The 64,513-nt window shown below is 40.8% G+C and overlaps 13 protein-coding genes and 1 long non-coding RNA gene across 29 annotated transcripts in view; 8 read left to right on the top strand and 6 right to left on the bottom strand.

The window, feature by feature from the left end:
- The window catches only part of LOC124335997 (neural-cadherin-like), a 27,453-nt gene extending 8,187 nt beyond the window's left edge, over positions 1–19,266 (bottom strand). For 2 of the 7 annotated variants that reach the window (XM_046789510.1, XM_046789508.1), the window contains exons 1-17: positions 18,975–19,266; positions 16,925–18,513; positions 9,696–9,704; positions 8,755–8,946; positions 8,352–8,598; positions 8,052–8,268; positions 7,104–7,973; positions 6,882–7,028; positions 6,599–6,787; positions 5,380–5,570; positions 3,413–3,602; positions 3,140–3,322; positions 2,818–3,007; positions 1,682–1,825; positions 1,476–1,591; positions 1,127–1,291; positions 25–162 (exon numbers count right to left, since the gene is read on the bottom strand). In XM_046789510.1, coding sequence (XP_046645466.1) covers positions 25–162; positions 1,127–1,291; positions 1,476–1,591; positions 1,682–1,825; positions 2,818–3,007; positions 3,140–3,322; positions 3,413–3,602; positions 5,380–5,570; positions 6,599–6,787; positions 6,882–7,028; positions 7,104–7,973; positions 8,052–8,268; positions 8,352–8,598; positions 8,755–8,946; positions 9,696–9,704; positions 16,925–18,242 — 4,506 coding nt within the window. In that variant the 5' untranslated portion in view covers positions 18,243–18,513; positions 18,975–19,266. Of the gene's footprint in view, positions 1–24; positions 163–583; positions 749–1,126; positions 1,292–1,475; positions 1,592–1,681; positions 1,826–2,817; positions 3,008–3,139; positions 3,323–3,412; positions 3,603–4,640; positions 4,832–5,379; positions 5,571–6,598; positions 6,788–6,881; positions 7,029–7,103; positions 7,974–8,051; positions 8,269–8,351; positions 8,599–8,754; positions 8,947–9,695; positions 9,705–16,924; positions 18,514–18,974 lie in introns of all 7 variants that reach the window. The other 5 variants (XM_046789513.1, XM_046789512.1, XM_046789509.1 and 2 more) reach the window with 4 other exon arrangements.
- Positions 19,267–19,389: 123 nt separating this feature from the next.
- LOC124336484 lies at positions 19,390–20,882 on the top strand. The gene is made up of 4 exons (XM_046790318.1): positions 19,390–19,625; positions 20,012–20,144; positions 20,216–20,380; positions 20,458–20,882. Exons 1-4 carry the CDS (start codon positions 19,515–19,517, stop codon positions 20,619–20,621), a joined length of 573 nt encoding a protein of 190 aa, XP_046646274.1. The 5' UTR covers positions 19,390–19,514; the 3' UTR covers positions 20,622–20,882.
- Positions 19,869–25,639, bottom strand: LOC124336057. 2 transcript variants are annotated; one of them, XM_046789665.1, is made up of 16 exons: positions 24,892–25,639; positions 24,357–24,831; positions 24,151–24,282; positions 23,933–24,087; positions 23,636–23,876; positions 23,440–23,571; positions 23,177–23,380; positions 22,939–23,110; positions 22,748–22,878; positions 22,538–22,650; positions 22,277–22,474; positions 21,880–22,193; positions 21,600–21,720; positions 21,443–21,519; positions 21,259–21,364; positions 19,869–19,886 (listed from the first exon to the last, which is right to left on the bottom strand). In XM_046789665.1, exons 1-15 carry the CDS (start codon positions 25,207–25,209, stop codon positions 21,268–21,270), a joined length of 2,880 nt encoding a protein of 959 aa, XP_046645621.1. In that variant the 5' UTR covers positions 25,210–25,639; the 3' UTR covers positions 19,869–19,886; positions 21,259–21,267. The 2 variants fall into 2 exon arrangements, with proteins under 2 accessions (XP_046645621.1, XP_046645620.1); XM_046789664.1 differs by lacking the exon at positions 19,869–19,886 and having other exon boundaries at positions 21,188–21,364; positions 24,892–25,638.
- A 12,026-nt stretch (positions 25,640–37,665) lies between these two features.
- On the top strand, positions 37,666–40,402 carry LOC124336198 (zinc finger protein 107-like). 2 transcript variants are annotated; one of them, XM_046789908.1, is made up of 8 exons: positions 37,666–37,751; positions 37,808–37,973; positions 38,030–38,239; positions 38,316–38,432; positions 38,493–38,635; positions 38,757–38,826; positions 38,893–38,979; positions 39,057–40,402. In XM_046789908.1, the coding sequence occupies exons 2-8, from the start codon at positions 37,830–37,832 to the stop codon at positions 39,816–39,818; spliced, it is 1,533 nt and encodes a 510-aa protein (XP_046645864.1). In that variant the 5' UTR covers positions 37,666–37,751; positions 37,808–37,829; the 3' UTR covers positions 39,819–40,402. The 2 variants fall into 2 exon arrangements, with proteins under 2 accessions (XP_046645864.1, XP_046645863.1); XM_046789907.1 differs by having other exon boundaries at positions 37,704–37,973.
- Positions 40,362–41,651, top strand: LOC124336415 (beta carbonic anhydrase 1-like). The gene is made up of 6 exons (XM_046790220.1): positions 40,362–40,503; positions 40,568–40,652; positions 40,718–40,857; positions 40,920–41,159; positions 41,218–41,303; positions 41,365–41,651. Exons 1-6 carry the CDS (start codon positions 40,411–40,413, stop codon positions 41,486–41,488), a joined length of 768 nt encoding a protein of 255 aa, XP_046646176.1. The 5' UTR covers positions 40,362–40,410; the 3' UTR covers positions 41,489–41,651.
- A 37-nt stretch (positions 41,652–41,688) lies between these two features.
- Positions 41,689–43,225, bottom strand: LOC124336413 (mediator of RNA polymerase II transcription subunit 4-like). Its single transcript, XM_046790218.1, has 5 exons — positions 43,026–43,225; positions 42,618–42,732; positions 42,445–42,564; positions 42,213–42,384; positions 41,689–42,136 (listed from the first exon to the last, which is right to left on the bottom strand). The coding sequence occupies exons 1-5, from the start codon at positions 43,091–43,093 to the stop codon at positions 41,835–41,837; spliced, it is 777 nt and encodes a 258-aa protein (XP_046646174.1). The 5' UTR covers positions 43,094–43,225; the 3' UTR covers positions 41,689–41,834.
- Positions 43,226–43,389: 164 nt separating this feature from the next.
- On the top strand, positions 43,390–45,311 carry LOC124336515 (transcription initiation factor TFIID subunit 13-like). 2 transcript variants are annotated; one of them, XM_046790355.1, is made up of 4 exons: positions 43,391–43,536; positions 43,611–44,491; positions 44,646–44,816; positions 45,037–45,311. In XM_046790355.1, exons 2-4 carry the CDS (start codon positions 44,396–44,398, stop codon positions 45,211–45,213), a joined length of 444 nt encoding a protein of 147 aa, XP_046646311.1. In that variant the 5' UTR covers positions 43,391–43,536; positions 43,611–44,395; the 3' UTR covers positions 45,214–45,311. The 2 variants fall into 2 exon arrangements, with proteins under 2 accessions (XP_046646310.1, XP_046646311.1); XM_046790354.1 differs by lacking the exons at positions 44,646–44,816; positions 45,037–45,311 and having other exon boundaries at positions 43,390–43,536; positions 43,611–44,191.
- Positions 44,983–48,770, bottom strand: LOC124336194 (cytochrome b5 reductase 4-like). The gene is made up of 8 exons (XM_046789901.1): positions 48,394–48,770; positions 47,099–47,269; positions 46,288–47,025; positions 45,959–46,210; positions 45,751–45,805; positions 45,585–45,674; positions 45,349–45,519; positions 44,983–45,272 (listed from the first exon to the last, which is right to left on the bottom strand). The coding sequence occupies exons 1-8, from the start codon at positions 48,428–48,430 to the stop codon at positions 45,218–45,220; spliced, it is 1,569 nt and encodes a 522-aa protein (XP_046645857.1). The 5' UTR covers positions 48,431–48,770; the 3' UTR covers positions 44,983–45,217.
- A 193-nt stretch (positions 48,771–48,963) lies between these two features.
- LOC124336373 (39S ribosomal protein L4, mitochondrial-like) lies at positions 48,964–50,621 on the top strand. Its single transcript, XM_046790150.1, has 8 exons — positions 48,964–49,174; positions 49,282–49,339; positions 49,403–49,614; positions 49,684–49,787; positions 49,886–50,006; positions 50,068–50,177; positions 50,237–50,310; positions 50,384–50,621. Exons 1-8 carry the CDS (start codon positions 49,097–49,099, stop codon positions 50,527–50,529), a joined length of 903 nt encoding a protein of 300 aa, XP_046646106.1. The 5' UTR covers positions 48,964–49,096; the 3' UTR covers positions 50,530–50,621.
- Positions 50,622–50,656: 35 nt separating this feature from the next.
- LOC124336259 lies at positions 50,657–52,324 on the bottom strand. Its single transcript, XM_046789997.1, has 7 exons — positions 52,152–52,324; positions 51,912–52,088; positions 51,688–51,853; positions 51,442–51,597; positions 51,138–51,364; positions 50,899–51,056; positions 50,657–50,841 (listed from the first exon to the last, which is right to left on the bottom strand). Exons 1-7 carry the CDS (start codon positions 52,322–52,324, stop codon positions 50,657–50,659), a joined length of 1,242 nt encoding a protein of 413 aa, XP_046645953.1.
- On the top strand, positions 51,277–53,848 carry LOC124336604. Its single transcript, XR_006917112.1, has 7 exons — positions 51,277–51,849; positions 51,921–52,068; positions 52,160–52,553; positions 52,635–52,898; positions 53,027–53,375; positions 53,456–53,537; positions 53,650–53,848. It is a non-coding gene; the product is annotated as an uncharacterized LOC124336604 (long non-coding RNA).
- Position 53,849: 1 nt separating this feature from the next.
- LOC124336703 lies at positions 53,850–55,196 on the bottom strand. The gene is made up of 2 exons (XM_046790484.1): positions 54,403–55,196; positions 53,850–54,263 (listed from the first exon to the last, which is right to left on the bottom strand). The coding sequence occupies exons 1-2, from the start codon at positions 54,523–54,525 to the stop codon at positions 53,850–53,852; spliced, it is 537 nt and encodes a 178-aa protein (XP_046646440.1). The 5' UTR covers positions 54,526–55,196.
- A 1,315-nt stretch (positions 55,197–56,511) lies between these two features.
- LOC124336452 (putative OPA3-like protein CG13603) lies at positions 56,512–57,695 on the top strand. Of its 4 annotated transcripts, none has more exons than XM_046790268.1 (3): positions 56,512–56,607; positions 56,692–56,857; positions 57,039–57,695. In XM_046790268.1, exons 2-3 carry the CDS (start codon positions 56,722–56,724, stop codon positions 57,572–57,574), a joined length of 672 nt encoding a protein of 223 aa, XP_046646224.1. In that variant the 5' UTR covers positions 56,512–56,607; positions 56,692–56,721; the 3' UTR covers positions 57,575–57,695. The 4 variants fall into 4 exon arrangements, with proteins under 4 accessions (XP_046646224.1, XP_046646222.1, XP_046646226.1 ...); XM_046790270.1 differs by having other exon boundaries at positions 56,567–56,857; positions 57,039–57,406; positions 57,468–57,695; XM_046790269.1 differs by having other exon boundaries at positions 56,569–56,857; positions 57,039–57,406; positions 57,486–57,695.
- Positions 57,696–59,541: 1,846 nt separating this feature from the next.
- The window catches only part of LOC124336009, a 22,698-nt gene continuing 17,726 nt past the window's right edge, over positions 59,542–64,513 (top strand). For 3 of the 4 annotated variants that reach the window (XM_046789568.1, XM_046789567.1, XM_046789565.1), the window contains exons 1-4: positions 59,548–59,846; positions 62,871–62,946; positions 63,051–63,417; positions 63,561–63,700. In XM_046789568.1, the coding sequence (XP_046645524.1) occupies positions 63,364–63,417; positions 63,561–63,700 (194 nt within the window). In that variant the 5' untranslated portion in view covers positions 59,548–59,846; positions 62,871–62,946; positions 63,051–63,363. Of the gene's footprint in view, positions 59,847–62,870; positions 62,947–63,050; positions 63,418–63,560; positions 63,701–64,513 lie in introns of all 4 variants that reach the window. The other variant, XM_046789566.1, reaches the window with a different exon arrangement.

Genomic DNA, 64,513 nt, shown 5'->3' with positions numbered 1-64,513 from the left:
AATCGATAAACCCAATCCACTTACTTTCAGGACGTAGATTTCGCCCGTCGTTCGGTTGATATCGAATTTGCTGTTGGCCGGATTGTCGGGATCGATACCTTGACCCGTCAGGAAATAGACGATGTTCTGCTCGCGATCCTTGTCACCGTCAGTGGCAGTCACCTGTATATTTTTTGTTTTGTTTCCGTTTGTTTTTTGGGTATCGTGTTATAGAGAGATATGAATTAGTCGTCGTATGTAACGTAAGGCAATTTTGCAGGGATAAAAAAAAGGGATGGAGCAGAGGATTTTATGAGGCTTCATGCTTATTCCGTCATGCCAAACAAGTCCATGCCGTTGGGTGCAAAAATAACACCACAAAATGCTACAAGCTAACATGTCTAGAATCAAAATCGAATGGAATCAAATCTAGACGGACTTTTGACTACGAATTACTTTTGACTGGGGACAAACCAAAAGATCTACAAAAATAATAATAACAAAAAGGAATTTTGAACAAATTCATCCGGATTTCTTTTTTGGGGATAGATGAAAGAAAAAAGAGTTGGATCAAATCCGGAGAGAGTTGAGGTGTGGATGCTACCTGCAGAAGTTTAAAAGGGAGAGGATCGGCCAGCTCCTCCAAGGCGTGGGCGGTGTACATTGTCTGATTGAAGATGGGCGGCAAGTCATTGGAGTCCTTGATGAGGATCACCACCCGTGTGACACTCTCGTTCAGACTGTCAGACGCCACCAATGTCAGGTCGTACTGATTTTTTTGTTTTTGTTTGTTTGTGTTTGTGTTTGTTGTGTTTGTGTGGCCAACCGAAGAGGAAGGAGGTGATAACAAATGAAAAAAGAAGCGGGGGAAGAAAAAAACAAGCACGATGCAAAAGAAAAGATAAAATGAGAATTGTTTGGTAAAATTAAGAAAAAAAAATCATAATTTAAAAAATTTCAAATGTAAAAATAACAAAATACAATTAAAACGTGAAGCCATGCGTCTAATGAGCGCGAGAATATTCCAAATTCAAATTAAGTGAAAAAACCCAGAGAGAGAGAGAGAGCGACGATGGAGGGGGAGGATTTCGATGCAAAAATATAATTGTGAGGTGGTTTGGTTCTTTTTGGAACACAATTGCGAGACCTGTAGGATGCGCTTAGGCAAGTTGCGATCGTCTTCCTCGGTGATTTGGGCCTCGTAGGTGGGCCGGTCGAACACTGGCGGATTGTCGTTGACATCTTTGACGTGGATGACCACCGTCGTGTAGTTCTCGTTGAGATTGTCAGAGGCTACCAAGCGCAGCTCGTACTATTTGTTGCACCCCACACACACATTTTTTCCGTGTTTTCAATTATTTTTATAAAAGAATTTCCTTTTGGTTTCTAACCCCCATTTAAATTTGACTCTCTCTCGCTCACAACGCGCATTTAATTCATTTTTTTTTTTAAATTAAACAATAAATTAATGGAAATAAGTGGGAGGAAAAACTTACTCTTTTGCGGGTCTCGTAGTCGAGCGGTCCGGCCACGTAAATGGCGCCCGTCATGTTCTTGACAGCGAAAGCTCCTCCCAAGTTACCGCGAGTGATTTCGTAACGGATTTTCGAGGCTGGCGAAGTGGGGAGGACGGAGAAGGAAATTGAATTTTTGATTCATTTGAAATGCAAATTGAAAATTTGAGAGCTAAAAGTAAACTTACACTCGTCGAGATCTTTGGCGGTGACGGTGAGCACCGTGTGCTGGATATCTTCGTTCTCGTCCACTTCGGCCTCGTAGTGAGTCTTGTCGAAATAGGGCGGATTGTCGTTCTTATCGGCGATTCCGATACGAATGAATTTCGTCACTAGAAAAAAATACAGCAGGTCAATCAAAATTAATGAGAAACCATTCAAGGGCCTACGCCTTCCCCATTCAAAAACCCCTTGAACAACTTAATGAATGGGGGATTCCGTCATTGATTGACCGGGCAAAAGAAAAGGCTCGTAATGAAGCCCTTTTCGGCGTGAATGAAACGGGCCTTATTGGTATCTGTCTACCAAAAGTGGCAGAAGCCGTCCGTGTCTATACTCATTAGTGAAAAAGCGACGTTGATTGGATTGGGAATTCGGGGGCTACAGAACAATAATCAAAGCCCATTCGAAGATAAGATAGTAGTAACATTTAAGTTGGATTCTCCCAAGTTTATTCGTGAGGGAAGTTAAGACAAACAAAAAGTTGACTAATCCGATATCCGGCGGACTTACGGGGGAGTGGAAGAAGAGAAGAAAAAACATCACGGATTTGTCTTTCACGCTAACTTCACCTTGATTCGTCCGTCACGGCCAGATTTGATAATAACAACCGAATTATTTATTTTTATCTTTAGCTAAAGTTCTGTGTGCCAACGATAAAGTTGGGTCCGACTGTTGGGCAGTTGTGACTCGTGGGAAATACTGGCCGTTACTAAAACGAACCGGACATTGAATTCAGACTCTTATATATACGTAGCAGCTCCCCGGCTGGGAATCTTGTGAGCCAGCAATTTTCCACGCCAATTTCAAAATTCAGGATATTAATTTGAATTGGCGCAATCATGTGAGTTTCGAACATCCGCCGGGGTGGAAAACTAATTACGATTCATCGCATATGATTGGATTTGTCCGGGGATGATAAGATTCGATTCAAATAGCCCAAAGGGGGTTATACATAATACTTAATTCTCTCATAAATCAAAAAAGAAAATGGGTGTCGGCTACGCATCTGCTTTGATGATGGACTGGGGGAACATCAAAGGGTTATATAATATTTGTGTTTGCCCCTCTCGCCAATCACGAAAATTGCCGGAGTGGAACTAACCTGTGTTGGGCAGGCCGTTGCTATTGGGTCGAGCCGAAGGAGCGCCGTCCCTGGCTTCGACTTCTAGGGCGTAGGCCGCTTGTTTCTCACGATCAAACACTATTTTGGTGAAGATCTCGCCCGTCTGCTCGTTGATTTCAAAGTAATCCTTGCCCTCGTTACGGGGTGAATCGACGATGCCGTAATAAACCTAAGAATGTTATTCATCGTTATATTTAATTAAACATTACCGGATTTTTAAATTTAATTAAACGGCCAATCAATTTTGAAAAAAACAAACACAAATTCTATGGGCGATCATAATAATAAAAGGAAAACGGACCTGATTGTTGGGAAAAGTTCCGTCCTTGTCGATGGCGTTGACTCTGGTCACGCCCGTACCGATGGGTTCGCCCTCCAGCACTGTCTCTTGCTCACGCTCGGTAAACAGCGGGATGTCGTCGTTGACGTCTTCCAGGACAATGTAAACGGTGGCCTCGCTGGCCAGTTGCTGGACGCCGTTGTTCTATAGACGAGACGAAAAGTCACGCGACCGAAGTTTAGAAACCAACAACCCAACGACACAGACGTAACTAAACGATCGAGTCTCGATTACCTCGACACGAATGGTCAGATTGTATTCTTTGATATTCTCGTAATCCAGCGGATGGTTGACTTTGATATCGGCCCATGTATGGCCGTTGTCGGCCCGCTGTTGCAAGTAGAACGTGTCGTACTTGTTGGTCTGAGCCGTTGAGCCTCGAATCAGCCGATAAAAGACGGTCGGATTGCCTTCGATACCCGAACTGATTTTTTCGAGACAATTTGAAAATGAAACACAAAACAAAGTTAGACGACAGGCAAAATAAAAGTGCGCGAAATACAAACACAACTAAAATAAAAAGGAGAGAACAAACAAAAGGAAAGACAATCGGGATTCTTTTTCAGCCACATAAAAGCAGCAGAACACTGCAGACGACTACTTGTACATTGAAGAGGACATACACATAACACACTATCAGGATTTGTTTTGATTGGGACACACTATTGGTGACAGACACACTGTCTTTTGATTGTTGAAACTATATAACAGATAGATCACGATGTCAATTTGGCGTGCGTTTTTTTTGTTTTTAGCTAACGAGACTACAGATTCGTGATTTTCTCTTATTTTTCAGTTCATGTCTTAATTCAATTTCCACAGTGGCAGACGCGGACAATTCAACTGGTGTTTTGTGTTAGCTAACAATTCCAAACCGAAACATAAAAAATAACGTAAAACCAAACCAGATTTTTGTTCGTGCATCGGACGGGACAAACATGTAAGTCACAGTTAAAGAGTTAGACCAATCACCCGGTGAGTTTTTTTGTTTTTTACACAAAATGATTATTCCCAGACCAGAAAACAAAGTGGGAAGACATATAGAAACCTCTACGTACAGTTATCATTTAAGTTCAGACGATTAGTAGCAATTGAGGGCAGTGTTGTGCTGCTGCGTGAGCGTGTTTTTTGGTCAAAGTTAATGTCGTCTAAGTAATATATGTACAGAAGACTGGACACACGGAGAAGAAGAAGGACGCGGACAGAACGAAGAGAGGACGTGGACGGACTATAACAAACCAAATTGTTGCTCTTCATCTACCGGGACGAGGACGAACGATGAGTTTCCGTTAACAGTTTGTTGAATTAATATTTGCTTTTTTAAAATGAAATATGAATGGCGCGTGCTGAAATGCTGTGTGCCAAGCAAATGGTTTTGTTTTGAATGTCTTTTGGAGAGAAGAGAAGACAAGAGGACGAGGACATCACACACACACACAGAGAGGAGCGAGAGAAAACAGACCTGGCTTTGACCGACACGACTTTGTCGCCGACATTCTTGTTCTCTTTGACGAAGATCGGGCCGTAGACGACCTGGTCCCAGACGGGCGGATTGTTGGCCCGGTCCACCACGTCAATCTGGACTTCGACCGTTCGCGATAAAGGCGGGAAACCGCGATCCTGAGCCACCGCTTCCAGTTTGTAAGTCTCGCGCTTCACGCGTTTTGAATTTTGTTCGAATTTTGTTTTTTGAATTTTCGCGCGGTTTTTGTTTTTTTGGTGTGTGGCGGGGAGGAAGTGGACACAGGAGGGCGGATGTGTTCGATCGAAGCCGATGGATTTCGCAGGAAGCGACAGAGTAGTGAGAGAGAGAGAAAAGAGACCCCGAAATAATAATGAAATCAAAATGTTAGTTTGGTTGAATTTTTCCAATTATTTTAGTTCAAACTCCTGGAAAATGTTTTTGTCGTTTGTCGATTAGTTTGTGTTCGGGACGGACGGATAGACGGACGGACAGACGGAAACCTTACCTTGGTTATCTTGTTGACATTGAACCCCCTCATTTAAAAATCTTTTAGCGTGTGGGATGCGATTAGTTATTTCATAGCACCGGGACGGACAGACTTAAAATTAAATAATTCTCTAAATTTCTTATAACGCACGGCAAACCAATGGGGGGATTGACAAGTTGAGAGAGAGTGGGGAGATTGCGGAGGGTATAGACAGACTAAAAAGGGGAAATTGAGACATGGAAAACTGACCTGGCTTTAACGGAGGTGACGACTGTGCCGACAGTCACGTTCTCCTTGACGAAAATGGGCCCGTAGTTGGTCAGGTCCCACAACGGCGGCTTGTTGTTGCGATCCACCACATCCAGTTCGACGTCGACTTCGGCCCACAGCGGCGGATCGCCTCGATCGGCCGCCACCACTCGCAACCGGAATTTGTCCCGCTATTTGGTCATGCATTTTGGGTTGGTTGGATATTTTCACATTTTTCTTTTGTCTTATCGATTTTTTTAAAACTATTTCGACTGGGGCGACTAGGACGAGGAGGAGGATCGGGGCCGGAATGGGGACTCGTGTGTCAAAGCTCTAATCCGGGGACTGGGCAAGGTGAACGTTTCAAATTCATCATTTTTCGTTTTCTTTAACTTTAAAAAACTTAAGTCAATTGCAATCACGAAATAATAATGAAATTCCATTTTCTGGAAATGAGAGAAACCGAAAACGGAACGAAACGTTCCCGCCTTTTCATTTCGGTACACACACACACACACACACGCGAGGTGATGATAGGTTTGATGGGAAATGCTAACGAGATAACAACGGGTGGGTGTGTTTGAGTGTGTGTGTGTGTGTGTAGGGATTCCTTCAAAATCCATCCATCACGTCGGAGGAGGAGGACGGACCCCGAAAGAATATCCATCACCCAGCCGGGCAGTATTTTTTCTCTTTTAATGTCGATGCAAATCGAAACATTTATCTACCTGCCCCCTTGTGATTCCCCCGAGAGAAAAATACATACACACTTAAATGTCATCTAAAAATGAACAGCAAATCACACAAGCAGGTGGAAAAGAGAGTGAGAGAGAGTGAGAGGAAGGAAGTCTCTCCTAACACGACCGCGCTACACAATATAACGCGGATGTGTGCCGGAGAGACTCTAATAATAATAATAAAAGAAAAGAATTGAATACGACTAGAGTATAGTTTTGCATATACTTACGCCGAGCAATAACTCCTTTTTTGGGGGGGTTATTTGGTGGTTCCGAGAGACAGTCAATCGTTAACATATATATATGATATGTGTAAGTGTGTAAAATATTTTGATAATAGCTATTTGTTGTTTGGAAAAAGAAAAATATCAACATGCAATAATATTCTTCTTCTTCTTTTCTCCTTCGTGTCTTTTCGAAAAAGAGCGGGAAAATTTTTCAAAAAACTAAAAGTCGAAAAAGGTCGTTTGTCAAAGACTTACGTCGAGCGGTTTGATCAGGACGATCCAGCCGGATTCGGGCAGGATGGTAAAGTATTCCAGGTCCTGGGAATTGTAGGCCGTCAAATTGTAGACGATGGCGCCATTGTTGTCGGCATCCTCGTCCGAGGCCGAGACGCGTAAAATGTTTGTCCCGATGTTCGTGTCTTGTTTGACGTTCTCCACGTATTTCTGATAATAACAGACGCAGACAAACAAAGAAAACATCGGTTAGAGATTAAATCGGAGAAAAACAACAAGGAAAAGAAAAAAGTTTCTTCTTTACCTGACGATCGAAAAGGGGCGGATTATCGTTGACGTCGGTTATCTCGACGGTGAACGAGCAGACGCCCTCCAAGGATGGGTCTCCCTGATCGGTGGCCTTGACCGTCACCGAAACGAATTTACCATCGTCTCCTTCACGATCAAACACCTTGGATAGGCAAAATAAACGAAATTTGAATTTTGGACTCGTTTTGATTTGAAAAGAAAATTTGAATTTTTTTACTTTGTTGGTAAAGATCTCGCCCGTTTCTTCGTCGACGGTGAATTTGGTGCCTTTCTGGTTGGGCTGCTGGACGATCGAGTACTTGACTTGGCCGTTGACGCCCTTATCGGCATCGGTGGCCTGGACGCGGACGACTGGACTGCCATTAGGAGCTCCTTCTTCGATTTTGGGACTGTAGGAGCTGCACTCGGAGAAGACGGGCTTGTTGTCGTTGACGTCGGTGATGAAGACGACCACGACGGCCGTCGACGTGTGAGTCAGTCCGGTGCCTCCGCAGCAGGCGCCGTCGTCGATGGCCGTCACGTTGAGCTCGTACTTGTCGCGATCCAAACTGATTCCGCCGCTGTGGAGGCGGATGACGCCCGTCAGCTCCTCGATGACAAACTGGCCGGATCGGGTGCCGCCGCCGACAAATCCAAAGCGGACGTTGTCGCCGTCCTTGTCGGAAGCCACGACCGTCGTCACCAGCGTGTTGGGCCCGGCGTTCTCGTCCACGTTGGGCGTGTACACGCCCTGCGAGAATTTCGGCTCCTCGTCGTTCTTGTTCTTGGTGTAGATGCGGACGGTGGCCGTGCCGGATTTGGGTGATTCCCCTTTGTCGCGGGCCGTGACGGTGAACTCGTAGTAAGCGTTGTTGTTGTCGGCGTCCAGCTGCTTGCCGTTGCTGATGACGCCGTTCGAGTCGATGGCGAAATGATCGTCAGACACGGAATATTCAATTTCGGCGTTGGAACCGGAATCAGAGTCGGTGGCTTTCACTTTGAGGATGGACGTGCCGACGGGAATGTCTTCGTCGATGTTGTGGGCCTGGTAATCGGGCAGCTCGAACTTGGGTACGTTGTCGTTGACATCCGTCACGCGAATTGTCAACTGAAAACATCAAAAGGCAACAGGAAATTGAACGAGATGGAACGGGGTCAACCGGAAGCCAAGAACAAGGAGACTCACCTCGACGGATGTGGAGAATCCTCCGGAATCTTCGGTCGCCGTCACCTGGAGTTGATAGACGTGCGGTTGACGTAAATCTTCAAAGTCCAGGTCTTTGGCCAGCCGGACGTTGCCGGTGGTAGGTCCGATATTGAACGTTCCGGCGCCTTGTCCGGTGGCTTTCAACGTGTAGCGGATTTCCCTTTCGGCAAAAGATTTGGCCCTCACCGAAATGATGCTGAATCATTTAAATAGATTTATTTTTTTAGAATGAAATCATTTCAAAATTTAAAATAATATGGAATCAAAATCAATTTTTACTCTGAATCTTTTTTCTGGTTTTCCGGAATTTCAGCCTCGTAGCTGGGCATGTAGAATTGAGGTGGACGTTTGCCTCCGACAATGGAGAGCCGCTCCTCCGGGGTTGACTGGTACCGTCTCTCATCCAGCCGGCCGTTTTGATCTTCGGCTTTGACGTAGAGGACGTACTCCATGTCCAGCTGGAAAGGCTCACCGCCTCGGGTCCGCACAACGCCCGAACGTTCATCCACCTCAAACCGGCCGCCGGCTACATTTTCAAGAGACAAAAAGGAAACAAAAAAACATTAAAGTAAAAGCGGAATGAACGGAATTGACGTCATCACAACATCAAATGGAAACGAAATGGGACCCCCAAAACTAAAACTAAAAAGAAGTCAAAAGATTTGTATTTTTCATTTCTTACTTCTATCTCGGACGAGGAAGTAGTGGATGTTATGGTCCGTGTCGGGATCGCGAGCCTGCAGGGTGAAGACGGGCGTGTTTGGAGGTGCATTGAGCTGGACGACGGCCTGCATGGGCAATGGCCGGTTGATGAAGTAAGGCGGCTCGTCATTGACATCCTTCACCTGAACAATCACGCGCTGATTGTCCGTGTCTGAAGGAATAAATAATAAAAAAACGAAATTAGAAAAATATAACGAAAAAGATGAAGAAAAATTTCGTGTTAAAAATCATTAAAAACCTATTCATAACAATCAACATGCCCGGGCGGCATCTATTTGCCGGACGCCTGGAACAAATCGTGTATGCAACTTCTTCTTTTCTTTTCCCGATCATGAAATCTTTATTTTTTTATCATTTTTTTTTAGAGCTCTACCGCTAGATGTCCATGTCTCAAAAGGAAAAAGAAATATCGAGCTATACACCAAAAAGGTCAAAGAACTTTTTCTTCTTATTTTTTTTTTTCCCCCCGGTGGGAAATAAATAAAAAAGCTCCCGAGCCAGTTCTACGTTTCCTCCGGAATCAATCAATAACAAAAACAAAAGAAGAACTTTATATATCCTTCCGGAGAAGAAGAAGAAGAGAAACTACATCACGGGATCAAGTGGATCTATCCTTCCTATACTTTTGCTCCTCCTCCGCCTTCTCCGGATGTCTTTATATTATTATTATTATTATTATTATTATTATTATTATTAAAAAGTATATCGAGAATATTCCTCCCGGATTAGTGTGATAATCCGGCTGAATAGAAGAGGCTTCATTTTGATTGGATAGCAATACCACTGGGGAAAAAAAAACAGTTGCAGGGCATTCGCTTCTTATTCGCTAACAAGAAATGTTATTTCCTTTTTTTCTTTTTTAGAGTTGAAGACGTAATGCAATTAAGTGGGTCTACTTACATCTTCCGGCTAAGTGTTAGTACAGCGTCGATTAGTAGAAGTAGAAGAAGAAGTAGTAGTAGTAGCATGGTGAGAATGAATTAAAAAGAGAACAAATCAAAAAGATCAAATTGATTGGTTAGTTTTGGCTTGGGGTTTTTGATGATTCAGACATTTCTATTAAAAAGCGAAAGAAAAGATTGGGTTCGATATTGATTAGATGACACACCGGGTGATGATTCACCCGAAAAACAAGAGGGGTAAAAAGAAAAAAAAAGGCAGGAGGGGGGAAGGAGGAGGTTATTATTGACCAAACCTCGTCACAGTGGCGCGTGCGTGTATAAAACGCCAGGGACTCGTGGGGGAAAGGGCAGGAGTAGTCTCAGCTCTCTAGCTGGCTCATATATTGATCGAAGGGAGAGTCTTCCGTCTAAAGGGAAGGAAGGAAAATAACATCCACCCCGAAATAGTAGATGGGGTCGGTTGGTTGGTGGAGTGACGGGCGATGGAAAGGAGCAAGTCTCTCTAGCAGCAGCAGACACGGACGTTTCTCTCTCTCTTTCTGTGTAGTATATCGTCGTACATAAATCTATTCCTCTAGACGCGGACTGACGGTAGAATGAAGGGAAGGAAGGGGAACTCCCCCTCCCTCCTTCTCACTGGCCGGATCGATAAAGTGTACGGCACGAGGCAAAAGTAGGAAAAATTGTCATCCATTTCCCAGTGGAGAAGAAGAAGAAGAAGAAGAAGAGTCAGTAACTTCCCTCTGGTAGATGGCACCTCTTCTTCTTTGCTGGCCGGACGCCCATCGCCCAAGATCAAATGGGGAAAAATGTCTCGGACAGAGAGAAAGAAGATGGCCGACATGCCGACAGGGATATTAGATGTAACAACCGGTAGTACATTTCGAGGAACTAATAAATATTTCCAGCTGGATGTCGCTCTACAGACATCCAGCCCCGAAAGAAAAAGAAAAGTTGAAGGAAAGAAGAATTCTCCGGCTACTCTTTCTCCTGTCTGCTGTATATAGCAGCGGTTGAACTGGTAATCGTTGGAAATTTATACAGACATTCTTTTCTGTGTCGAATAGTAGGGGGAGGAGAATGATTAGCATTTCCTTCAGAGAGTAACGTTGGCTTTCGGTGCGGATTAGATTCTTTAAAAAGAAGAAAAAGAAAAGAATTTCCGTGCGCATCGGACCGCACGCGCGGATCGCTGGGCGGTCTCGTCCATTGCGGATGGAAACAACCAAAAAGAAGAAGAAAAAGAAAAATCCTGATTTTATTTTTCAGTGGAATAACTGAACCCCCCAAGGATCTTTTTGTTTCTCCAATTGTAAAATAAGAAAAAAGACAATTTTCCTTTCGACTATTATATTTACCCATCTACGGTTTATTCTGTGTGTGTCTATTTCTGAGTAGTAGACGTAATCAAACCCCCATAACGGCCACATCATCCACCACCCCCCCCCTATACGTTTTCAAGTGCACATGTGCGTTGCGGAACGCTGGAAAAATAAATGGGAAGAAGAAGAAAAAGTGTCCAATTTCACCAGCGCCACCACCACCGATAAAATGAAAAAAGATGGGATCCCATTTTATCCCAACAGCAGTGAAGAATGAAAAATCCTTATCATACGATCTGCCCGGCCCCCCCTTATCATAAGGTTCCTTTCTTTGACAGTCTCATCTTACTCGGGTGTAACTTGCGCGCGTCTGCACATTGTCGAGTTCCATGGATGATGGTGGTAGTGGTGAGATCCTCTTTTTTTTCTTTCTTTTTTGACCCCCCCATCGACGATGGATGTGAGCGTCGGCACCTGGAACCCCCCCACCCACTAAAAAACATCGGTCGGTTTATTCATATCGAAATCGATAGGTAACCTTTTCTCTTTCTCTCTCCCAAATATTAACGCCGCCGGAGGTTGTACATGTTCGGTTGCCTTGGTAACACGGGGGAAAAGAAAAAAAAGGATTTTTATTTTTTTATTTTTTCTACACGACGCCGGAGTTACGGTATTGATCCGTGTAAAGAAGAAGAAGAAGTCGACTAGCACAGAACTCTTAACACACACACAGCCTCTTCTTCTTCGCATCGTATTCATCTCGGCATTCCTCCATTGCCTTCCGATTCCGATTTTTTTTTATTTTCTCGCTCTTTCTCTCCCCCCCGCAAGTTCGTGATCACGATGATGATGATGATGATGCGTGAGTCACCTATTTTTTTCTTCCCTTCTCCCTCCCCCCGTTCCTTATAAAATAGCCCACAGGCGACAAGTGTCTGCGCCTTTGAGAAAAGAAACATTTTCAGGTGTTGTGAGGCTCATTAGCAAAGTAGGAAAAACATTTTTTCTTTCCTTTTCCCCTTTTTCTTCAAATTGAATGGCGCAAAACGGAAGAATTCCATCATCGTGAAGGAGAGAGAGAGAAAGAGAAAAGAGCCGATGAAAAAGGACACACACATAACAGAGGGCACCGAAAAGGTCGATGACCATGACGGTTTCTTAAAAGACATTAAACGGTTATTCTTTTTTTCTTCTTCTTCTTCTTCATCATCATCGCACTATGCACACACACACAACCACTATTTATAGTTAAAAAAAAGAAAAAGAAAAAGAAAGAATGTACGTCTAAGCTTTATAGTATAGACGGCCGGGATGTCTGATCAATAGTTGGGCGCTCAATAATCCCCTTCTTCCTTTAAACCTTTCAAAAAAGTTATACCACCATCATCAACATCGGATCGGCTCTTCTTATATACCTTCAAAGCTATACGCTAATCGTCTGCGTCTTCTTTGTGGGAAAAAAAGGAGAAGAAGAGTCTCTGTGCTCTTCGCACGAACATCTATACCCCCCCCCCCCGAGGGTTTTCTTATTTTTTTTTTTAAAGAGTTCAAAGTTCACAATTCCTATTTTTCCTTTTCTTTTTTTCTTATTTATCATTTAAAAAATTCAAAAGGAATTGTGGGTTGGACGTGAGATATTTTTCGGTCAGAATTGACATTTTCCTACGCCCACCGAAAGATCGTTTAACACCTGGCGATGGAAAAGATGGACGTGCTGTAATGATGGATATCATTACAGACGTAAATGGTGATCCATTTTAACAGGGGCCCCAGATTTTTATAGAGCGTAAAGGTGGCAATTATGCAACGATTCAACCGCGAGAGACGAGATTGCAACCATCAACGAATAAAAATAGTAGAAAAACAAAAAATAAGATCTCTTCATTTTCATTCGGTTTGGTTGGAAAAAGGAATTTCCGATTGATTTTCATTTTGATTCTTTTTTTTTTTGCGCATTAACATTCCGAAATGGAATTATTTAAATTTTTTCGGGGTTTTTAGAGAGAGCGAGATAGACCGCCGGCCCATTGTTGTATTTATATATACGAACGGACGCTGGAATCACGACGAGATGAAAAGAAAAGCCCAGCGTGAATATATTTTTTCGGGGGAAATAAAAATGGCCAACTCACGACCGACCAGTGACTAAATAAAAAAAAAAAAAAAAAAATTTCCTTTTTCTACCAGTCCGGAAATATTCGTTTTAGTTCAGAAAGAAGAAGAAGAACGACCTAACAAATGAGAACTCTCTGAATTGAAATGAATAGAAAACGATTTTTTTTTTTCGGTCGTCGTCAGTTTAAAATCAAATTTAAATAGAAAAAGGGTCGAGAGAAATAATAATAATAAACAGCAGTGTCCCTTAAAGAAAGAAGAAAAAAAAAAACAAGGTGTGTTTCTTTATTTTCCCATTTTCGTGCGTTTCTTTCGGGATAAAAATGAAAGAAAAAAAAACGTTTTCTTGTCTCTGTGTAGCTAAAGACCGCCCGCCGCCATTTTTTTTTTCAAAAAAAGAAGAAGAGAGAACCGAAGGTAACACAAACTACGATAGAGGACTCGAATGGCATGGGAAACTCTTTGAAAAAAAAGGAAGGAAGAATTTTTTTTTCCTTTTTTATTCGGAGGGGGGCGTCTCTAGTAGACATACTATACAACAACTCTACTCGGGTTGCGTGAGTGCACGCACTTTCAACCCGTTTCGCATCGTCAACATGGAAAAAAACAAAAAAAAAACCTACAAAAATCTTTTTTTTTGTGCGTTTTTGTTTTTGTTATTAAATTTCCTCAAAATGTTTTATAAGCCTCGGATTATTAAAAAGAAAAAGTCCCCAAGATTATTATTATTATTACGTTTTTAACGGCTATTTTGAAATGGCGCCAAATTCAAAAAATAAACTTTTTTTTATATAAAGAAATTTCTTGTGGGTATGTGGAAATGTGATCGGATCAAAACTCTACCAGGTGAATAATTAAAACAAAAAAAGGGGAAAAAGTAAATAATTTCATTTGAATATTAACCGGCTATTGGAATGCGGTCGGAGGGGAAAGGAAAAAGGGGGGTGAGCTTTGATATTTCTCTTATATAATACACTAGCCCTCGTGTGTGTATATATGTATATATATGTATGGATTCTTTCTTTTCTCATTTTCTTTCTTTCTTTTTTTTATGATGGTGAAGCGGCGGCCGTGTTCCCGACTCCAAACATGATTACACGCCTTGCCCTATCTATGGCTATTTAAAAAAAGAAACACAAAAACAACAACAACAACGAAAAAAAGAAACAACAAGACGTTAGATTTACGAGCTAAAACGACCCTATTTATTAACCGTTTCTTTTTCGGTATTTTAAATGACGAAAAACTTTGTACTATACTACCCCGGAAAAAAAGAAGAGAATTCTGGGATGATGAAATGGACAAACGCCACCTGGTGCAAAGGGAAAAGCAGTCGAGTGTTATTTCCTATTCCTGCCAAAAAGGGGAAGAAAAATTCCCACTTATTGATTTCTTCTCGGGTCGGAGCTATTGTATCGAAGTAGAGGCCCGTGAAGAGATGCCTCTTACAGGTGAGAGAGCCCCGGCAATTTCCGACCACTCGTGACAATAAGGTTAGAAGGGTCGATTGAAAAATATCTTTTAAAAAGCGCCGGAATTCATATCATTACAATAGTTTGAAAAAAAAAGGGAAAAAAACATTCCACATTGGCCCTGAATGAATGTAACAAAACCCAAAAAATAAAATAAAAAATGTTGCCCAGGTAAACCACGCACAACCCCGGAATGAATGCAACCCGCCCCGAGGCCCTCTTTTTCGGAGGGAGGAATATAGATCCTCCGCACACCAAACGGTTTAGATATCAAAAGGTGAGATCCAACAAGGTTTCGTTCCCACACCAATGAGACGCGGAAGAAGATGGCGTCGATTTCTTTAATTTTCTATTTTTAAAAAAAGGAAGAAAAAAGGGACTAGTGTGTATCAGAGATTTATCGGTCGAGGGGAAATAGGAGAAGGAAAAAACGGAGAAGAAGAAGAGGAGGAAAATGAGACAGTGAGAAATCGATAGTGTCAAAATGATGGAGAACGAAATGAGGCCATTCCGGCTGAGTGATTGCGATGTTGAAAACACATCACACGAGCAAATAGCAGCAAACAAACGAGCAGCAACCTTATCCTCATGGACTGGTGGGAGATGGAATTCATCAAATTCATGGAAGCGCGAGCTTCAATACCCCCACGTCGAGTACTACAACACAACATTATGATGAAGAGGAGATGAGGGGCTCTCCTTTTTCTCTGTGCGGATGGCCATTGCGGAAACGGCACTTCCAGGGCGTTTGCTCTCAATTCAACTTTGGGGCGTCACAATCCGGTGGGAGAGAGAGGAAGGAAAGGCTCGAATTACACGACGACGACAACGTCAGAAAAAAAAAATGAATTTCGTTCTCCTTTTTTGGTTGTTTCATTTTCTCTCTGTGATTTGATTGTGATGGAACACACGGCACTTCCGTGGAAAATGCCCTTTCAACTCTCTCTGGCGGATGAAACCACAACAGTCGACATAACGAGTCGAGATTTTTTGGCAGGGCATTATTTAATAATCACCGAAAAAATAAAAAAAAGATGGAAAAATAAGAACCAGCTGGCGGTGGTGTAATCCAGCGCGCGACAAAGATCATCATCATAAAAACCGATGAAATATCTTTCCGCTAGGGAAAGATTTCCCCCCTTCTCTCATGGAAATACACACACACACACACACACACGCTGTGTTGTTGTGTACAAGACCAAAGGGCACAATTTTCTACAACAAGAAAAATTTTATAGTCCCCGTTTTTTTTTCGGGACGCCGTTGGTTGGCCGCGCCCTGAGGATGTTCTGCAGTAACATGTCATCCTTGTCTAGCGACTCCCACGACACTAAATGCTCAAATGACCGGAAAACCACAACTTTCGGGCTTCTCTTAACTTCTTCGTCTTCTTTACTTTGAGACTCACACACATGTGACTCGTCTTACATTTGTCTGTGTTCTTATCCAGTTAATTATTTGAGTTTTCCACCTCAAACATATTGGTTTGAAAAGGGAAACGAGGAATTTCCTTTCTCTTTTTATTTTGTGAAAAAAAAAATTTGGATAACCCGGAACACTTCCGGTGTATACAATAAAGAGAGAGAGAGAGAGCTACTAACGTGGAACACAAACAACCACATCTGGTGATGGCAGTCCGGCTGTCTGGCCTGTCCGTCTGCGAAAACAAATGATCGGGGGCTACTACTACTACTACTACACCTAACCTACCGTGTGTGTGTGTGTGTCAACCCGAAAAATGTTTTCTCTGGGAGAAAATAAAAACCCCGTGGACAACAACCATACGGTCCTTGGTGTTGTAGGCCTACAACTATCACCCTCTACTGGGTCTGTCTATATTTATAAAAGTATACAACACATGGACGAATGTGTGAGGGAGAAAAGCGATGGGGGCGAAGAGAATCCATTCACTCCGCATCTCCCCCCCCCCTCCCATAAAAAGGAACCAAGAGAGGGGAGAGAGAGAGAAAGAATCCTCCAACTCTGAAAGGAACCCCTTGTCTATTGTTACACACAAATAGGGGAAATGCCAGTTGGGTTTGATTCTATTACACACACACAGACAGAGAGAGACGGAGCCGAGAGAGACGAGGGGTCACGCTCGGATGGGCTCATCCGCTGCGGCGGATGCTGCTGCTAAAAACTTTTTTTGTGTGTCGAAAGAAAATAAAAACCGGGGGGAAATTGTTTCCCTATCGCTTGAGAGAGAGAGACCCTCTACTGCCACTGGAGATGAGAGAGTTCAAGGAGATACAAGAAGAAGAAGAAGGATCGATTTCAAGTCGAGAGTCTGTGAAGTGTAGAAACGAAACTCTTACCTCCGCCCTCGCTGTTGGTGATGGTCACCCAAAAATCGATGGTTTTCTCCGGTCCCAGCTCCTCGTAGTCCCATTTGCGCTTGACTCGGACGTTGCCGTTCGGCTCCACAGTCACCCACGGGTTGTCGTCGCGGACTTTGAAGCGCTCCTTCTCGCTGGGTTTGTCCAGGGCAAACATCAATTTGCCTTCCGGCGCGCCATCCGCTTCGGAGAATTCGATTCTTTTCGTCGGGCGGAGGGCCCGTGGCGCTCGACGTTTGACCAAGTTGTGATGTTCTTGTTGATCTGCTGCTTTCACGTCTCCTTCTTCTTCTTCTTGTTGTTTCGTGCGGATGAAAATCCGGGCCGGCTGCTCCGTTTCCCAGCCGGGCTCACGACGATCTTTAGCCGTGACTTGGAGAGCGTAGCTGCGGTTGCTAGATGGCAGTTGGGGATCGATTAAAATGATTTCACCCGTTTGCGGGATCATGACGAACGAATTGCTGGCCGATGTCAGTCGGAAGATGGCGTGATCGCCGTCGGCGTCGACAGCCTTGACACGTCCGATGCGGTCGTATTTCATGGCCGTCGTTGGCACCTCAAAGTGGTACTCTGGGGCAGAGAAGATGGGCCGGTTGTCGTTGACATCGTCGACGCTGATGATGACACGGCAAGTAGCCGTTCCGGGCGGATGAGCACTCACAGCTCGCACAACCAAATCGTAAACGGGTTGCAGCTCACGATCCAGTGGCCGGCGAGTCACCAGCCGGGCGCTCGTGTGATTCGTCGTGCAGTTACCGTCGCTCTCCGTGATTTTCTCAATCCGGAATCCATCAGATCCGCCGCTCATGATGTCGAATTTCACTTGACTGCCGTTTTCGGCAACGACCGACAATCCGTCCAGGAAGACGACCAGGGTGCCGGCCGGAGCATTCTCCGTCACGTGGGCTCGGTAAACGGATTTAGTGAACCGGATGAGATGGTGCCGATCGACGACGTAAACCTGAACGGCGTGGGTGGATTTACGAGCCGGCCCGTCCTCGGCCAGGTAGAGCGTCAACGGTTGCGGATGATGGATTAGAGCGTCCAGTTTGGCCGTCGTCATTAGCAAACCGTTGTCGACCAATGCGAAACGATCAGAAAAAGGCGACCTGAGGAGCTTGTACTCGGCTTCCGGCGAGCTGGACGCCCACCGATCGATACTAAATCCAGCCGGAACATCATGAGCTACGACCAGACTCCTCAACGTCGGGTTTGTTGTAGCATTCTTGGATTCGGCCGTCACAAACAGCCGCAATAAAACGAAAAGCAAATTGGCAGCTAAAGTCCAGGCCGCCATTTTTATATCCACTCGTCGGTTGGAGTTGGATGGTAGGAAAATAGAAGAAGAAGAGAAAGAGAGACGGCGAGAGTTTGTTCAAACAACAGGGGGAGCAGCAGCAGCAACGGCGCTCAAGTTATTGATCGAGGGGTCACACACACACACGACGGCGGGCATGAACGTACACTTCTTTTTTTCTCCTTTCTCTCAGCAGTGGCCCAGCAGCAGTGGAACAGACTCGTCAAGAGCACTTCATGGTCGCTGTTGAAGTAGTTGTTGGGCCGGCCATCTAAAGACATAACGTATATCGATTAGCATCTCAAGGTATAGTACGGCAGACACGGCAGATAGACACGGAATGCGGACGGCGGCGGTCCAGGTTCAACGACTGCGCCAAAATAGAAACACAAAACCGTGAAGAAGAAAATTTGAAAAAGAAAACAAAACCCGCCAAAAAAGAGAGTCGGTAAATATAGTCGAAGAGGAAAGAGAGAGAAAGAGGAAAAGATGGTCGTGTTCAGGTATTTATACAACTCCAGCATTTTCGTCTTATGTGTGGCTCCTAGACGAAATATAATCCATCATCAGACACACACACACATACACACACAGCTGCTGCTGCTGCTGGCTGGGCTGGCTGCAGCAATGGTGGGAAACCAAAGTTGCAACTTCATGCAAGAACTTCCGCTCAACTACTTTTTTTATAACCGACGTGAAACAGAAACAGCAGAGGTTTTTTTGAATGATTACCCAATGGCTGAAGACAATTCACGAATCCTTTTCTCTTTTCAAATAAAACACACACACACACACACAAATCACACAGATGCACTCTCACTCACTCACACCAAACACACCGATGCGAAATTTTTGTCGGTGTTCAGTTGCAAGCAAGAAATTTTTAAAAAATGTTCAATCGGGGAGGAAAATGTTGACCAGCGAAGCTCCGACAAGACTCTCACTCGGCTTCTGGTCTCGAACTGAAAGTTTTTACAAACTGCCGACGAAGCTTTAGCAGTATAGTTAGTGTGTGTGTGTGTGTGTGTGTGCTCTTCTCTCCCCCTCACTCCGTCCTTGGGAACCACAGCGCCTATTTCGCCCCGAGCGAAATACTCGAACTAACGAGCGCGGTTTCAAGTTTCTCATTCCAACCGCTAGGTGGCATCTCAGTCTAGACCTTTTTTGACGTAACACACAATAGTAACGGTCGGCTAATCATTTCAAAACACACTAGACACACAACTGTTGTTTTGTTGTTACGTGGGTAAATATTGAGAGGTGAGCTGCAACATGTTGGCCGAGGATGATGGGTTGGAGAAATTCATCGAGGATTATAAGCTGAAATTGGCCCAAGAGAAGCTCGAACTTCTCTCCATCGAAGTGACACCTAGAAAACAACAGGTCGGTTCAATGAAAGTGTTAGATTTCAATCGTAAAGATTGCCAGAAAGCAACACTTTTGGTGTGTGATCTGCTTCCTTATGTTTGTGTTCAGCTTACCGTAGCGACGTGCAGTCCAGCCCATTTGAAGGCAACCACAAACAACTGTGTTATGCATATCTGCTGCTCCCCTCTGTTAATCACTCATCTGTAAAGTCATATACTTGCTGACAGGTTTTTCCGTATTTCAGTAGCTACAGCTGTCAGCTTCATTTTCACTTGACTGGTGTATCAAGATAACAGATATTAAATATAGAAGTCACTGGAGCCCATCAAATTTTGATGTGACCTCCCTCCCACTAGCCGTCACCATCACACATGCTTAAATTTGTACACAAATTGTTTCAGATTTCTACTGGTGATGTTGCCCAACAAAATGGTTCCACATCAACCACTTCCCTGGATAAATCTAAAGCGACAGATTCCCCCAAGTTGGAAGAATTTGATCAAAATGTGATAACTCTCACCGAGCAGCATTCAGGTATCATGCACTTTTCTAAACTACACACAATAACAATACTACTATTAACATTTTTCTCTCCACCCCTCCAGAATCAGACCAAAACAATGCAGTGGAGCGCAAAAAGAAACAAGAAGAATACCGCCGCATTCTGGATCAACAGCTCGCTGAACACAAACAAAGAAAAGAAGAAGAATTACAGAGAACGAGACTACTGGAGGCTGATGACTTTGAAATGACTTCTAATCTGAATACGGGTATAGCTCACGTTTCTATCTTTTGTTTTACGGTGAATCATTCGCCCGTCACCGCAATTATTTCTGTCATTGATTAGATCGCCGCCCACTTTCTATTCGATCTCCATCGCCACCGATCAAGAGCCACTATCGCAAGTCGGTGCAGGTCCGAGTGCCCTCTCGACCGTTGACAGCAACAAACGAAAACCAGCAACGCTTGAGCGATTTGACTGAGCTTAGACAACTGTACAGCAATCGATGAAACTAACTTAACATTTGTAGTCGATCACAAGCAGTAACCGCATTGCAAATTAGCCCATTGGCTAATTGGCTTCAAGCTGAACGTGGAAGCTACTACTTCCGGCTGGGATTGAAAAACTCCGCTGTTTGCCTCCCATCCGTCAATAATTTTTAAATGGGTTTTTTCCGCCCCTTTCTTTTTTACTTGGCTGCTGGAAGTCCTCCTAAACCTCCCTTCCCATCCCTTTCTTTTTCTTTGGGGTAAAATAAAAGAAATCTCGACCAAAAATCGTGCAGTCGTGCCTTTGCTATTTTAGTGGGACTACCCATGTGGTTTTTGGCGAGTCAAAAATAATGCTCGAAAGTGGAACTCGATACCCCCGTTGCCAGTTGAGAAAAGTGTCCAGACACCAAGAGTGTGTGGCTGAAATTGTCATTGTGACCGATTTTCAAAAGAGGATGTTGTATGTCAAGTAGCCTGTCTTGAGCCTTGTAACCCGAGCCCAACTCAATTATAGAAACTTTACGAGGCGTGTGGGCGCCGTTGTCTGACAAGCGTATGATTAAGACCAAAGTAAAATTTCAAAAAACGCAGGACTTAAGTCTATTAACATGAAAAAGAAAATCCAAAATGAAACCGAAGAAAATTGCACTCTTACCGGACAAACTCACTGCCAAAGAACAGACACGTAATCAAATTGCGGCTGAAACAAATCCATCAACTTAGGGTAGTGGGGCGATTGTTTAAAACTCTCAGCCAGCCATCTAAAAGCCAGAATTATGAAAGTTGTAATAAAAAGCGCTTTCCAAGACGTTTACGACTTTGACACACAACTATTATACCTCGCCATTTGCTGTTTGAATTTCTGATCCGAGCACTGCAAAGTCGTATTCCAAATCTTCTTAAAAATCCAATGAATCTGTGAGAGATACATCAAAACCGTGTGAGATTTAACAACAAGTCTTGGCCGGTTTTCACACACAAAATCGTTGTATATACTTCGGGGAAAGGAATGTCGGTCGACCGCAACCGGGGCGCTAGTTTGTCCAGCAATGATAAATGTTCCTTCAGGGTAGACGTTTCTCGAACGGTACTAGAGTTAAACAAGACACCAACGATCCTGCAATGGGAGAAAAGGGTCCAATTCTAGTTTTCGTTTTGAATTGCTTTTTTCAATAACGCTGAGATGAATAATTAGAAACGGCGACTTGAATCGGATGCAAAAGCATTCTGAAAATTCCAACGTGACAAAACGAAATTAAAAATATGGTATGCATACCATTGACAAAGGGGAATTATCTTCGAGGAGGGGAGAGTTCCTGATGACGTTGACAGATCGATCGCCTTTTCCAGGCTCGTAGCAGCTAAACTCGTCAAACGCGTTTGCTGCTGTGCGGACAATTTTTTCCTCTCGAATATGTCATCTGTGCACTCACTCGTGACGACTTCACAGATCTTGGCATCTTTGGTACTGATTATGATCGAGGCCAGACTAAGAAAGAAGTCAGCGTCATGTTTGGGATTGACATCTTTATCGTCAAAATAGCTGTGACACAGTTTTTCAACTTTTTGCCAGTCTTTTGCCAACTCACACTAGACAAAAGAAACAAACACAAATGTGTTGAAATAGGAAAGAGAAAAAAAAAAAAAAAATCGAAATAGAATTGAATCATCACCAGTGCGTGAATTTCCATCAATTGGATTAGCTGGACGTGCTCCGAACCCTTAGCATGTTGGTAAAATTCATTCACGACATCAAGGGCGGACTCTAGAATACGCACGTAGGAGATTCGTTTGTGATTGGGACCAAAGTCAAAGGTGGCCTCAATCGCTCTGACCATCGCAGTTTTCATCTCTTTCATCCAACATGTTTCCTATCGAGATTTAAAATGAAAAATTGTCTTGGATTTGTTTGGTGATAATCTTTTGAAACAAACCAAAGCAAAAAACTGGCCCGACAGCTTAAACAGATGATGACGAAAATAAGCAGATTGTTTGTTTCCGATACGCCCCAAATTCCAGGATGTTCGGGCGAACCAAATCCGTATTTCTTGTTGAAAGAAGAAAAATAAAATAAGTGATTAAATCAATAAACCGTTCAACACGTCTAAAATAATACGGATTACGCAATGCAAAAATAAGCTTACCAACGAGAAAGGGGTCACTTGACTGAGCTTCACGAGTGGTAATATAGGCAGCAGCGATGGTGGACAATATGTTCGTCAACATAATTTCCTTCTTCTCCTCCGCTTCTTTATTTAACATTTCCATTTGGAATCTAAATAGAATGATAAAGTTAAAAAGTTGACTATAAATAACAGTAGAAATCCAATTAAACCTTAATACAAAGCGTAGCAATATGGCCTTCATAAACGAAATTTTGCAGTTTTGTGCTGCTGTCTCGAGGTAGTTGAGCATGGGAATATAAAACCCGTTGTCCCGAGCAATTGACGCGCTACGACTTATAGCTCGTTGGATTTTATCCCAATCGTTATTTTCTCCCAGATTATCTGTTTTAAAATTAAGTAACTGTGGAGTAATGTAATAAAGAATTAAGAAAACCGCTCAAAAAGTACCTAAATCCGCAGTGATCTGTAGCGCTTTATCGTAGTTTTGAGCTCTTAGTGCCATTTGCAATCGAATACAAAGGGGATCCTGATCAGCCCATGAGTCATATTCCGGAATCAGAGTCGACAGCTTTTCAGCCCTTTGATATCCTGTATCATGAGGAAGTTGTAACAAACAAGTCATCGCGTTCCATATAACCGTAGAATCGATTCCTGAAATTAATAAATCAATTAATGCAAAACAAAAAAAAAAGATTCCAAGTAATACGTACCATGGCGATTGGCAAATCGAACGATTATTTCATACCAACGCAAGGAAGCCTCCACATTACCTTCGTCGTTAATTAGTCTTAAAGCCTCACCCTCAGACAGATACAATATCTCGTAAATCAACTCACTGTTCACTGAAATGTGCAAATTAAGAAAGAAGAATTAAGAAAAGAATAACTTACAGAAACACTAATTTACCATTTTCGTCATTCCAGTGCTGAATATCACAAAGAAGTTTAAACAGGTCGTCAGTTCGATCTTCAGCCATGAAATAACGTGTGGCGTATTTAGCACAAATCCACTTGATGCTTTCGACATGGGACCATTCAGTTTTCCAATCACTTTTATCGGTCATTATCTCATCATCTTTCCAGGGGATTTCGCGGAGTAGCTGCATGAGGAAAGTGATACCTTTTTGCTTTTCGATCAAACAAAACAACTAAGAGAAGAAAAAATGGGTGAATAAATTTCAAGTAAGTATTACAAGCAATATACTTGATCGGCAGCCAATTTCACTGATATTTGACCAATGCCATCTTCTCTATATCGGAGAGCCAAGTATTTCGAAAGATACTGCTTAATCGAATGGATGTCCTTTCCACTAACTAGTAGTGTTTGCAACCTTAGCTCCAAGTTCTCAACAGTGTCATCTAGAATACATTTGTGATAATTGGAGTGAATAAAATGTATTAATTTCTGACGCTTCAATTTACCTCCAAAGTCCAAAATTTCGATAATTCGAGGCCAATCCTCTGACAGGTTAAGATGCATGTAGCAAGCTGCCAGTAAAGTGATGGCATCGTCGGTACAACTATCTTTAATTGGTCGTTCCTTATCTTGTTGTCCTACAACGATTGGAATTGTTGTTATATACTAAACGTGAATTTTAATAATTATTTGCAAAGTACTGTAGTCCTACCAAAAGAATGGGCGAATTTCAACCAGATAATGGCCTCTTCAAAGTCTTCTCGATAGAACATTCCATGTGCGACATTAAAACATACTCGAGAAAGTGAATTTGATTGATCCATCTCAAATTTTACAGGCTCTTGCTTGGTACTCCCCAACAATCCTAATATGTCATTGAACTGGTTTTTCCTGTAGAAACCGAGAACGCGATAGACAAAGAGTGAACTGCGGCAAGATTCGAATGTTTCTTCTAATTCCTCTATGCGTGGTGCAGTAAAGTCGTAAACTGTTTCATCGTTCATCCGAGGGCAAATTGACTGAGAAGCAAGTTTCAAAAGTCTGTCAGCTTCTTCAATCAGCTCATCTTGAAAGCAGACTCGGACAGTTCCGAGGGCCAAAGAAAGAATGTCCATCGCAAATTTAAGGTCATTAGAGCGACGCTTACTTTTGAACATTATATAAGTGCCAATATTCACCAGACAAGCCTGTTAATGTAAAAAAAATATTAAAACAAGTACAATAAAATTGATTGCGAGTTAATCAACCTTTAGCTCACTGCTGTTTTTGGGGACATGAAGTATACTGGATGGTAGCAAATTACAGTTCTCATAATTCACAATTTTCAGCCATTGCTGCTCCAAGAGTTCTTCATCTATTTCGCTCAGTTCAAAGCATGGTTCAAAGTTCAAGGCATTGGTGTTCACAAGTTGCTGAGCAAAATATTTTGAAAGATTCTTAAGATGTTCAACTGCACCCAAAGCTGTATTATCATTCAACAGCAACCTCGAATCAATAAACTTCTGTAGGAAGAAGCAAGCAAATTTTGCATCCCATTTACTGCCTAAAGACGACAATTCTGACATTCTGCTATTTCTCTGGTAGCTGTGTTTTGTTTAATGCTTTGGTGTCACTCAGCATAGAATTGATTTGGATGTGTTAGGATGTCACTGACTGTTTGCGAAATAACTTTTTAGGCCATCAACTGGTCAAGAGTATTACAGCACACAAGCACTTAATGTTTGTCATTTTTGTTGACTGTTCAATAAAGAAAGAATTTGTATACACACTTAATCTTATCTATCCAAAGCAGGACAAACATTAAGAATAGTATTTAACTTGAATTCTGCATTAAACGATTAAATCAATCTATCAATCTTTAATCGCTATAATACCTAGCTCGGTTGGCGCGAAGGAAAGACCAGACCGTAGACTACAAGACTGAAGAGAGTGAAGACTGAACTCCCCATGATGTTATTCCAACCAAAAAGGCAAAAAGTAGTAGACTCTAGACTGTAGACATGCCAAAAAAAGTCGTGCGCAGTTTACGCCGATGCGCACCACTGCGGCCGATAGCAGAACCATAGATAAAGAAGACTAGTTTCCAAGTTCCGCATGTGCTATCTTTTTAGCCCTATCCCTACTATCCCCGAGTTCTTGTGCTTGTAGTGCCTCTAGCGGATAAATTACTGCCGTACTGTACCGAGGCTACGAAGGGTTTTGCAGACGAAGATTGTTTTCCTTCTGTCTTGGTAAAATTCTTTGCTGGCGTTTAAAAGTTCCAGGTGATTTTGCCATAAAAATTTCTATTAAGAAGTCATATTGTATTTGATTTTGACGTTTGCCAATTGCAAAAGCAGAGAAATCAATTGAATCATTGCAATTGAATAAATTAAATAATTAAGCAGAGTGTAGAGATGAAAACGTACACTAGAGGGCAGGGCAAGTAGTCTAAGATCGGAGAAATCGGAGGAAGGGTAGCAAGAATGTTGGCGACAGTTGGCCATGTTAATTCTCTTATGGAGAGAATAAACCAGTGGTCTCCTCTTAGAAATTTCGTCTAGAGTTGCAGCGAATATCGTGACACTGTAGGGGAAATTGAGCTAAGATAGAAGAGGGCTGGTCATCTTGAACAAATTTTGTTTTTTATCCATTTTTCAGAAATTTGTTGCAATATAGGGGAGAGCGGGGTTATGTTGGAGGTGTCCAAGGTTAGACAAATAAATTTATTATAAATCTAGTAGGAAATAATTATTTAAAAAATATAAGTATGTGTAGAATTTCAATCCCCATTTCGAAATGTAATTTTGGTTTTCTACGTTTTATATTTTACATGCTACTTGCTAGTGGCTAAACGATTAGCTAATTTTACTATAGTCAGAGCGCTCTGGCTATGGTTTTGTCGAAATCATTACTTCACTCCCCAATTATTTCAATGTTGCAATGTTGCATTCCCTAATTTTCGCAACCCCCCTCCCCCCCTCATTTCAAAACCCCCTTTCTGTGTTCTAGAAAACGGCATATCACATCTTGTCCTCACTACCACAAGTCTCTGGGGATAATTAAGGCTACCTTTAGGCCTACTCACCAAAAAATATCTGAATTGGAAATAGATATGAAGTAGAAATGAAATGCGAGTGAAAATGCCGAAATAACCAATACATCAATCGATAAATAATCAAATTCAGGACTTTTTCCTTGGGAAATCTAAACCCCAAAACCACATTAGGATTACGGTGAATTTTATGATAACTAAATTTAACGATGAACCAAAGTTTCAACGCGCGGAACCTCTTGCTCAAAGGAATTTAGCAATTCTGTAACAAAATCACGTAAATGTTATCGCTGAATGAAAGCTGGAATTTATTTTATAATTCGAGGACTCACCATATAATTATTGGCCATTCCTGAAAAGTAATACCGGTAAATTTGACGAATTAATATGATTGTTATTTTAGCGAAAGTTGGATCCAACATTCTAACCTGAATTTTCGTGTTTGACGTAGAGCGGTTCCACGTTGAAAGTGCGGTGAAGAGCGCCGGAATTCTTCACCCTGTGATTGAAGTCTGGCGATTGAAGTATTGAAGAATTCATTTCTGTAACGTACCTAGTTACAAAAAATCGTAATAAAAAATTCTCCTTACAAAGTAATTGTGTATTTTACACAAATAAACCGAATGTCCAGTCCATACATAAAACGCGAATTCCGCGATAAAACCTACTAAGGGTTAACAAGAATTTCAAAGAACGGGAACGAAGGAAGAAAAAAAAAAGATTAGCGGAAATAAGAACTGTTGTGCAGTCGGTCAGGTAGGAGGGTAACCGGTAGGATGAAAAGAGCAAAATTTTGGCACTGACGGAAAACAAAACGCAGTCCAGTTACAACGAAACAGCAACGGTAATATCAATTTCAAACTGGAGAAGTGACATAGAAAACGAAAAAACAAGATGGTCATGCTCTTACTGGTACTTCTCCGCATCAAGAATTAGGTCGAAGCAGCCCGTGTCCATACTTTCCCCGGTCTCGGTTTCATTTGCTTCAGCCTTCAGGTCGAGTTCCTATGGTGGGGACAATCTAAACAACATAAAAACCAAATGTTATCAAAGCACAAATGAAGTGAAAATTAATTTCTTACCTCTGAGTCTTTGTTCAAACCCCCACATTCAATAGAAGTAAATTGACTGACCCATTCATCAATTGATAGAAGATCCAATTCAGAACTATCCCCTGGAACAACCTAAACCCAAAGAACCACATTAGGAATATGATAACAGCAGAAATAAATTTAAATTTCTCACATTGAACTCAGTGTCTAATCCATCGAGTAGTTCTGAAATTGCATCAGTCACCCATTGAGAATCAGGAAGTGTGCTTTCTTCGATAACCCTACCATCATCAACACCAACCTATAGCACAACAACAAAATGTTATCAGAATAATTTATGGACAAAGCAGAAAAGAAGTGTGAGTGAAAGGTTGTCTACATTTGTGTTGGGTTCCTCGTGCACACCATCCAATCTCTTCATCCATTCATAATTTTGCAATGAATCATAAGATTGTTGCTCGTAAATCTCTGGCAGATGAGATACATACAATATAATCAATGAATAAATACCACCATCAATTTGGACACTTACTGTTTTCAACCTCTTTGATTCTCTCCAGCAATGAATGTACCAGCTTGGCTGAATGTTTCGAAAAATACTGGGGAAAACCCCGAATATCCAGTTGGTATCTCAAATCCCTGAGCTACCTCGTTGGTCATTTTAAAGAATTGAAACTTTGACAAATCGTGAAGAGAGTCCAAGCAGAGTTACGTTAGCAAAATTTGAATTTGAAACGGTAAACAACACGCACTGAATGAACGTTTTTTTTACCACCGATAGGTGCAATCTCTCAATCAGGTGACTAACTAACGAGAGCGGTTTTAAGTCTCTTATTCCAAACCCTAACTGGCATCTCAGTCTATCTTCTATGACGTAACAAAATTTGCCGAAGGAGGGCGAGGCTTCATGGCTTCATTCATGTTCGTTTCGTTAGATAATCAAATTCAGGATTTTTTTCTTGGGAAATCTAAACCCCAAAACCACATTAGGAATAGGGTGAATTTTATGATAACAGCATAAAGTTAAATTTCTCACATTAGACTCAGTGTCAAATTCATCGAGTAGTTCTCGAATAACAACGATAAATAACCACTGAAATGCCACCTAACCTATTTTAAAAGTCAATCAAAACTGTTTGCGCAACGCTTACACAAGCAATGTGTATGTCGATCTCTTCAACATAAATTTTGACAATCAGAAATGTCACATAAATATACGGCGTATTTACACTTTTGAGTAATTTTTCGAAAAATTTTATCTACAAAATAATTTTGGGTTTATCAATAAAGACAAAACTCTACTCCCTTTAAAAATCAAAAGATTCGAATAAATCATCTTAGAAAGTACGAACGCTTTCCCCGGCCTCAACCGAGTCTTCATCGGCTGCAGGTCGAGTTCCTATGGTGGGGACGATCTAAACCACATAGAAACAAAATTTTTAAAACTATAGGAACAAATTAAAAAACAAGGTTATGTACAACACTTACATCGTCTTCTGTTTCACCCACGTCATCAATCCACTAATTGATGTCACTTGCAAATAGCAGCAATTCATCATCTATAAAGCCAAACTATAAAAAACATCAAAATGAGATTAATTATCTAATAAAAGCACAAATGAAGTGAAAATACTCCTCCCTGGTTGAAACTTGAATATTAAATACTTTTAATTGGCCTTGTCTTAGTACAGTCGTCCTTGGTGCAACCGTCACTGATCTAAAATAAAGAATCTAGTATTATCCAAAAGATACAAGATCAATTACAGTAACTAATAACGTTAATATGGGTTATTATGGGCGACACAAACAATTTAATGTCGAGTGTTTTTCAACATGAGAACATTGTGACAAAAAATTCCACTTACAGCCAAACGAAAAACTGTTAACAAATTTACATTACTAGACAATGATAGTCGTGACATTTTTTGAATTTCAGACCAATACTTCAATTTGAGTTTCTAGTACACAAGTGCGCAGCGCTTACACAAGCAATGTGTATGTCGATCTCTTCAACATAAATTTTGACAATCAGAAATGTCACATATAAATATACGGCGTATTTACACTTTTGAGTAACTTTTCGAAAAATTTTATCTACAAAATAATTTTGGGTTTATCAATAAAGGCAAAACTCTACTCCCTTTAAAAATCAAAAGATTCGAATAAATCATCTGAGAAAGTACGAACGCTTTCCCCGGTCTCAAACGAGTCTTCATCGGCTTCAGGTCGAGTTCCTATGGTGGGGGACGATCTAAACCACATAAAAACAAAATTTTATCTGGAAGAACTATAGGAACAAATTAAAAAACAAGGTTATGTACAACACTTACATCGTCATCGACTTGCGAAGGGATAAAAAAAATGGTGAACAAATTTAAATTTAACGAGGGACAGATGCCAGGCTATGAAGACTCGGGAGCAGCTTCATATGCCTTCTGGAAATCTAATGTTCGGATACACATAATCCTCGACAGTGTTGTTACTGCCAACAGTATCAAGAGACTCTCCAGTGCTTTCAGTTTTAGGCTTGAAAAGGAAGTTGAATCTATAAAGTAGAAGACCTCTGATAGGGGTTTTCTAGATTCAACAAGAACCAAATGTTATTCACTTTTTGTTCACGACCGGATAGATTGCATGGGCAAAATCGAAATCAAGTTTATTGAAATTGTTACACCTAAACTTACGTCATGTTCTGGGGATACCCATTCCGCCATAATATCATTGTAGACGTTCGAAGCAAATAACATGAGTTCTGAATCAGGGACCAACTATCCACATCATTATGGGATTAATTATACAATTAACGCAGAAATGAAGCGTAAGTTAAATTTCCTAAGTCAGAAATGAAAGCGTAAATGAAATGCCTATATCTGAATTGGAGTCCAACCATGTTTTGTTGCCATCGATTCCAAAAAATCAGTGAATCGACTATCCACTGTCTGTGATGAGGCCTCACCATTGTAAACAAATATAAAACCCAAGATCCATCGATTCCAACAAATCAGGGAACGGACTATTTCCAGTCTGTGAGACCACAGACTTAAATACAACCATAAACAACAATAACAAATAATGTCAGAATGAGATTAATTTATGCACAAAGCTATATGAAAAGAAAGTGTAAATGAAATGCCTACATATAACTTTCAGTCAAATCCATGTTCTGTAGCCATAAATTCCAAATTACACGATGAAATAAATGAATGTAGAACGCAATTTGATATACATACTTTTTTCGAGCTCTTTCTACACTCTATTCAGTAAGCAATGCACTACCGAAGTTCTTGTAAAGAACTGATGATAGCCACGAAGGTCAAGTTGGTACCTTACAACAAGGAAAATTTTGTTGATCAAGTCTTCTTACAGGGAGCTGCTGTAAAAATCACTTTAAATAAATACAACACTATTTATAGATAGTGGTGACATTTTTTTTATTTTCTAACAAAAACTTAAATTTTGGTTTAAGTACGAACGTGAAAACGTGCGAATAAAAAAAATTGTGAAAACATTTAAATTTAACAAGGGGCAGATGCCAGGCTATATGCATGTTATCACGACTGGATGGATTGCATAGACAAAATGGAAATCAAGTTAAGTGAAATGTTCACACCTAAACTTACGTCGTATTCCCAGCTAGCACGAGTTCTCCCAGATAGTGAACAAAACACGAACACGTCAAAAATCTCCGCACACATTTTTTCCCTCGTTTTGTGAGTGAACATATCACTCACAGTTCACTCCCAAAATGTATACTTTTTCTTACTGCTCACAAATCCCGCACAAATACGAACAAGCTATCACAGCAAACTAAATTTATTTGTAATATGTAGATCAATCGACAATTAATAGATTTATGGGAGAAGATTACTTGCATTCTAAAGTTAGTGAGTGTCAGGAGGTACAGAGTGGTAATGCTGCTGTTGCTAAAACAAAAAATAAACGCGATGTTCCTGTTTCTGGCCTCGACAAGAGCAAAGGTTTCGATTCAACTAACAAAAATGGTAAGAGAAGCTATACACTTTAAAAAGGCAAAGTATTATATTTTTGAGTTACGGTGAAACTAAATTGTATTTTTATAGGTCTTAAGGAAAATGTGAACCAGTATTCTAGACCCAACAAAGGAAGTGGAAGTAAAAACAGCTCATTTTACGACCCGTCCCTAGCTAGCTTTGGTCGAAAACAATCAATTCTACAGGAAACGAGTAAAATCAAATTATCATGTTAATGTCGCATGCACTCCTATATACAACAAATTTTTACAGGCAACAACATACGCCAGGTTGAGGCTCAAAAAAAAAAGGAGTTGTCAAAACAGCAGAATAATTTCGGAAAACAACTTATCCCTAAAGGGAAATCCTCTACAAGTTCGGTAAAAGTATAGGAGAAGATTAAGTGTGATCAAATTAAATAAAATTATTCTGAAATCATTCACCAGACTTCAAACAGGGGCCGTTTGCAATTACTAGACGTCGCTGAAGCACTTAAACAAAAGTCAAGATCTTTCTCTGCTATGACGCCTCATTCACCCATCAAGTCTTTTAAAAAGAAAATATTTGCCGATAGCTCTCAATGTAATGGATCGTTCAAGAAGCGTATTGACGCCGGAGGACCGACGAACAAATCCCTCGCAGTCGATTCCCGTAATTCTAATTATAATTAACAGTATATAGAGTCAGATACCTTTTAATTATTCTTATCTTTTAATACAGGTGCAATCATTACTCAGCAACCGCGTCAAAATGTTGTGATGAACAAGTGTAACTGTAGCGTGGTGAAGAAGTTGATTTTGAAAAAACTGACTGAGCTGGCTGATAACCAAAAGACTTTGGTAGCCGATGTGAGATTATTGTTGGACCATATCAAAACAGAAGCCAAAACTCCAACTACTGCGGCGCATGACATCGTTCAATTACCTGTTACTTGTGTTGCTGAATGGAGTCTTCTGATGGAAGTTCTTAAATCAGATTCAAACCATGCAATCCTCGTAAGTCGCACTATTATTTCTTCTATCGCTAAAATAATTTTTTTCTCTAAAATTCTAGGTTAATGATTTTTCAAAGCTCGGTGGAAGCGACCTAGCCGACATTGTGAAACGGATAATGAGAGAAATCGTGACGGACGAATTTGGTGCTAGTTATGTTGGATGGATGGGGCAACACGGGAAGTATCCTGTCTACGGAACAAAGCTCATGGACGTCATTTTCGGTAATAAATTAATTTTACACATTTGTGTATGCTTTACAAACATCATTCGATATGATTTAGCTTCGGTGGACCGTTCTCCGCTGTTACCGTCTGCCACGAAAAAACAAGTTGAAGGAGCGACTATGAATTACATCCACAGATTTAATCAACGTTTCAATAGAGCTAAGACTCCAATTGCTGACGACAAAGATGGAAGTTACAAGAGAGACAGTGAAAGTTCCGAAGATGACGATCCCCGGAAGCAGAACGGGAATCACAGTGAAAGTTCCGAAGATGAAGATCCCCGGAAGCAGAACCGAAATCAGAGTGAAAATGAGAGTTCTCCCCAAAACGACAGAAGTCATGATTCAGATGATATCATTGAATCTTCTGTTCAATCCGATGCTTAACTACATTTGTAGAGGAAAACATACAGGATTTGGTGAATGCAATTAGTTGTGTAAAACCCGAACCAATACTGTATTATCCTTGCTGTTTGGGGCGTCAACGGTTGTGGTACCGGTGGTACCAAACTCAGTTCATGTTAGCAATTCGTTTCTTTAACTGTTTGCTTCGTCGATCGGGACTATTTAACCAAGAGTACTGTTTGAAAAATGGTCAATTTTATAGCTACAGTATCGATCACATAATGTGAAGGTTACTTTACTAGTCACTATTATCAACATGTTGAGTTCCCCTTCGTCAACCAAGAAATTTTTATCTTAATACGCAACTGTTGTGTTAAATTCTGCCTTTGTATGTTATCTTATGTGTCATGTGTTAACTAATGTGTGAGGTGTTCAAGTGGACAATATAATCAAGTTAAGTGCACTTTATGGATTATTTATTCAAATATTATAACGACCAGCAGCAAACTATTATTATTATTATTATTATTATTACTAGAGTACAGATTGCATTAACTACCAATGAACAAAATAGACCCCGTTCACGCACTGGGAAGGTTTTTTGTTCACTTTTGTTCGTTAACTGTTCACGCACTGAGGGCGGCAATAGGGAGGAAAATGTACACTCCATGTTCATGTACATTGTTCATGAACAGGGAGTTTTTGTTCACTGTTTGTTCACGAACTATGCGAACTTTTGCTAGGTGGGTTCCGGGATACCCATTTCTTCAATTGCAGACGTCAGAGCAAAAAAATATTAGTTCTGAATCAGGGGCCAACTATCCACAAAAACATCAGAATGGAATTAATTAATCATTATGCAATTAGAGCAGAAATGAAGCTTAAGTTCAATTTCCTAAGTCAGAAATGAAAGCTGAAATGAAATACCTACTTCTGATTTGGAATCCAATCCATGATGTTTTGGATGAGCCATCAGTACGAACAAATCAGTGAACGGATTACATTATTAATACCAACCTATACAACCAAAAGCAATACAAAATGATTTCAGAATGAGATTATTTTATGCACACAGCAGAAGTGCAAGTGTAAATGAAATTCCTACATCTGACTTGGAGTCCAACCCATGTTTGTAGCTATCATCAATTCCTAAAAATCAGGGAACAGACTATCCACAGTCGGAGAAAAGCCTCACCATTATGTAACAAACCTATACCCAGACAACAAGAAAACAACATGCCATTATGAAAACATGCCCTACGGTTGTTTAAAGAACCACCGACTCGAAAGTTTTAGCCATTGCCATTAGAAATTTGCACCAATTTAAAGATGGCATTCAACTGTGCATGGAAGCAGGAGTTATCGCCAATAATTCTTTACGATACATCGATATCAATAAAATTTGAAAACACATTGGCTCACAATTATCAAAAGCGATTCCAGCTAGGGTTTCACGCATTCACCGGATGTAGTCAAAATCCCGCTTTTTCTAAAAGGGGAAAGAAGGGGGCCGTTTGGCGTTTTACAAAATGATATGGTCAATATCAAAACGCATTTGCCTCCTTAGGTACTTCTGAAGAATTAAGTGACGAAACCATATTTATTTTGAGAAATGTCACATGTGAAATCTTCCCTAAAAGAGGAAGACAGGTTGCGGCGTCAACAGTGAATGAAGCCCGTCTAATTGCTTTTCTTAAGGAGTTTAAACCAAGTAAAAAAAATCCTCTCTCAGAAATCAAAGGGATTGACGGCAGTAACATGCCCCCCTTGCCAAACAGTTCTTCTTCAAAAAATAAAGAGAACTAATTACATCTGTAGTTTAACAAAAATCGCTACGGAATTGGAACCAGCTAGGTAACCGATATTTCATTTAATCTTTCCAGAGCCCTTGACTAATTATTGTCCTGGTTCACCAGTTCTTTATCGTCCAGAGAACTCCGGATGGCTTTTGACTGAGGGAAAATTTTTTCTTAATTGGTTGGAAGGTGAAATGGCTCCTTCTTGCTTGGAAGACATTGTTTTGTGCCAAAATGAAGAAGACAGAGAAGTGGAGGATGGTTCAAGTAACGACGATAGTGCTGATGATTCCGAGGATGATTAATTTTAGCCTTTTTATGATGCCTTTATTGTTAATTTTTTATATGTGAGCCTACGAACCAAAAAACCAAGAAAACACGTATTCCAAATAATCAGACAAGTGATAACTGTTAAATTAAATAATTTTTGAGTTTTAATAAACAGTTTTACTGAAAATAAGTAATTTATCCCACGAAAACCAGATTTTTTTAAAATTAAGCGCCCTGGATACAGCGTTGCCGGTATCCACTAATGAGTAAAATTACGTGAAATACTGTTACACCAGACATGGTGACGATGGTGTATTTGTCTGGTGGGGGAACTTATGGTTGGAATCGGCAATCTCGAATGAAGCCAGTTCCCGGACATGAGGCGGAGCTTAGTGCAAAAGGCAAAATTCTTAACAGCCAATTGCAGGGCTGGTCACCTATTGTCGGTGCCCTCTATGAACCAAAATACTAATCTTTTGTAAAATAATTCGTCTGTAAAATAGTATACATATTTAACATATTAGTATGCCGATATCAATCGGTTGTCGCAGTGGTTGGAGTCACGAGCTACGACTCCTGGATAACAAAGTTCGATCCCAATTACTTCATTTCTTTTTTTTCATATTTGTTGTCTATTAATTTTGAAATAATTTAAGCTGGAAAAATAATACTTAATTACTGTTATTGACTCATTTTTTACGATTTTATAGCTTTATAAGTACATAAGCAAAGTGCAATCGAACTTAGAAAATTTTCAAACCGTTTATAGCTCATATTTCACCCAATTGTCCACCAGACAGCGCTGATCATAGGTGACCACTGGCTTCAGCCATGGACTACTTTAACTAAAGGACGGGACTCTTCGGCCTTTACTATGTCGGCCATGTAAAAATTTTTCCGGGAGAATCGGAATCGAAATTTAAAAATATGTATTGTGTTACCTAATGTCCCTATACCTAAAATGTACGGTTATAGAGATATTGCAAATTACTTTACGGAAAAATTTGAAAAAAGACAAAACACCGGTGCCATCTAGGAACCAAACCTCCTAAGCTCTTGGAAGTCTGCAAGCAGATGCCCATTCGTGCATACCAAGAGAAAGAGACACACTCTCTTATCTCTATTGCTTTCACATAGCTGCCTAACTCTCTTTTACCTTGTGGCATATATTCTTGAGAGCTTAGGGTGCTTGGCTGCTAGATGGCACCGGTGTTTTGTCTTTTTACCCCTACTCCTGAAAGTAATAGAATACCTTATTAATTAGTTTTTTTTTACTAAGATTTATAAACACAGTTGGAATCAGCAAAAAAAACTGCATTTATTGATGTTTTCCATTAATTATCTCCTAAACAAACCCCACCCGACTAGCTTTAACACGGCGAGATAGGCGAAGAGTCCCGTCCTTTAGTTAAAGTAGTCCATGCTTCAGCCGAGATAGCCGATTCCAACCATAAGTTCCCCCACCAGACTAATACACCATGCACCAGAGCTATAGACTCCGAGAGTCCGAGTCTACTCTATAGCTCTGGTTACACACTGACGTCTGGTGCCCCCAAGGGCTCAGATATCGACGTCTGTCTACCGGGATTATTATAAATCAAGAGTTTCCCTATTTTTTAATGTAAAAAGTGTATTTTCTAAACATAATGTAAAAATTTACGGTTTTATTAATTTTTAAGATGGTCTGTTGATATTATAGTACCGTAATTTGACGTCTGTCATGCGAGATTATTGATCAACATAATGTTAGCTTGCATTTTAGATATGATTTGGGCTTACTAAACAAAGTTGATTTTTTACGGTTCCCGCCGACTTCGGGATCGCGTCACGTTTGAACGCCCCGGCCGCCAGTTGACAGACGTGACTTTTCGTGTGTGTCATACCCCCCTCCTAACCATATTTTAGCCTAAAACCTTTTGCTAAATTATAATCATTTTTTTGTCGCCCAGCTCCCAGACTGTCTATGGACACTATTTGTCTTTTCGTCAACACCAATCGTTTGAAATTGAGTTTGCTTGACGCTAAAAACAATATAACATTATCTTGATCCTCGTCAAATTTTGGGGGGGGATTTCATGTGTTGGTAGAAAATATCAAGAAATCGTCCCAGAACGTGTTGATTAATTTTGTTTTTTAAACAAATTTTGAAAGTCAGCATTGCCATTGCGTTATCTCAATTAATTTTTTTTAATGTTTTTCAATAGGTTTGTTGTAAGTAGCTTTATTCTTTAATATATTGAATAGGAAATACAGCAATTTTGAGCTATTGTTTTGTTAAGATTGAAAAACTAAACTTTTTTTTTAAACTTACTTGCTCCGGTTTTTTTGTGGAATCCATGCAATGCTGCAGTTTAGTAAACATCGTCTGTAAACAACTGTTAAAAAATAACTATCAGCTATCAGGTATCAGGCTATCAGCTCAGCTTTGTAATCAATCAGATATTAAAGAAGTAAAATAGTTTTTAGAAATTCTAATTCATCATGGCTGAAGACAGTATGGTGAAAACCTTAAAATTTGGCAAAATGCCGGAAGGGAAAACTGCACTTTTCATGTGTGATTTACAAGAAAAGTTCCGTCCTGCAATGTTTCACTTTACGGATGTGGTTTCAAACGCGAAAAAACTGGTTAGTTCTTTTGTCTATACAGTTTTGATACAATCACCAAATTTTATTTTTATTAGGTGGAATCAACTAAAATACTTGAAATTCCACTTGTTGTAACAGAACAATACCCTCAAGGATTAGGAAGCACTGTCAATGAAATCAACATTCAACATGCTGTTGGCACAATTGCTAAAACAAAATTCAGTATGTTTGTTCCAGAAGTTGAAAACATTTTAAAAACTACATGTAATGGACAGTTGAAGTGTGCTATTCTTTTTGGAGTTGAGGTATATTTGAATAACCATCTGTATAACTACAATATACCTTAATTCTTAACAATTATTTTTTAACTCTATTTATCAGGCACATGTTTGTGTGGAACAAACTGCAATTGATTTGATCAGCAATGGAATAAGTGTACACATTGTGGCTGATGCTACAACTTCAAGGACTCAAGAAGACAGATTGCTAGCCTTTGAGGTAAGTTTTTTATTGATTTGTTGTTACAACTCATGAACATAAGGCTGTTTTATTTTACAGAGACTGAAGCAAATAGGCTGTTTTATTGCAACAAGTGAAAATGTTATCTATAAACTCATTGGTGATAAAAATCATCCCAAATTTAACGAAATTCGTCCGCTTATTAAAGACACTACGGTTGAAACTGGCTTAGTGTCAAAAATGTAAGATATTAACAAAAAAAAAACAGTTGCTATTTTTCCAAAAGTTTATAGTTGTTACTTTTGAATAGTGGGGGTAAATAAATACATGATTTATGAATGACACTAGTTAAATGATTTTTAGGGGTGAGTCTGCAAGTGCACAAATGTCTTGGCAGTTTCAATTAGAACTTGCACACTCTGTTCTCACTGAGGTAAATTTATTGTAGAATTTCACATTTTCTTATTGTAATCTGTATGATTGACGAACACGAGAGTAGCTCTCAACTACTGATAGATTCCGTGCATCACAGAAGGCCATATTTGAATTAATGAAAGAATTGGTGTTATTAAAAAACGATGAAAACGTGAGTTTATAACAAGTCTTACATTGGAATTGATAATCAATTTTACTTATTATTTATTTTATTTTTTATAATTAAAGACGAAAAAGCAATTCAGCAAAGGCAACGTTGAATTGTGTTTTACGCTAGAAAAGGACACTAAACTGGATAATCAACCTTTAGCACCGAAACTGTCCAATAAAGAAAAGAACTGTTCAACCTGCGGAAAGTCATTCTCGCGGCCTCAAGATCTCAAACGTCACTTGCAGACACATAATAAGACTTCCGCTTATTTATGCGAAGAATGTGGTAAGAGTTACCGAAGTCTTGATGGACTGAGTTACCATAAGGCCTTGAATCACCGTGAGAGTAACGATTCATCAGAGTTTTTATTGAAGTGTTCAAAATGCAACAAATCCTTTACTAACCAGATCCAGTTGAACGTTCATTTGAAAAACAGTCATCATAGAGCAAAGTCAGTATATACCTGTGAAATTTGTATTCCAACAGCAACTTTCGAACGCAAAGATGTATTTAAAAATCACGTAGCATTGCACGAACGAGTCAAACCTTTCGCATGCCGAATTTGTGATAAAAATTTCTCCAGTCGCTCAAACCTACAATCTCACGCGCGAACTCATGATGCTTCAGTTGCTCTCCAGTGTCCAAATTGCTCGAAGAAGTTTAGTTCAAAGAAAAAGTTGGATTCACATATTCCTGAATGTATTGCGCGGAAATCTTGTCCTTCTTGCAAATTTGTTTGTCAAAGCGAAGAAGAGATGACTGAACACACAAAGAAAGAGCATCCAGCAGATTATGCAATACATGAAGTCTTTGGTCACGCCCTCGAAGAATTGAGCTAACCGCATCTCAAACGCTCAATTTTATGTTTAATAAATGAAATTATTGAAATTATGTCGTGAAAATACAAAAGCAAACAAAAACGTCACGTAGCCTGAACATGTTTTTTTTTTCAATAATTAATAAGGATACCGCTTACGGCTATTCCGTGTTCATACACAAACAAAGATTCAAAACAAAACAAAAAAACGGCTTTTGTATGATATGACTGCCATCTATTATCAAATTCCTAAAAATAAGAATTCAATTAACGCAATATTAAATAATAAATAAAGGTGCCGCCGCAATTTACGCAATGAATTTTCACCGAAATAATAATTAAAAAAAAACGAATCGCTGTGTTGCTGGCAGTACCGCGCAACCGATCTATTTTGATTTTGGCATGAAACATCAATCCTCAGCCGACGATAAAAACGTCTGCTTGCAGTCACATGGCAACGGAGTTACTTGTCTCTCTGGTTGTATCTAGTTGTTGAACTAACGTAAACACTCATCATAACAGGACCATTGGACCATCAAGAAATACACTCTTGCACCTTATTTATCGTCGCCCCAATCCCTTCGGTCGACATTCCAACGTGGACTTGAAAAAAAATGGACAAAATATTGAAAGGTATCCTTAAATACAGAAAAACGTATCGAACTGAAATGGTGGAACAGTTTAAACAAGTTGCTGATCGACCTGAGGTAAAGAGTTTTTTTTTATTATTTTTTTTTTCATACAAAACATAAAATAATCGTATATTTCTAGCCAAAAGCAGTGTTTTTTACCTGTATGGACAGCAGAATGCTTCCAACTCGATTTACACAAACAGATGTTGGTGATATGTTCATAGGTATGTTAAAACACAAGTATATATACTACTTGCTTTTTTATATTCCTGGACATTGTAAATATAAGTTAGAAATGCTGGTAACCTGGTTCCTCACTCGAAGCTGTATGGAATTGATTCAGCTACCACTGAACCAGCAGCCCTGGAGCTGGGGTGCATTGTAAATAATGTGAAGCACATGGTTGTTTGTGGACACTCAGATTGCAAGGTCAGTCAACCATAAACTTGTTAAATGATAACATAAACATAATGACACAACTTTTGTTTCAGGCTATGAACCTATTGTATAGTTTTAAAAAAGGAATTGAAACCAACATGAGAACTCTCGAGAGATCTCCACTTAAAGCTTGGCTTCATCGCCATGGTAGTATTTCTCTAACTAAATTTGAGAGGTTAGAAGTGCATGGTTTCCAACAGCCCTTGACTTTCCCAATGGAGGGACCATTCAGACAATTTGTTGCCTACATAGACCCTGACAATAAATTTAGTCTAACAGATAAGCTCTCACAGGTAGAATTATGCCAAGTTATGTAATGTCTACAAATCTAATTGGGTTATCTTTTTTCAGCTCAACACATTGCAACAACTACAGCATATTGCCAGTTATAGCTTCATTCAAAGTGCCATAAATTCGGGGCGAGTACACCTTCACGCGTATGTATCATGTATCAAACGTTTACTCGTAAGTGTTTAATGTTGAAATTTATTATACTAGGTTATGGTTCGACATCTATACCGGAGACATCTACGTCTTTAGCCGCAAGCAAAAACGGTTTGTGGAGATAAGCGAAGAGACATCCGATTATTTGCTCGATGAAATACGCGAATACTTTGTGTGACCTTAACCGACGTGCCTCGGGTTATTATGCTGAAGAATATATGGAAATCTAGGTATTTTTATAGAGATGACGCACATCTCCTGAATTTATATGGGGAGTTCGATTCTAAAGCTATTTTGTAAATAGTGAGAAGTTAACTATAAAATAAATTGTTGCATAACTTTATAATGGGAAAGAATTTGAACAATTCGAAAAAGGAATTGCACAAATATTTATCTATTTTACGAACCTTTGAATGAGGAAGGTTTTCAAAAAGAAATGCGAAAGTAGAATAGTATACAGGATGGTTACCAACAATATTAAGCAATCGCGCAGGATACAGAGTGTAAATTGTTTGCTCACGTGTTTACTGAGAATCGGAAGATGAACTGCTACTCGAGTCCGTAGACATAACGTCGACATCTTCATTCTCTTTCTTGGGATTTTTGTGATCCATTCCACCACTCACACCCAAGTGTGAAACTGACAAACAGGGCATTTGCAGGTCATTTTGAGATAACCAACTATAAGTGCCTGCTTGAGAATTCGGAACTGAAGACCCCTGCTGCAAAGAATGATTAGGACGGTGCAAAAGTTCTGGAAAACTCATGTGTCCATTGACATTCATTTCACCAAGACGGCCCAAAAATCCTAGCCGCATTTCAATATCTGAAAACCACCACAAAACAACATAAACTACTGGACAACAATTTAACAAACAAAACAAAAAAAATTATGTTCCTACCCGTGGGATATGGTCTGCGTAAATCTCCTTGCTGCCAATTCAAAGGAGCACAAACAGCGTTGGAAGCCGATATTCTGTGAGCAAATTTTATCAAATCTTCGGAATTTACAGGTCTGTTATTCGCCCGTGTGATCGATTGCAACTTTTGTTTAGCTTGGAAGATTGCAGTAGCCTGAAAAAAAAATAACATTATGAAATACTAAAAACAACAAAATAATTAAAAATAGCTTACTAATAGCTGCTCTGCCTCCTTAAGCTGCTTTTGAAGATTTCGAATCTCAACATCATGCCTTTCAACTTCTGTCTCTAAGGCAACTACTTTTTGTTGTAATACACCTTGTTCTTCAGCCAACTTAATAAAAGAAAGAATTAGCATTGAGAAAAGTAACAAAAAAATAATTTTACCTTAAGTGTTGCCTTTAGATCAGTGTCTTTTTGAAGGACCAATTCAACAAGTTGAGAGTGTTCAGTACTCATAGGTTTCTGCTGCTTCTGGGCTATTAAGTTGTCCAAAAGTTCCCTAATAAATTACAATGATTAAGTTTAGTACAGTGACAATTATATTTTGGAAGATTCAAATTCAATAAACAAATTCAAAACAGTGTCTGCTACAAACGAGTGTGACAAAGTGTTCTGAATTTCAGGTAAACAATGTTATGATTACCTAATAAGATAAATAAATTTATCATGCTAATGAACAATAGATAGATCTGAGGCTTTAACTTTCATTAAAAAAATTTTGAATGAAGAACAATTGCACTACGTGATCAAAATAGTCGACAAACAAAGGCAGCCAAATCAAGAAAAACTTACTTTGCGATGATTTCGATATCGTCGATGCAAGTAAGCAATACTTCTCTGGTACTTTTTTGAGAAGTCATTTCTAGTTATTTTTATTCCTTGTTATAGAAATAGTTACAAAAACAGGTAAGTGTAAGTGAAACTTTCCAATCAAAATTAGTTTTTCTTGAATGCGGCTCGGCTGCGGCTGCAACAACTAGAGAAGTGAGGTTGCCATATCTAGATTTAACCTGACCACGTATTTTTTTAAATTTCCTTATCCTTTATTTATGGATTCATTCGGAGTCGAATCACCGCTCTACAACGTGATTTCGTTAAAAGAAACTAAAAAATATAATAGTAATGAGATATATTTGAAGTGTATAATAATGCAACACTGGCGACGATTTATGAATCGAATTTCGTAAACATAAACAGACAGCAGGAATCCGCTCTTGATCGCCTGACCCGCCCAAAGTTTTCCGAGCAATTTCTCAAAAACAAACTCCGGAAAGAGTGAAAAGACATTCATTTTTTTGCTTGGGTGAGTATATAGTCCAGCAATTCGACTTTAGAATCTCCAGTTATGAGGACTTTAAAACACATTTTGTGTTACAGATTCTTGGTTCAGTTCCTGTCTACAAGAATGTCGAATGACAAGTCTGTCAAAGTTAAGGTTTTGGAGAAGAAGAACGAGTATCGCAAAGTTTATGCGGTTGTTCGGTCGGAAAATTTTGGAAATGGAAGTACAGTGTCCATAAACAATGAGCAGAAAAAACAACTAGGTATAGAAGGAGACTATCATGCCGGGCATATCATTGCCAAAATGCTTGGAGGATCGGGATCGGACGTAAATAATCTCGTCCCCATGCACAAAAGTTTCAACAACAGTGCCTACAAATCTTTCGAATTTGAAGTCCGCAAGATGATCGAGGATTCTGAAAAATTTTACCCCGGAAAACAAGTAGAAGCTCGTATCACTGTTTCCTTATTTTACAATCAAGGTTCCAATAAACCATATCGAATCAAGTATGATGTTGCCATGTACGCTAACGGCGTAGAAAAGCCGAGTTACGTTGGAGATTTCAAACTGAATGAAAATGGACGAGACTAATTTAAATCGAAGAAATTTTCGCTTTGACGCTTTTTGCAGAGCTATAGCTCTGGCTTTTTGTAACCAATAAACATTTTTCAATGTTGAATGCGTAATCAGGCGCCGCGCAATGTATTTTTTTTACAAGAAAGCAGATTTTAGTACGTACAAGAGTGCTTTTACAGCCATCTGGCAACCGTTTTCGTTACTAACCTACCTAGTGTCTTCTGCAGTGGTTGATTTTTGACGTTTATTGCTCGAAAATTCTCCAACCCACTAACATTTACTCGTTTAGTAATCAAATTTCAAAATGTCTTCTCCCTCGGTGAATACTTCATTGACTTCGTCCCCACAGAAAGAAAGAGACAGCAAAGAAAGAGAAAATCCAGATGAAAACTATGATCAGGTAATTTTCTTCTTTTAAGTTACATTAAATCTTAAGTAATTTCCAGCTGAAAGTTTTGATGGTACATATAACATATTGTTAGTGTAAATTTTTGTATTTAAATTTGTTTTAATGCTTTACTGTTCATTTAATTTCTAAATGTTTCAATTTCTAGTTTGATGATGATGAACCTGATTTGCATTATGGATCCACTTCATCAGGCAGAAAGCGCCTCTTCAGCAAGGAACTTCGTTGCATGATGTTTGGATTTGGTGATGATCAAAATCCCTATACAGAAAGTGTTGATCTGCTGGAAGACCTTGTTATTGAATACATCACTGAAACGGTAGGTAATACCTTAAAAAATTTTTCAAACTGTGACATCTGATTTGCTATCTTTGAATTTTATTTATCAAGTTAGAATGCAAAAATGTTTATTTTTGAAATCAAATGCAAATGTTTCATCGTGTTATGGCAATTCACAAAGAGTCGGCAACCTGATCAGAATTCTATAACATGGCAAATGACTTTATTGACATTAACTATTTGCATTATTACTACTTCAGACGCACAAGGCCATGGAAACTGGACGGACAGGCCGAGTTCAAGTTGAAGACATGGTGTTTTTAGTTCGCAAGGACACGCGTAAATTTGCCCGCGTCAAAGACCTTCTAACCATGAACGAGGAGCTGAAGAAAGCTCGTAAAGCTTTCGATGAAGTCAAATATGCAGGCGTTTCCTAATTTTCTATCCCGAAAACGCGTGAACGGCCTCATTTATATATCCTGCAGCATCCAGCAACCTTTTATAACAATAAATAAACTTTCGTAATTTTTTTCAATCCAAAATTTCGTGTGAATTTTCAAAGAATGTATCACCTGAGTGTTTCCAAAGTAAAGTCTGACGGTCCGCAAACACACGCAAAATTGGAACCGTCGTCAGGACAATCCCTACCTAAAATAGTTGTGGCTAGTATAGAATTGTTGATTCGGCCTCGAAGACCTAACCATTCTTCATCCGGCTCAGACAATGCGTGCCATACTTTAAACCTGTTGAAAAATTGATATAGATGTATCATTAATGTGAGGTTAGAATGAAATTTCGGTTTTTCTACTTCTCAGGATATTTAAGTTCTAATTCCCGAAACTCTTCTTTCCAGATTATGTCTTCTTGGGTTCGGTTGAAGAACAGTAACATAACATGCCTAAATTAATCAAAATTGGTTTTCAAATGAGCTTAGTTCCTAAGAGATTAATGGACAAAAACTTCAAAAGGGGTACCTATTATTGCGTAAGGTATCGATTGCTATTCTGACTAATGGCGTGATCCCCGTACCTGGAATTTTAATTTATTAAAAAAAAGAAATTTAGTTTACTTTAGATGTTTGCTATTTGTTAATATAACACGGGAGGGCAAATATGAATAAACAGAACAATGTCAACAAAGACAAGACAACAATGGGGGTCGTCCAACAATGCTAATACGTACCAGCGGCGATAGCTACCACATTCTTGCTCTCTAATTGCGATTCTAGGAAGTTTCCAGTTGGATCACTCACTTCAATCGAGCTGTTACCCTCAGCCAATCGATCCAATGCCGAAGTAAATGGTCCAGCAGGGTAGATTTTGATTAGAAACTGAAGCGATGTAGACGCTTCAGTTTTAGATGGGCAGTCTGTTGTCTTGCACGAAGAAAGATCAGAAACAACAGGAGTGTAGCTACGGATTAATTCACTTCCATCTAATGATTAGAAACGTGAAAATAAAAAAAAAATAAAAATCCCTTATCCATTCAAGATCACGCATATGTGCAATCACCTTCCAGAGATAGTTTGAGTTGAACATGCCAACCAACAGGGACGTAAAAGTCTTGACCAGTAGGAAACGTCAAAGTGAATAGAAAAACATTGTGATTAACGCGCAATTTGCGTGTTAAAGTGGCCTGGCGGAAGAATGGTGAGGCTTGGCTTAACGGCTGAAACCCTTGGCTGACGTCCTCCAAATCGCCCAATTTCTGCCAATGGAGTGCAGTTTGTATTTTGCGCAATACCAATTCCACTTTGCCCGTTGTCAACGACACTGTGACCTTACAGGAAGATTCGACAACTTCGGCTAAGTGAATTTGATAATCGTAACAGCGTGACCAATCGTCGCTGTAGATACGAATACGGAAAAGTTTCCCGTCGATAGACGTCGACACCCGGTGTGCGTCAAGTCCTTTTTGACGCGTATAAAGGACAACAGTGACGCTGGTGGAGTTCTGCATCCAATCGGTGGTGACAACTCCAATAGAAGGCGTCGATATCGACAGAGTGGGTGGAGGAGGCGCAGGAAAGCCCTTTCCAACGATAACTTTGCTTTGTGCGCGTTTGACTGGAGGCAGCATGGAATCCGCCTTCAATCTTCCGACCAGGCATTTCTTCAGCATCGATTCGTAGTTTACCCATTTATGGACTTCATCGAACAAATCGGTAGCGTCAATCCCGACACCACGCAACAACTCTTCCTCGCCGCCAGGATGGAATTCGAAATAAGAAGTTACGTTGTACACCATTCCTTATTTTGAAGAAAATAAAATTATAATTGATCATTAGGAAGGAGAAAAAAGAAAAGCATTAAATAATAGAACCTCTAATGGCCAGCCAAGCGTCATTTTTGCTATTATGCTGAGCGAGTTCGTTAGGAGAGATATCCCTTAACCGATTTCCCGTTCCACTGAGATCAGTAGATGAGTTGGTGAGTTTGATCCAATCCATGAGGGAACGTCCTGGTTTGAGCGCAGTTTTGTTGCGCGGATTTCCTGTGTTAGCAGAAGTGGATAGATTAGACATGTTTCAGTCAAGGTGCAGTGGCTGCGCAGGCCGTGACAAGACTGGCTCAAGAGCTGCGGGATCACGTCCAAGTCATTCACGGCTGTAAGCCTGAAACGCGTGCACCACCATGAAAGACTTAAAAGACACGGGATGGCGAAAAGGGGACGGTCTAAATGAGAAGTAGGAGGGTACTGAATGGGCTGCGCAACTCTCGCTCGATCAATAGTTTCTTTAGCCTCGCTTGGTCAAATATAAAAAGCGAACTAGAATCAAATGATTGTCCATTGATGACTGCCGACCCGGTCGTGATCCTGTTATTTATTAGCCTCAGCCAATACTGTGGACTAGTAGAGTAATGCGACTAAAAATAAACTAGTTCAATTTATTGGCTAATTTTGGTCTTAGCTTGAATTAACTAACTAAACTACTGATCAGCTCTTGGTAAATTCATTAAATTGAACCCTTTGTTCTCTTTCAATAAGAGATGTAATGCATCGGTTGCACAAGTCACTAAACAAAGACGCCACAAAACGAACAAAACAATCGACAATATTCTCGAAATCTGGAGTACCATCAAATCTTTTGCGTTTAGGCTTAAAAGCAAAGTGTGGGTGCTACAGGAGAAATAGAAACAGCAAGCCGTGACAGAGTTTGGTGAAAGAAAACTGTGGTAGGATCAATAGATAAAAGTATTGATCTGAGATACATGTGTTCTACAAAGCTTTTCTATCTTACAGAGCCCCAAGAGACTAAGCACACTCCAAACTTTAAAACTTTAAAAGAGGCATTTTACATTCTTTTATATTTCTTTTCTTTTCTTTTTTTTTAAATTTTGAATTCCTTGATTATCTGTCAATAATCTTTACAGCAAATATTTTAATGGAGTTTCATGATACTGAAGGTTTACAAGTGATTAAGTGGTGAGAAATCTGACACACTGCATGACACTGCACTCAATTAGACAGATGTTGCCATTGCCACATGCACCCAGTGTATGGCAAATAGTAGTCAAAATCTTCAAAAATTCACATTTGTCTAATTAAGATAAATAAACTAGCAGGTTTTAAGCTAAGTACACTATAAAGTACACATAATTTAAAATAAAACCAACCTGTGGCTGAAGCTCTTGATACAGTTAGGCTATCCATTTTGATTTTTAAAGTTGTGATTGAAATTAGAATGTGATCTTCCCTTCCAGATTGCACTATATTGATTAAATTCACTGCGAGAGAATGTTAAGATTGTATGAATTGAAATTAAACTTCGACCATTTCATCCACGATTGATTTCGTTCACCGATAGGTATTTTCCCACCAATGGAAAAAATGGCCATGGGTGGGTCATGAATTACTGCTTTGCACTACTTAAGCAGCATGTATAAATTCCAACGTGTTTTAATAATAATAATATTAAATTCGAATAAAAAACAAAAATAAAGGAGTAAAATACCCTCTCAACAGTAAACACGTCGCTTCTACAATGAAAATTCGTCTGCATTATAAACAACATTGACACGCTTGTGACAACTTAAATTTTTCATCTTGATATCGAGACCATATCTACTGAAATTCTATAAAATAAATATATTTAGTTTTACTCATATTTTGTTTTTGTATCATCCAATAAAATATTTGAAAATATTTTACTTGACAATCTTCGAAACTTGTGTTTGACTGCAGACGACGTTTTACTTTTGTAACCGGCCGCACATCGTGAGCTCCGACATCCAAGTCTGTTTGGTTTGAAGGAACTATGAAAAATTAACTCGAAGCTGGTTAATAAAATTGAGTCGTTCTATTTTCTAACTGGATAAAATGGCTGTAAAAATAATGAACAAAACAGTCACCGATTTATCGCTGAGGGTTGCCCGATGTTTCTTTGTTCCTACCAAGGTACAGTTGTATTTTTGAGCTGAGATTGTCATCATGAGTTTTTCGTAAAGTATAAATAAATTCAACACATTTTATAACGATCTCTAACGTATTGCTTGAATCAACAGACAATTCATTGCAATGCATCACTTTTTCAAGAAAACCTGGATACTTCATTGATAAACCGTATGCCGCTTTTTTATTGATTCACTCTTGCACTTGTCAATTTTAATCATGTTATGTTTACAGCTACCAGGCCTCCTTTGCCCATCATATCTTCAAGAAAATTGGCCTTCCCTCCCAAATTTAAGATCCCACGTCAAGTATGGGTCTCAAATATGGATACAGTTGAAGAGGAAAAGCTAGGTTTAATTGACCTGCATCCTGAAGTGTTTGCTGAACGTCCCAGACTTGACATCATCCATGAGAATGTCAGGTGGCAACAACTATATCGTCATGTGGTATGAGCCTTACTTGTTTCAAATATCATTAACCTATGCAATTTCTTTCAATTGTTCATTCATTTGTAGTCATACGCCCATACCAAAATGTCTTATGAAGTTAGAGGAGGTGGTAGAAAGCCTAGACCACAAAAAGGCAGTGGCAGATCTCGTCACGGATCCATCCGTTCTCCGTAAGAACAATGTTTCCGTACATCCCGAAAAGATAGTGTCGAAAATTGGTCGTATACGAATCTATTTATCTAATAATTGATTGTCTTTCGTTTTCCAGAATCTGGGTAGGTGGTGGGGTTGTTCACGGCCCCCGCTCCCCCAAACCCTACTTTTACATGCTGGGTTTTAACGCTCGGCTCAATGGTCTTCGATCTACCCTCTCAGCCAAGCTCGCTCAAGTAAGTTTGTCGATAATGCTCTCGCCAATGGACTTGTAATAAATTGTAAATGTCATTTTAGGACGATTTACATATCGTAGAATCATTAGATATACCAACAGATGACCCAAAATATTTGGAAGCGCTCGTTGAAGAACGTGGATGGGGACCTTCCGTTTTGTTTGTGGATGAGTAAGTACCATAACATCATCAACTGTGATTCAGTTCCTTACAATAAAATATTTTTGCAGTCATGACATCATGCCATTGAACATAACTGCCGCATCGGATGCGTATGGCCATTACAACCTGATGCCCGTTTATGGTAATATTTTTGACGAAGCTTATTTCAACAAGTCTTAATTTTAACTCTACCGTTCCATGTGTTTTCTTTTAAGGTCTAAACGTCTTTAGCATGCTGAAGCACACCACTTTAGTTATGACACTTTCAGCCGTGGAACGGCTCGAAGAGCGAATCTTGTTCCACCTGAATCGTAACGATGCAGCAGAGGCGACAGCGAAATATAAACTGAGTTCCGTCTAGTTCGCTTTCTAGTGTGTAGTCTTTGTTGGAAAGTAACTATTATTTTTTTTTCTTAATCGTTTTCTATCTCTAATAAAGCGATTTGAAAACTTCTTACAAAATCAAGGTTCTGTAAAAAAAAATGATTTCAATCCAATGCATAGCGTGTGTTAAGGTCCTGAACGACTTCCTCCATTGCAAAATAGCAGGAAGTAACAACTCTTTTAATGAGGATCAGTTGTTTCCAGGTGTGTGCATTCAAGCATGGTTGGACTGCTTTCTCCAGCTTAACCATGGCTTCCCGTTGAGCGTCTTTGTCTATTTCGTCCATTCCTGATCGACAGTTATTTTGTTATTTTAATTTTTAGAAATTTAGACGAGTTCAATTACCTTCAACAATGTAATTATAGTAATGACACAAGGCGGAGACGGATCCGTAAACGTTACGCAGCTCATTCCGCTCATTCCACAATGAAGAAACCTGGCCCGGAAGTTCAATGAGGAGGCGATCCCAACTTTCAGTTGCTTGAATGACTTGTAAAACAACTCTATACGGTCAAGAGGAGCAAATGATGAAAGTTAATATTTTAAAGCTTCCCAAATCTTTCTTGTGTATGCATAGGTATTACCCGTCAAGGTTACACTGAATCCAATCAGGTCGCTTGAAGTGACGCCGGATTGCCGATTTGTGGAGCGCCGTACTAGTGTTGAACGCCACTTCGAGATGTAGCTTATCGATCCAATCCGCAAATTCTTTCTTGATGGCTTCGCCCAATAGTCGGTGAGCCTGCTGGCAGCGTAATAGAGCCTTCTCTCGGTAACTAGGACTTCCGGCCCAGCTCGTCATTTGCACCAACTTGAAGACATTGGCGAAACGCAGAATGTTCGAAATTATTTTCCCCCGTAATAGTCTATTATTATTTGGTTTATTACTTTAGCTATCTTATCGAGGTAACCTCGAGCACGTTGAGCGGAGGCGGCCAACCGGGTCGTCTGAGTAGTTAACGTGGCGCTGATTGGAGTGCTCCACGGGTCGCCGGAGTTGATGCCGCAAGCTACCTTCGCCTCTCGAGAAGCTTTTTTAAGGAGCTGTTTCCCATCAATATTGGAAAAATAAAAAAATTGGTTCAGTCAAATTTGGCGGAAGGAGGTGACTGGGAATTTTTTTGAGAACAAGACCTGATTGGCAGTCGAATTGATTACGGCCGTGAAGAGTGGGCGTCGATACAAATGTTTAAACGACATGAGAACTTCGTAGATATTCCAGAGCGTGCTGCAGCGGTGGATGGCATCTTCAAAGTCGTGAACCAAATGAATCTCTAATGCCCTGGTCTCATTTTGGTAGCTGTTAACAAAATTAGAATTTAGAAATGCGATGCTTCAGGATAATTATTAGAACTCACCTATTGTAGGCCTGGTACCATTCTTCCGGTTTCAAAATGTCGAAAATGTTGTCACGATTGTGAGTGACGAGATTAATGGCCAATTCAACAAAATTGTCCTGGGCCTTCGTGAGACTTTGGCCAATATCGCGCTCTCTTTCAGTACAGAATGTCACCGGTATGATCCCCTCACCGTACCTAGAGCCCATTCATTTTATTATTAATCATTTTTTGTTTCTTATTTATTAATTTTTTCTTCACCTCCCTAGTTGTTCCAGTGATTCGCAAATGTCAATGACGTGACTTATGCGTAAATCCAGTGCCCGGAAATTGGCCAAAACTGATTCCGCGTTCAATTCGATCCTTTGCCACTTCATGGTCTGTTGTGCGAATGATGGACTTCCAGGACTTTGTACGGAGCTTTGATAACTCATTCAGTGAATACCTGAAAGTAGGTGGCGACGCAGCGATTGAGACATCGTCGGCAGATCTTCTCCAAGTCGTCGACACATTCTCTCGGCCGCCCTTTGAGGAAGAGTTTATCGATGGCCACCGCCATGGCGTGTTGGCTAATTTTGGTCACTACCTCATTACCGATGGTGAATAGAAGTCTGGCAGCCGCATCACGCTCCCTATTAATATGAAAATAGGTTGAATGAACACGTAAGAAAGATAAAAAAGAAGAGTTTTCTTTCAATTTTGTGTCGTATAGATTCTCTTTTTTTTATCCTCCATCCCGAACAGTTACGGGACCTCTCGGCTTCTATGACACACAGTCGGTCGCCCGGTTGGATGAAGCCGAGCGGGCGAAATCAGAGAATGCGTAGGAGACGGGAAATCCAATATCGCGCTGTCGCGAATCAGGCCCGGACACAGGAGATATAACCAACAATACGAATATATATAGAGAGACGGAAAAGAAGCGGACCTGTTCTCATAGTTCGGTAGGTCTACATGACGCACAATAACGATGATCCGATTGCACGCGTCTTCTTGACCAATCCAAAGGTAGTTATTTTTTTTTTTTTTTTTTTTTTTAAATCCAATAAAAAAATGTGGAGGAAAACATTAGGATGGCTGTTGTGATGAATTATTTGTAGCAACATTACACACGCTTGATTTACCTTGATAAATAGCCGGCAGGTCGACAAGTGGAGCTACGTGTTGTCCTCTGATAGTTTCCGGGAAAATCCTGACCTTTTCAATTGCTTCGACGGAACGCCGTAAACAAGTTAAATATTTGGCAGCCAACTTTGTCTGTTTCGCTGTTTCCTGTTGGAAAAAATTATAGTCGAGTTCAGTGTTCAATGATGCAAGTTTTATTGGATGGGCTGGGTTTACTTGTAGCTGATCGAGAAGATTTTCCAGCTCGTCTCCGACCACTGAATTGGCTTCTTTCAGGATTTTCAAGACGCGTTGGTAGTCTTCTTTCATTAATTTGCTGCTGAGTTTCTTGAGAATTTCATCTTTTTCCATCAAAAATGTGTTAGTCGAATTTGTTGATTCGATTTAATAATTAGCCGAGATATAATATTTTTTTTTCCTTTTTTACATTTATGAATCAGGTTATTGATTTCGTCTTGAATGGTCGGTTGACTGTTCTTGGATCCACTTGTCGTGTAATAGTCCTTGAGTTCAACGGAATAGGTAACTACGTAGATCCATTGATGGGCCAATCCTTTTTGAATGCGGGTTATAAATAACGATTAGATTTTTTTCCTTCCTTTTTAAACGATATCGATCTATTTTTACTTTCCAGATGCTCGATATTATCCTCGTCGTCTTCAGCCGGAGGTTGAACGATCAGTGTTGGTTTGAGGAGCCGACTTTCGTTTAGACAATTTTTCTCGATCAGAAACTGGCGCAATTTCAGTAAGTTTCCTTCCATCAAATGTCTCACCTCTTATCACGTTTATAAATCATTAGATATTTCATACAACTGGACAAGACTGTTAATATTTAACCACCTTTTAATCGATCTTGACATAGAGCGATGGCTTGCCTCTCGAAATAAAATGCCACTTTGGCTAAATGACGTGGCAAATCTTTGGTGCCACGATCCAGACATCCAGGGTAGATGACGGCGTCGAATTGTCCCGGACGGATGAGCGGTTCGTTAATAGTTTCGATTTTGATGAAAAAACAAACGGGGTGATTGGGTTTGAGAATTTTGCCAACGACGGCCCAATCGAACCTGAGTCGATCGCCGACTTTTTTCTGCTTTTGCAACGGGCTGACGAAGAGCGCCACCTTCTCCGGGTCGTCCAGGTAATCGATAACAGAGCGATCTTGTTGCTCACCCCAGCCCAGGTCTGCCTTGGACGTGATGTCCAGCACCAGATGATGTTGGCATTGATCGCGGAAACGTTTCACCTATAATAGACACATCATATAAACGTGGGCGGCGGTCGCCGGCCCAAAACGAGGTATTACACACACGAGTTATTATTATTATTTTTTAAACCATAATATCAAACGTGACGGATGCAACTGTAATTAAGGCATCACTAACCAATTGGCGCAAATCTCGGTCTTCTTCCTTGCGAATGATCTCCAACAAAAGTTGTCCGTCCGGTTCTTCTTCGCTACCGAATTCCTCGTCTTCCAAGAATCCATTCTCCCGTCCGCCGTCCATTATTCCCTTGATGGATGAGGTGCTCGATGTTGCACGACGACCAAGGCTCCTGGATCTCCTATACCGGCCACACTGTATAGATGTAATCTGCTTCCAGGTGTAAATAACTGCCGCAAAAAAGTGCTTTCGGGTCGCTAGTAGCAACTAGAATAAAACCGGAAGCCAATATTCCGCACAGGGTTCGGCACAGCTATATAGGAAAAAGATCACTCGGTTGACGGAACTCTTAACAATATTATGCAGACGCCGGCAGCAGTATTATATGTACTTGGTTACCCCAAAAAGCCACGGAAGAGTCTCTCTCTTGTGTCTTTCACGTGTGCTGTTTTTTCCCCTTTTGGCACAGAGAGTTGTGTGCTTTGTAAAGTTCTAGACACCAAAAAAGCATTCGTTTCAAAAGGGTTCCCGAGAGAGCTCTGTCACTATATATTATACTACGGGGGCTGCTCGATAATACATCTACTACTACCTGGTTTTCAATAGAGTCTCGTTGCCATGGAGACGATTGACGCGCCTTTTCACCTGGCCGTTTCAGAGCCCATCCGCTGGGGACCGACACTCTGAATGGCACACGGCAGTTGCTGTTATTTTGATACGTTTCTTCTTCCCCCCACGTTGATGTCATTTCGGTAGAAAGTCGCGCATATAATATAAAAAAAAGACGAAAGGGAGGAGGGACGTTACAGAATTATGACGGGCGATGTTGCTATTTCGGTAGATATATGAGTCGTCAATGTTGCACGGGGCAACATCTTAAAAGATACATCCGCACACAGCTCGGGTATTATGGGCTTTGTGTCAAAGAGAATAGAGAGAGAGAGTCGATATAGAAAAAAGCTTGTTTCGATGGCGGTCGTGAATTGAAAGGTTGCACGAGTCAAACCGGTATAACACACAAGAAAGGAGATAGAAGAAGAAGCAGCGTCTCCGGGCAAAGTGTGCTCCGTGCGAAAAAGTTTCCAAAATTACATATAGGGCTATGTGTACCTATATAATATATATATAGACGCACACAGAGAGGAGAGAGTGATCAATGGAAACCGGAGAACCGCTTTAATTTCTGTGCCTAAATGTAGACGCCGGTCTGTCTTTTAATGTGACAGAAATAGCCGCTCGTCCAGGTGTTTTATTTCCCTGATAAAAGAAAAGAAACTTGTGGGAGGTATTATGTAGCCTGTATATATCAAATCGTCTAGACTTGACAAAAAGACGTACATGTGTGTCTTTGAGAAGAAACGAGTCGGTTGAGAAAAGGAAAAAAGTAAAACGAGTGGGAAAACGACTCGATTCGGCATCACGATATCTCCTAGGCAGCACGCCATCATCAAGACAACGGCCGCCATCGCATCACGAGATACGATTTGAGTCGGCTTTTTTTTTCATACAATAATAGCTGCTATGCGAACTGCTAAGAATAGGGTGATGTGCTACACGTCATGACGCACCGACTTGTTGACGTCAGAAAACTGCCACCGGTACTACCCAAAGGTGTAACACGCGCGCTCTCAGGTACCGCAGGGTTATCTGGTCAACTGTGTAAAAGGGATGGAGTCTTATATAATCAAGTAACGTATCTTTTTTGGGAATGTTACCTCCCCTCACCGCTTCTTTATAAGCGCTTATTCCTCGGTCGCCTAGAGCCCTAGTCTGTCGTCATTTAATTATCTGGCCAATAATGGTCCCTCCGGACAAGGGTTTCCTGTATACATAAAAACCTGGCCGACCCATATTTAGCCGGAAGACGTCCACCACAGCATATATTCCGATACAGCATCAATATCTTGTATAACATATCAGATTACTAGCGTTTACCGATTGAAGTTTGTACCTTTCAACTGCAATTACGTGTGACTTTGCACAAATTCAGTTTTGAATTCAATAAAGTTAGACCCACCATTGTGTCAGGACTTGCTACTACTATTTTCCTGCTTTAGTGAACTTCATTCTCTATGAACTTCGATCCTGAATTTCCGATTAGACAAATAATCCAGCGATTCCAGTCGCTCAGCGTCAAGTTCTGGCAATGTTGTTATTTTTCTAGCAGACGAAGTTTGTGTGTTTTGGAGTCGGTAGAAAAACCAAGTAAGGCGAATAAAGTTTTTCTCTTAAGATTCAAGAAAAAGTTACGCTGGTTATTTATTTACATGGACTTTAATAATTCATAAGACTTTTTGACGGATCAACAAATTTTCCACAATGTCGGCACTGCCTGTGGCTAAATTAGCTGCCCTTGTTGTCAAACAGTTGGCCAAGCCACTTGCCAACCTGGCCAAGGAGAAAGCAAAACAATCTTATTTTTTCAGGACATACATCTGTATGCCTCCAGCACAATGTAACTATAAATTTTCTTATTTCAATTTTCAAATACAAACTTTTTCTTTACAGCAAAAGATGTCTAGTGTTTTGTTTTATGGACTGGTTCCTTCTCGATCAAGAATGTTTGAGTGTTATCACTCGCTCCATTGTTGCAATTAATATGGCTCTTATCTGATTTTTGTATTTTTTATCATCAGTTTATCACAGATGTGAAATGAAAATTAAGATGTGGGCCATGAACCTGGGAAAGGCTGTCGAAATCCCTAAGCTGAATGAAGCGATGGCCATTGAGTTGGGTGGCACCCTATTGGGTGAAGGAATTATCTTTATCACCGGAGCTGTTCTCGTCACTGCCGAAGTGGTTCGGCGAAACAAAAAAGACACCGCTATTGAACAAGCTCGTCGTGATGAATTGGAGTCTATATTGGACCGTTTACGAGACATGGAAATTGAAGCCAGTCGCCAAGACGCACAACTAAGGGAGATCAACAGGCTCTGTTTGGCCCTGCAAGACAAATTCGTGTCTCCACCACCATCTCAAGAATCTACAGTCAACGTTACAAAGGTAGAGGCTCAATACGATGACAATAAAGCCTCATCATCTACCATTTCCAGCAATAATTCAGCTGTTCCTGTTACCCTAGACTCAGCATGTGGAACAACTGGAGAAGCGTTCGCCGGACACCGCCGGGGGATCGTGCACCAAGCCATAGCTCTGATTGTTAAAAGTTAATTTGTGAAACAGATCCCAGTTTCTGTTTTTGAAATCATTTGTATCCCTTGGAAATTATCAAGAAGAAACCAAGATGTAACATAGTGCGAAATGAGAGGAATACAGAATAATTTAAAAGTTTGATTTGGCTATTTATTGGGCGAAATTTTGCTACCCCGCACTTCACAGAAGCGCCAAAAACCATTCGGTTGCTGTTCAATTGGGAATTTAAAAATATACTCATATAACTTTATTCAGTAAACTTTAAAAATGTATTTTGTGATTAAAGTGTGTTAAAAGGATTGAGACGAAAGAGATTAAACCCACCTGATCAAAAAATGAGAATATTTTGGTATATCTATAAATCTGTAAAACTTTGAAATTTAATTTTAGTGACGACGCTGCCAGGGTAATGTACAAAAATAATTTCCATTCCAAGAACGTGTTCGCAGATCGGCAGATGTACCTAAATTTAGGAACATGCAACCCTTGTTATAGTGCCTAACGTCAGAAAAAGACACGAGATTTGTCAAGCAAACGATGTAACTCTGGAAACCTTTTGTGGTAACTAAAAATAAAAAGGTTTTCACGTTGAACATTTTGCCTAAAACGCGTCATCAGAATACCTTAGAAATCTCAAAAAGGTAGACGCCACTGTTTTATCCATGACGTCAATCAATTTCACGAGTCTTGAAATAAACACAATTATTTACATAATATTTGCATATTTCCTTTTTTAGAATATTCGTTTGTTTCCCCTCCCCCAACTACCGGTGGCGCTTTTCTCCCCCTTCCCCCTTAATTTTCTCAACCCCTTTCCTCCATTTTGTTTTACACGAGGTCAGCAGAATTCAGTCTGACCATTTTCTCGCTCTGGCATGGTCGCAGTTTTTGTTCTCGTCAATTTAACTTTTGAAATGGCGATACCTCGTGATTGTGTTGATTGTTCTCGGTCACGTGGCTTTTTTCACAACACATCCGCCATTTTTGGATTGAAGACAAAAGAAGTTCCTTGGCCTGGCTGTTCCCATCGCATTCGATTTGCACCGTTAAAATCGGTTAAAATGTAAGCAAAAAACATTTCAATTGAAAAATGTCAAAATTGTGTGTGTGTGTGTGTGTGTGTGAAATCTGTACGTTTTGCGATTGAGCGTTGCGTCAACAGCTCATTTAAAAGTCATCCAACGGACGTCACGCGGGTGTTTCCCCACCATTTTGACGTGTGGAGATACAAATCCTCTCTCTCTCTAGTGTTGGCCATGTGCAAAAAGGAATGAATGATGAATGGGGATTCTAAAATTACTTATTCCGCCTCGTTCTCTCCCTTTGACTCTATATCCTCACTCCAGCCCGTCCTCGAACCTCTTTATCTTCTCTCTTATTCATCCACACACACACACTCCCGCACGCACCACTCCGGTACGTAGTACTTCTTGGCACCGGGATATATAACCAGCAATCCAACCCGTTCCATTTCAACCTCTTCTATAGCTTTATAACGGTTGTTATTTCCTTTCTCAATCTATAGATCTAGCACGTACTGTCCATTTATGTAAAACTGTTTAACCCACCCTGATTGCAATCGAATAGCTGTCGATGGATATTGGTGAATAATGCGGATGTTGTGGGACAACCCACGTCTTAGTAGACCCGTTTTTTGGGGAAGCATTCCGCACTTCCGCATCTCCCCCAACAAAATGGAGCGAATGATAACAGTTGGTTGAACTTTTGTGCCATGTCAAATGACGTCAATTTTGTTTCATCTTTCCCTCATCTGCACGAGTTTTTTTTTCTTCGGGCTTTTTCCAACGTCTTTTTGGGGGGGAGAGGAAGCTTCAAGTGGGCGGGGCTTCGACGATCCGGCCGTCGCGCTATATACACCCAACCTTCTCTTCCGCTCCTGTTTTCTCCTCCCCTCCTTGCCAGTCCGCCTTTCCCGGTTGATATAAAGGAGAGAGAATGCAACCGGTGCCCGCACACACTGCTCCCGTCAGTCGTCGGTCGCTCAACAGCGATTTCTCTACTCCGCTCTTCCGTCTGCTCGAATTTTTTGTTGTTTCTTATTGGCCTGTAATTTCGTGAACAAATTGTGCCGATAGTAACAGAAAAAAAACACAAATTCTATTTCATCCGCCAGTTGGAGAAAAGGAGCCACTCAATGGATCATCCGTCGTCGCAGCAGTTGATCCGCATTTTGGATGATCCGCCTTCGGCACCAGCGGCTCGTTGCGATTGACGGCTCTCAGCGGGACGTAAAGAGGAAACGATTTATTCACGCCCCAAGTTTCACGCGGTGAGTAAATTTAGTAACCCATTTTGTGTGTGTGTGTTTCTACAGCCGGACAAATAAATCGTTTTGTCCGGTTTCAACTTGTTCCTCCCCTCCCTACCCCAAAAGGATATATAATGCAGGATCAATAGAAGACAATTTTGTTACGCATGAACGAATGGGACCAATCCGGAGCTCAAAAATCTTATCAATCTACTAGATAATTCGATATTCCATCTGGTCTACTGTGTGTGTGTGTGTGTGTGATCCATCCATCCGTGTAGATGTAGAGACGTTGGATGGACCGGTTTAATTAAATCTGCGGGGATTGAGCATCTCGATTCATTTGATGTTATACCATCTAGTCTTACTAGACGTAGTAGTACTAGTGTATCATCTATCTGCTGGCTCCTAGTAGTCGTGCGGGTGCCGGAACACTTCAAAGCATCGGGAGATCCGAGGTGCTGAACGAATTAGAAACTTGTAGCAAAAGAGAGATTGAGAGCGAGGGAAACCGGGAGAGAGCTGAAACTCAAATACACACACAAGGTCCAACTAGGAGCTAGGAGCCAGGCATCCGAAAATCAATTCCGTCCAGAGAGAGAGAAATCCGAAAGGAGCAGCAGGAGCGCATACATCGACGACGGCGTCGTCGTCGTCGTCGTCGGTGGCTACATCCATCCGAGTCCATTTTGTGTGTCTGCCAGCGTGAAAGGGTCTGAGACGACGCGAAAAGGAGGGGAGGGTCCCGCTCCTGGCTGCAGCCCTTCCTCTTTTTTTTCTTTCCTACTTCAGGATCGATATTATTCGCTGCAGAGACTATACACTAGTTGCGAGGAAGAAAAGGAGAGTTGTACACTAGAACTGATGCTTGGTGTGTACGATGCAGCGTGAAGGAGGGCCAGTATGTAAGGAGCAGCAGGTTGGTGTGTGTGTGTGTACGGAAGGAAATAAAAACGGCGGAGGAGGTGGACTCCCACCTGTTGCTCGCAGCTTTTTTATTTCCTTTTCTGATTCTGTTTGCACAGAGAGAGTTTTCTTTTCAATCCTTGGTCCAAGAGAGAGATCCTACGGACGGCTGAATGAGCTCCTAAACCCCTCCTCCTCCTCCTGGCAGAGTTTGTATAGAGAGAGAGAGCTCCTTGCTGCTACAGTGCTCCTGTTGTTCCTATTCTTCTCTCCCCTATAGATCCTTGTGTTCTTCAACTTCCGCTTTTCCTTTTCCCCCCTCCTGTTTTTGCCTACTTGCCTTGCGAGTCTTTCTGCTGACGTCAGCTTTATACCTTTGCGTTGCCATGGCAACTTCAACCTAACCTCTCTCTGATCGATTCTTCCTTCCCCTCCTCATCTCATCCGCTCCTACTTTTTTTTCCCCCTCCTCCTCCTCCTGTGTACCTTCTTCTTTTTTATTTTTTTATTTTTCACGATTTTGTTTTCATCTTAGTTCGCCTCTCTTCCTTATTCATGTATAAACGGGTGGAGAAAAAAAATGGGACCACCTCCCCATCAGTCGCCCGCCCCTCAGGTCTCTCCATTAGGAGCCAGGCATCAGGAGAAGCTCAGGAGTGAATCCTATGGCCACACACCGCACAGCATATATACACAGAGGAGCCAATCAAAACAATTTTTTCTACCCTTTTTGTCCCCCCTCCTTGCTCCTAAAAGTCTAAGACGACACACACATAAGAGCATATAGGAGCAGCAGGACCTTCTGTTTTCTGTTTGCCATGAAAACACACAGAGAGAGGGCCGGAGGAGAAGGCCAGAAGGCGAAAGTCTTTGTCTTTTGGAAAAAGAAGAAGAAGAAGGTTCAGTGGGTCTTTCCTATATAGTGGTTGGCTGCGTGTAGCAGCTGCTAAACGCTAAATTGAAAGTCAATATGATTAGCGCCGGGCCTCCGGTCGCCTCCGCTCTTCACCGAAAGATTTTTGTTGAAAACGAAAGAAAAAAAGGGGGGCGCATCGGGAATCACTCCATCCATCCACACACGTTTTTTATTAGTTTGTTTCAAGTCGCTCGTGTTTCTATGGATTTCGTTTTTTGTTTTTTTTGTTTCTTTATTTCCTTGATCGATGATGATCGTTTGTCTGTTTGGTCGGACAGCAGCCGAAAGTTGAATGGAGTGTCGCCCTCCCGTTTTTTCGGACGGCGCCTGCGCTCCACTGTGTGCACACGAGTGTCGTGAGGAAACGAAAAGACAGAGCAAAGGTGCTACAACAGAGAACTATAGATGCACCTGTTGAAGGGCTTTCGCTCTCTCTCTTCTCTTCTTCTCCTGTTTTATTTGAAAACAAAAAAAAACCTATTTACTAATAAACGCGGGACAGAACGGACAAATGAGAGAGGCCAGCAGACAAATTGAGGATAAAAGAATAGCCTAGTGATGTGGAATGTGCCTGCTGGTTCTTTTCTCTCTCTCTGGCGGGTGGGGGGGGGGAAATGATCGATGGGGACGACCCAATCTCGTAATGAGACCATCACATTAGACAATTCGATCGTTACATTAACGTCGAATCATCGTGTAGACCCCGCCCCGGTTTCTCTCTCTCCCCCAACCCGATTTGTTATTTTGTCAAACTTATTGTTTCGATGGATATCTCTCCTGGCATATAAATGACGTTATTATAGAGGATTCATTTAATAGATGGAACGTACCGTATAGATACTAGATAGATAGATGCGAAGATGTACCGGGAAGAGCAAGTTTCGGTGTGTGCGGTATTGATTTGGTGGCGCAACACCTGTAGCTCCCCCCGCTGCAGAGAGAGAGAGAAAGGACACAAGAAAGCGAAAACGGGGAAATAGGAAGAGAGAGAGAGAATGAATGAAAACTAGGACGAGACAAAAACCGATAGAAAACGGATGGCTGGACGAAAAGGAGCTAGAGAAAACGGGACCTGCGCCAAGCGAGTCCCGCTCAAGCGCAGTTACTGCACAAACCCTCCCAAGTCCCAAATAACCACCACTGAAAAAACGAACGAATTTTTCTTGTTATTTTTATTTCGTGATTGTCGTTGATATTTATCATTTTCTTTGTCCGTTTTTTAGGTCCTGGTTGGATAAAACCAAATTTGGGAGGCCTTGGAATATCTACAGGTTTCATCGGGACACTTTGGTGTACAGCGTGAGTAGTATAGTCTCTTGACCTATTTCGTATAGCCATTTGAATGTGTGCATCCGTCTAATATGTGTGTGTTTCCTTCTCCTTGTGTGTGTGTGTGTGTAGAGACTCCGGAAAAAATCAATTTCATCCGCCGGATTGGTCTGCGCACCGCAGAGACCAGTTGCTTTTTCCTTGTTTTCCCCATTCAACAGGAGCTGCACACCATCGTTCATCCAGTGTGTGTGTGTGTGTGTGTGTTTCACCCGAAATTTTCTTTTTGCGGGGCTGCTGCTCCCCGGGAAATTTGTTTTCATCCGGATGCCTCCGCATATGAGAAATCTTGCTGAAAAATTGTGTTCGTGAGAATCGATCCAGTTGTGTTGTGTGTGAGCGTGTTTTTTTGATCGGCCTCACGCAGTTTCCTCCCTCCGGCCAATCATGTCTTCGCAGGTGGTCTGCTTTGTCTGCAATCTGCCCATCTTGACCCACCAGGTAAATAATGAACAATCCAGCTCCCCCTTTGGGCATTGAACTCGATGAACTTCCGGCCCAGAAAAAAAAGAAAAAAAATTTATCTTTTCATTCCCAGTGGTCGTCGTAGTAGTATTGACAATGTCGTTTCTTCTTTCGCACAGGTGGGACTTGTTTGGCAAGGCGGCAACGGTATCGATGAGCTCTTGCGTGACTTCGAAGGACCCAATGCCCTGACGGCCTTACGTACCAGGCTCGGCCGTCGCGATTCCGCCACTCAATTCAGAGCCGTCAGCCCGCCCAGGTAATTAAAAAAAAATCCGCCAATAAATCTTTTTTAGGCCTTGCAACCATTTCAATTCGACCCGGGAATTCAAATAGATGTGACGTCAAGTTCAACTTGAAGGAATCGCAGATTGTTTAGTCGTGTCAAACAGCAAGAAAAAAGTTTTCCTTTTTGTCCGTCTTGTAGTTGTAGTTGCGGGGGTGTATAGCCCAGCTCGGATAAGGTGTGTAGGAGGAGGATTTTTTTCCGCTTTTGTGCTGTGTGTGTGTGTGTGTTTACACAATGCATCAGCAGGGTTGTTGTACGTCGAATTCAGTTGATTAGTCACGTAGGCTGTGTATGTGTGTGTGTATCACAGTATACATTGCGTGTCTTCTGTATAGTCGGGATAAATAAGAGTCGCCAGCTGGCCACGCACACACACAGGAGAGAACCCAACGTTCCCGTGTTCTGATCCAATTCTCCGCCCAAGTTTTCAAACTAAATTCGTTAGACTATTTTCGTGGACAAACAGAGTTAGTTCTATACTTAATTGAACCTTTTTTTTTTGAGCTTCAACTCCCTTTGAGAGTTGCAATTATCTTTCCGTGGGGGAGGCCTGTAACCTTTTGCGATGGAAACGCCATTCATTATGACGTCAGAGATTTGTGTTGTAGAGTATTTTGCATAGAGTGTGTGTATTTGTTTAGATGGGACTGCTGGCAGGTTGAATGAATTTTCCCAGGTCTTCTTGAATGGAAGCTGCTGCTGCTGTACACAAGTGGGTAAGAGGTGGAGGGGGGAGAGGAAACGAAGAAGCCAATAAATATTACGTCCCCGGGGGCAATTTCC

Source organism: Daphnia pulicaria, chromosome 4, assembly GCF_021234035.1.
Source record: "Daphnia pulicaria isolate SC F1-1A chromosome 4, SC_F0-13Bv2, whole genome shotgun sequence".
NCBI lineage: Eukaryota > Metazoa > Arthropoda > Branchiopoda > Diplostraca > Daphniidae > Daphnia > Daphnia pulicaria.
The sequence above is the reverse complement of the archived record's forward strand: the minus strand, read 5'-3'. Positions and strand labels throughout refer to the sequence as shown.

What these genes read in the sequence shown, in the direction of transcription:
- LOC124336415 (XM_046790220.1), top strand. Translation starts at nt 40,411, where the DNA reads ATGGACAAAATATTGAAAGGTATCCTTAAATACAGAAAAACGTATCGA. An exon ending in TGTTGGTGATATGTTCATAG is followed by an intron (nt 40,653 to 40,717) that starts GTATGTTAAAAC and finishes TGTAAATATAAG; the next exon opens with TTAGAAATGCTGGTAACCTG. An exon ending in GTGGACACTCAGATTGCAAG is followed by an intron (nt 40,858 to 40,919) that starts GTCAGTCAACCA and finishes CTTTTGTTTCAG; the next exon opens with GCTATGAACCTATTGTATAG.
- LOC124336194 (XM_046789901.1), bottom strand. Translation starts at nt 48,430, where the DNA reads ATGGATAGCCTAACTGTATCAAGAGCTTCAGCCACAG. An exon ending in ACTCAAACTATCTCTGGAAG is followed by an intron (nt 46,211 to 46,287) that starts GTGATTGCACAT and finishes TCTAATCATTAG; the next exon opens with ATGGAAGTGAATTAATCCGT. An exon ending in TTTACTTTGGAAACACTCAG is followed by an intron (nt 45,273 to 45,348) that starts GTGATACATTCT and finishes TTGTTATAAAAG; the next exon opens with GTTGCTGGATGCTGCAGGAT.
- LOC124336198 (XM_046789908.1), top strand. Translation starts at nt 37,830, where the DNA reads ATGGCTGAAGACAGTATGGTGAAAACCTTAAAATTTGGCAAAATGCCG. An exon ending in ACTGGCTTAGTGTCAAAAAT is followed by an intron (nt 38,636 to 38,756) that starts GTAAGATATTAA and finishes AATGATTTTTAG; the next exon opens with GGGTGAGTCTGCAAGTGCAC. An exon ending in TATTAAAAAACGATGAAAAC is followed by an intron (nt 38,980 to 39,056) that starts GTGAGTTTATAA and finishes TTATAATTAAAG; the next exon opens with ACGAAAAAGCAATTCAGCAA.
- LOC124336259 (XM_046789997.1), bottom strand. Translation starts at nt 52,324, where the DNA reads ATGAGTTATCAAAGCTCCGTACAAAGTCCTGGAAGTCCATCATTCGCA. An exon ending in TCAATTCGACTGCCAATCAG is followed by an intron (nt 51,598 to 51,687) that starts GTCTTGTTCTCA and finishes GATGGGAAACAG; the next exon opens with CTCCTTAAAAAAGCTTCTCG. An exon ending in CTATAATTACATTGTTGAAG is followed by an intron (nt 50,842 to 50,898) that starts GTAATTGAACTC and finishes ACTGTCGATCAG; the next exon opens with GAATGGACGAAATAGACAAA.
- LOC124336452 (XM_046790268.1), top strand. Translation starts at nt 56,722, where the DNA reads ATGTCGGCACTGCCTGTGGCTAAATTAGCTGCCCTTGTTGTCAAACAG. An exon ending in CTGTATGCCTCCAGCACAAT is followed by an intron (nt 56,858 to 57,038) that starts GTAACTATAAAT and finishes TTTTATCATCAG; the next exon opens with TTTATCACAGATGTGAAATG.
- LOC124336703 (XM_046790484.1), bottom strand. Translation starts at nt 54,525, where the DNA reads ATGGACGGCGGACGGGAGAATGGATTCTTGGAAGACGAGGAATTCGGT. An exon ending in ACCGAGATTTGCGCCAATTG is followed by an intron (nt 54,264 to 54,402) that starts GTTAGTGATGCC and finishes TGTCTATTATAG; the next exon opens with GTGAAACGTTTCCGCGATCA.
- LOC124336057 (XM_046789665.1), bottom strand. Translation starts at nt 25,209, where the DNA reads ATGTCAGAATTGTCGTCTTTAGGCAGTAAATGGGATGCAAAATTTGCT. An exon ending in CGAAATTTTGGACTTTGGAG is followed by an intron (nt 24,088 to 24,150) that starts GTAAATTGAAGC and finishes AATGTATTCTAG; the next exon opens with ATGACACTGTTGAGAACTTG. An exon ending in AAGTGACCCCTTTCTCGTTG is followed by an intron (nt 22,651 to 22,747) that starts GTAAGCTTATTT and finishes TCTTTCAACAAG; the next exon opens with AAATACGGATTTGGTTCGCC.
- LOC124336413 (XM_046790218.1), bottom strand. Translation starts at nt 43,093, where the DNA reads ATGACTTCTCAAAAAAGTACCAGAGAAGTATTGCTTACTTGCATCGAC. An exon ending in ATCTAAAGGCAACACTTAAG is followed by an intron (nt 42,565 to 42,617) that starts GTAAAATTATTT and finishes TCTTTTATTAAG; the next exon opens with TTGGCTGAAGAACAAGGTGT. An exon ending in ACGCAGACCATATCCCACGG is followed by an intron (nt 42,137 to 42,212) that starts GTAGGAACATAA and finishes GGTGGTTTTCAG; the next exon opens with ATATTGAAATGCGGCTAGGA.
- LOC124336515 (XM_046790354.1), top strand. Translation starts at nt 43,639, where the DNA reads ATGTCGAATGACAAGTCTGTCAAAGTTAAGGTTTTGGAGAAGAAGAAC.
- LOC124336484 (XM_046790318.1), top strand. Translation starts at nt 19,515, where the DNA reads ATGTTGGCCGAGGATGATGGGTTGGAGAAATTCATCGAGGATTATAAG. An exon ending in TGACACCTAGAAAACAACAG is followed by an intron (nt 19,626 to 20,011) that starts GTCGGTTCAATG and finishes AAATTGTTTCAG; the next exon opens with ATTTCTACTGGTGATGTTGC. An exon ending in GACTTCTAATCTGAATACGG is followed by an intron (nt 20,381 to 20,457) that starts GTATAGCTCACG and finishes GTCATTGATTAG; the next exon opens with ATCGCCGCCCACTTTCTATT.
- LOC124336373 (XM_046790150.1), top strand. Translation starts at nt 49,097, where the DNA reads ATGGCTGTAAAAATAATGAACAAAACAGTCACCGATTTATCGCTGAGG. An exon ending in CACGGATCCATCCGTTCTCC is followed by an intron (nt 49,788 to 49,885) that starts GTAAGAACAATG and finishes TTCGTTTTCCAG; the next exon opens with AATCTGGGTAGGTGGTGGGG. An exon ending in CAACCTGATGCCCGTTTATG is followed by an intron (nt 50,311 to 50,383) that starts GTAATATTTTTG and finishes TTTTCTTTTAAG; the next exon opens with GTCTAAACGTCTTTAGCATG.